At 41.2% G+C, this 72,089-nt stretch overlaps 2 protein-coding genes across 2 annotated transcripts in view; one reads left to right on the forward strand and one right to left on the reverse strand.

Annotated features, from left to right (window-relative positions):
• The window catches only part of SNRNP70 (small nuclear ribonucleoprotein U1 subunit 70), a 17,688-nt gene extending 11,672 nt beyond the window's left edge, over window positions 1-6,016 (reverse strand). Inside the window, exons 1-6 of the mRNA XM_083378491.1 lie at window positions 5,824-6,016; window positions 4,384-4,540; window positions 4,159-4,221; window positions 3,916-3,970; window positions 3,675-3,739; window positions 3,089-3,151 (exon numbers count right to left, since the gene is read on the reverse strand). Of these exons, the coding sequence (XP_083234617.1) occupies window positions 3,089-3,151; window positions 3,675-3,739; window positions 3,916-3,970; window positions 4,159-4,221; window positions 4,384-4,530 (393 nt within the window). The 5' untranslated portion in view covers window positions 4,531-4,540; window positions 5,824-6,016. The remainder of the gene's footprint in view (window positions 1-3,088; window positions 3,152-3,674; window positions 3,740-3,915; window positions 3,971-4,158; window positions 4,222-4,383; window positions 4,541-5,823) is intronic.
• Window positions 6,017-15,536: 9,520 nt separating this feature from the next.
• KCNA7 (potassium voltage-gated channel subfamily A member 7) lies at window positions 15,537-42,711 on the forward strand. The gene is made up of 2 exons (XM_083379282.1): window positions 15,537-16,376; window positions 39,095-42,711. The coding sequence occupies exons 1-2, from the start codon at window positions 15,801-15,803 to the stop codon at window positions 39,983-39,985; spliced, it is 1,467 nt and encodes a 488-aa protein (XP_083235408.1). The 5' UTR covers window positions 15,537-15,800; the 3' UTR covers window positions 39,986-42,711.
• Window positions 42,712-72,089: the final 29,378 nt, after the last annotated feature.

Below are 72,089 nucleotides of genomic sequence, written 5' to 3' on the forward strand. Positions count from 1 at the left end.
CGTTCTGAATCTCCTGGCTTCCCGGTACGTACAGCCATTCAGTCTTGTCCGGGTTCAGTTGAAGCCTGTTTCTCCCCATCCATTCCCGGACCGCTTTCAGGCAGCGGGACATCACGTCTAGGGCATCACTGATATTGTTTGGAGTTGAGATAAAAAGCTGGGTGTCATCAGCATACTGATGGTACCCTACTCCAAAACTGCGAATGATCTCACCCAGCGGTTTCATGTAGATGTTGAACAGGAGAGGCGAGAGGACCGACCCCTGAGGGACTCCGCAAGCGAGAGGCCTCGGGGTCGACCTCTGTCCCCCTGTCAGCACCGACTGCGAGCGACCCTGGAGAAAGGAGGAGAACCAACGCAGAACCGTGCCTCCCACTCCCAGTCCCCTGAGGCGTCGCAGCAAGATACCATGGTCGATGGTATCGAAAGCCGCCGAGAGGTCTAATAAGACTAGGACAGAGGAATGGCCCCTGTCCCGGGCTCTCCAGAGATCATTCATCAGAGCGACCAATGCCGTCTCCGTGCTGTAGCCCGGCCTGAAACCCGATTGGTACGGGTCTAGATAAACCGCTTCATCCAGGATCTGAGGAAGTTGGTGCGCCACCACGCTCTCAACAACCTTCGCAAGGAAGCGAAGATTGGAGACTGGACGAAAGTTATTCAAAGAGGATGGGTCCAAGGTGGGCTTCTTGAGGAGAGGTCTCACCACCGCCTCCTTCAAGGCGGTGGGGAAGTGACCCTCACTCAGAGAAGCAGAGATGACCGCTAGGAACCAGCCTCGTGTCGCCTCTCGAGCTGCATAGGCCAGCCAGGAAGGGCACGGGTCCAGTAAGCATGTGGAGGAGCTTAACCTTCTCATAATCCTGTCCACTTCCTTAGGAGTTACAGGATCAAATTCTTCCCAGATGACGTCGACAAGACTGTCCATGTCTTGTTCTTCCATCTCAGCCCAGTTGGAGTCCAGACCAGTTCGAATCCGAGCGATTTTATCCAGCAGATATTGACCAAATTCCTCGGCTCGACCCTGCAAGGGTTCCTCCCTCACCTCTTGGTTTAATAGGGAGCGAGTCACCCTGAACAAGGCAGCTGGGCGATTATCTGCGGACGCGATGAGGGTGGAAAAGTAGTTGGATTTTGCCACCCTTATCGCAGCGAGATAAGACCTGGTGAGGATTCTTAGTCGCAATCGGTCGGATTCGGATCGACTGGACCTCCAACGGCTCTCTAGGCCCCGTCTCCGACGCTTCATCTCCCGGAGCTCCTCGGTGAACCATGGGGCTCGCTGGGATCTGCGCCGGGTCAGAGGCCGCAAGGGTACAACTCGGTCCAGAGCCTCCGTGGCTGCCTTTTCCCAGGCTTCCACTAAGGCTTCCGCCGAGCTGTGAGCAGGGGGTGCATGCGAGTCCCTAAGCGCTGCCTGGAACTTATCAGGGTCCATTAGGCGCCTAGGGCGGTACCATCTGACTGGCACCGTGCACCCACGGTGGGGGGTGGCAAGGGGGAAGTCTAGCCGCAGGAGGTGGTGATCGGTCCATGACAGGGGCGTAACAGTTGTGGCACCCCCACCGACATCATCACGCCACCGTCCAGACAAGAACACCAAGTCTGGGTTGTGGCCTCTCTCATGAGTCGGCCCAGAAATTATTTGCAACAGGTCCATGGCCGTCATGGAAGCCATGAACTCCCGAGCCAGTTCGGACGATCCTCCCAGGGACGGTAGATTAAAGTCGCCCAAGACCATGAGTCTTGGGAATTCAACCACCAACCCTGAGAGGACATCGAGTAGCTCGGGTAGGGCCGCCGCTGCACGATTAGGTGGTAGGTACGACAGCAGCAGACCCAGCTGCGCCCCTGGGCCGAATCTCAGTAGGAGAGACTCACACCCGACCATCTGAGGGACGGTGGTCTCTCGCGGGCTAAGGGATTCCCTGATGATAACTGCCACTCCCCCGCCCCTCCCATGAGCCCGGGGCTGGTGCAGTACCTGGAAACCTGGCGGGCAGAGGTCAACCAGAGGAACACCCCCCTCTGGGCCCAGCCAGGTTTCCGTGATGCAGGCCAGGTCCGCATGCTCACTCTCCAATAGGTCACGAATGAGGTGAGCTTTGTTGGCTGCGGACCTTGCATTCAGGTAGACCAGCCTCAGCATGGGAGGGTGCGCACCTTTGCTCCCGGGTCCTCCGGGGGAGAACAGAGGGTCGGAGCGTCTCACCGCCTCTACAGAGCGGAGATGACACTCCCGGTGACGATACGGCCCTCTGTCTGTGCACCTTCTGCCATTCCCCACCATCCTAGGGATGGGACGTTCGTCAGTACGCCACTGGGTGTTATCGGCGACTGGCCCTCGTTGTACGCCGTCGCGAACGGCCGTGGGCCTGGCATGCGTTATGGTGGCTGGAAGGTGTGCCTTTCCCGTGCAACCATAGTCTCCTCCCTCCCCCCTCCCTAACCCCACAAAAAACTTAGCTAAGAACTTAATTTTGCCTCTCAGCCATGCAATTTAAAAAAAAAATCCATCCAACCTGCAGTTTTTACATCCATCTGACATCTTCTATTAATCTCCATTTGAATTCCAAATATACCACTTTGAAGAATCCCATCACTTAAGAGATTAACAATCAAATGGAAAAAGAGCAGCATCCTCTTTTATGCTGTTCTTGTTTTTATTTTTATTATTATTGTTCTTATTATTCTGATTTATCTGGCTAAGCATGTCCATAGGAAGATTCCTTATGATATATGGTTGTCTCCCTTTCCTGAGTTTTATGTTGTCTGATTAGTCACTATGATTGCAACTATAAAACTTCAGTTGGTATTGCCTTTGCAAATTTTAGATTGAGATAAGGACTTAAAACGATACTGCATCATCTTACTTTATATCTCTTCTGAAATTCCTTAAGTATATTTTTATGTGCAAACTACCATATTAAAATTTTTTTTCCTTTCCTTACAGACCAAAAGCAGGAATGTTAAATGATATTATCTTAACCTAGAATAGACTATGAGTACAAAAGATGCTCAGGTTAGGGTACCCCTCCTTCCTTTGTGAAGATATGTGTCTTCCAGAACACTGATCTAAACTACTCACTCTTTTGATGGGTCCATAGACTTCAAACTCTCGCCTCAATTTGGACTCTGTTGTATCGTAATTCTGGAAAATAAGTAGGAAGAGCAGAGATAAAACTTATGGAAAACCAAAGATACCTCTCTCTAGGATTATTAAAGAAGCTAACTAAATCATCTGGCACCTCAATAGCCCTTGTGAACAACATTGTCATTTTATATAATAAACTGAATGTAGGACAAACCTCAGCATTATATTTTCTAGCAAGTGGAATAGAAAAAAGCCCCTCTTCACCCCAGAAATTACTTCCCCCATCACTGCCACCAAATTTTTTTCTTGGAAAGTTGACAAATTTGGGGATGGAATTAAGCTTATAAGATAAGCTTATCTTATTAAGCTTACCTATGCTTGACCAATCTCAGCTGCACTGGTTTCCAAATAGTGACAAAACAACTGACCAGTCCCCAATTCCCAGCAAGCTATCCACTAGATTGCATGGTACTGGGAGTAATAGCATCTGGAGCTCCACAAATCACCAAGAGTGCAAGCAGCAAGTTGTTTGTATGCATTTTAATACAAGCACTGATAGAAAGGAAAAGAAATAACTCACAACTCTGGCCACAAAAAGTGTCTTGAAGGCATCTCCTTGAGCATTGGGATCGTTATGTGGATCCCCTAAATGAAAAGATAATGAATCAAATTAGGGGAGAAATGAGAAAAATATACTTCTATTTGCCCTTTTTTCCACAAGTCCCAGGCCTCATCTTTAATTAAAGGGGCTACTATTAGCTTTAAGTTGATAATAAATAGTAGTTATTCTTTTTCACAGCTTTCTACTGTGCCTCACTTACACATCTTCAATTCAGTTTCAACCTCCTGCTGTCGGCGTTCAATCTTCTCTCGCCTCTGCAATGAAAGGGACCAAGGAAACATAAGGAATGCTTATCTTGTTTTTCAGTGTATCCTCATGAAAGACAATTGTATGAATCCTTCAAGGGTTACCTGTTCAACATCCTTCTACTTAATTCTATTTTCAGACCCTGTATCCAAGCAAATATTGATGTACTTCACATTTAACTTTGTGCTATACATACCTTCCGTTCCATCCGTTCCTCCCGTGTCTCTGCACGAGTAGGTGGGGGAGCATCACGTGGGTCCTAAAAGAGACGTTCTTTTGTAATAACTCTGAATATTTAATTAAAAGACAAGATGTTGAGGAAGTAATTGCTACAGCAGCCTTTCTAATTCCACAAGCATCTAGCCAATAGTCAAGTAAGTAACAAGCCAAAGATAGTCAAGATTAATATTACTGGACTTACCTCAAACTCACGGATGTAGGGAGCAATACCACTGTATGGCTGATTATGATGTTTTTCATGGGGCAATTTTTCCAAAGGCGGCAAATAAGGTATAGGATCACGGGGCGCAAATAGTGCTAACAAGTTTGGGGGCAGGAACTGTGTCATCTTGAAACAGCTGTCATGTAAGAAGAAAAAAATTAAGGAAATCTGAAAAAAGAATGACAGTAACTAATCTATGGATCAACATGAAAGCCAAGCCCCTCCAGATTTTTTATATATAAAAACATCTGTCTGCAACAGGGTAAAAACCATCAACTTAGTTGACATATTTTGAGAGATATCTCCAGTTTGAACTTTGTTGTCACTATCACAGTAGATGGTGTCCTGAAAGTTGTTTTTCAAAATGGCAAAAACTGCTTTTCTTCAGTTCTCCAGCATATTTATTTATTTTAATTCCATTTATATCCCACCCTTCTCCGAAGACTCAGGGCGGCTTACAAGCTTAGCAGTAGCCTTCATTCTATGTATATGCCTGCTTGTTAGGGCTTATTAGGGCTTTCACACACACCCCAAGCGGCATTATTACAAAGTCAGCTTAATTGCCCCCAACAATCTGGGTCCTCATTTTACCTACCTGGGAAGGATGGAAGGCTGAGTCAACCTTGAGCCTGGTGGGATGTGAACCTGCACTAATTGCAGGCAGCTGGTGTTACTTAAGGAGGCATTAGCCCACTGCTCCACCAATATATACTATACGGTTTAGTATACGCTATAGTATATACTATATACTATTCATCTCTCTTATGAAAGAGATCCCAGAAGGATGGTGCAAATCAGACTGTCCTTCCTCTACAGTGCAGTTGGACAGATTTTTAAAAAGTGGGCTTCCCTCCTACAATCGTAATTGGTACAAGCCACTATGCCACCTCAGTATTCAAACTCTGGTTCCACGTCATGGGCTAACTCGTCTCTGCTGAACCCTCCTTTCTCGCTCGCGATAGACCAGTAGCGATAACCGGGGTGGGGGTGGGGTGAGGTGTGTGGATGTCAAACCCACGACATCTCCTGCTGCAAGAGGGTAGCGTGAGCGAGGAGCTTTGGAACTCAGCAGCGCGTGCTGCTGATTGTTGCGGCTGCTGCGGCTGTTATCCCAGCAGCCCCTTGGACCTCTCTTGCTTTAACCTGCGCGCGCAAAGTCTTCTCTCTCTTCCCTCCCCCCCACCCGCCCCTTTACCCCACAGCCTCAAACTCGTCTCACTCCCTCTGCCGCTCTTCTGTAGCAGGCCTTCCCCCGCTCCCCAGGAGACGTTGCGCAAAATCACTACCCTCAGCAACAACCGCCCCCCCCTCCACGGCCTTATTATTCCCAAGCATTATCCATTCCGCATGAATGAGCCAGAACACGGCCGCATCCCGATTCTCACGAAACAATACTATGCATGCGCTTCCCGGACGTACTTTGGGTCTCGCTAGCCGTCGTGACCCTCGACGATCTGCGTCCGCTGTTCGGCGCCTCCCGCCGCCCCAGGCTTGGCCTACTGGGCGCACACTCTGCGCATGCTTGGACCTAACCCCATCACCACCCTTGAATCCTTACGCGTCGGTTTTTGATTCGTTGCCGTCACCTGATCAATCCGCGCAAGGTTTTCTTTTCTTTTTTTAATTGGGCGATGCGGGATAAAGTGATTTTTCTCAGTACGCTATATTGGTCTATAGATGTAAGCTGATACGCTAGTCACTGGTGATAAAGATTGATCCGAGCTGTCAGAATTGGGCACTGATTCAGTGATGGCAACGGGAAATCCTGTGTGACTTTTCCGAGGTTTGATTTGTTGCAACCAAATCAATAAAACCCCTTTTACTGATTATTAATGGGGTTTTTACAAAAAAAAGGTACGCTGTTCCAAGAGGAAAGCTAAATTGCTAAATTACCTTATTAACAGTGCTAACTAAAATGCTATGGAAGTATGAATCTGCGATAGTATTTCTGTAATAAGAAATAATAAAGGAATGGAAAGCCTCCTCTGACCCGACGTTTTGGATCCCGGATTCCCAGCCAGTTACGGAAGGTTGCCTTGGATTGCTCCACGTCAAGGTTCAGGTGTAAAGGCTGGCCAGTTTTTGCAGTGATGTATTCACGAACACGTATACCGGTTGTTGGCTTATTCTTTGCTCCCTTGTGGAAGAGTCTGGAATAGCATTATTCCTGACTTCCCTAGTTTTGTGTGAATTAAGTGATTTAACTGAATTAAGTGGCTTATACGGGGAGAGCTCAGTTACGGTTATTGTTAGTGGCAGCATTGGTTACCTTTGTTCAAGGAAGAAACCAAATCAGTTTTTTTCTTGAATAACAGGATTTGAGGGAGCAGGGAGAGGGGCAAATATCTGCCATTTCCCCATCCGAATACTATAGTATGAGGAAGTAGGGACTAGTAGTGTCAAGACAGTATTATACAGTATAGCAAAATGTTTTTCAGTCTCTTTGCGTATGAAAGGTGGGGTGAGGAACATTAAAAGCTGGTACTTAACTGGTTAGGAAAAAATATGCTGAGTGTAGACGTGTCTTTGGGAAGACCAAGTTTGTTATTTTAGAATGTAATACCAGTAATACAGGTAGTCCTTGACTTACAACTGTTTATTTAGTGATCATTTGAAGTTACAGTGGCACTGAAAAAGTGACTTATGATCAGTTTTAACACAACTGCACCAGCATCCCCACGGTCAAGTGATCAGAATTCAGGCAGATGGTGACTGGCTTGAACTTATGAGAGTTACATTGTCCCAAGGTCATGCGATCACCATTTGTAATCACCTCAGTTGGCTTCCGACAAGAAAAGTCAATGGCGGAAGTCAGATTTGTTTAAAATACCATAATTTACTTAAAACTGCAGTGATTTGCTTAACTGTGACAAAAAAAGGTTATAAAATGGGGCAAACTTCACAACTGTCTTGTTTAAAAAGAGAAATTTTGGGCTCAATTGTGGTAAGTCAAGGACTACCTATATCAGGGGTGTCAAACTCTCTGCGTCATGTGACATATCATGACCTTTTTCCCCCTTGCCAGAGCTGGGGTGGGCGCAGCTTCTGCATGATGCATCTGGCCCATGGACCAGCAGTTTGACACCCTGACCTATATAATATGCTTTCACATACCCTTTTTATAAGCGTGGGATAGTTATCATTGAAAAATTTTCCCAAATATTCAGAACTCTGTAAATGCTGTGTTCTATAAAGAAGTGGGTATAAAAGATCAGTTTCTAAATACATCAATTATACATTCCATTTAGAAAAAAAATATCAAAGGAGATATGGAAGAGTGTGCATCAGGTGAAATAGACATCACCATGAAAACAACTACTGACAGAGTAATCTTGAAAAATGTCCATTCAGGTTTGTATTTTGACAATAACTCACTCGATAGAATTTTATGGTGAGACATTTGGAGTTCTATTTATAAACCTATGTTATCACTTCTTGTTATCACAAAATTGAAAAGAAGAAAGAGTGTACAGAGCTGGCCCCCACTTTCCTGGCCTTTCAGAAATATCTGAAGACTTGGCTCTGCTGCCTTATTTGAGGCCCATAGAATTTATTCTATTCTTAATTGTCTCCAAATAAATGTATAGCTTTTATGTTTTTACTTGTATAAGGCCCAGAGTCACTCTGTGAGGGAGATTGACTGTTTCTAAATGTGATGTATAAACAAAACCATATATATATTAGAAAAGGGTTTTTTAAAGTGAATTGCCTGGCAATAGGTGGCACCAGAGCTTTTTTTCTCATAGAACGCTCAGAACAGCGTTCCGGCACCTTTTTTTTTGCACACACAAAAAAAGCTCCCTCTATTGGCTTTAGGAGTAGGCAATCTTGCCTCTTTTTTTATGACTCATGGACTTCAACTCCCAGAAATCCTGAGCCAGCCATGCTGAGGGGAAAGAGAGAGGTTTCCAAGCTGAGCCATGTTGGCTCAGGAATTCTGGGAGTTGAAGTCCTTGAGTAATAAAAGAGCCAAGGTTGCCTACCCTGCACTAGAGGAGGACATTAAATATTTACAAGGTTACTTCTTTAGGAACTAAACTTTTAGAATCTAAAACAGCTAATTCAAAAAAGCCAACAGGAAAGAATCACATTTTTCATCTGCTTCTGTCTTTTGGAAAGTAAAATTAGATAACAAAATAATCTATTTCCTATGTTAACATCTCGGCAATGAAATCAATAAAGGTCACAGGAAAGAAATGAGAAACATTTTTCTCAATGTAATATGTCTAATTTAGCTGATGCTAGAAAAAAAATAGTATTTTTTGTACATACTCTATTACAACTAAACCACTTTAAATTAAACAATTCTTAAGAATGAAATATTCTTAATTTGGACTTTACTTTTACTGTTTGGACTGTTGTGTGTTTTGAAAAATATATTATTTAGAATCTAGTTATGTTGCACTTCAGTCTTTAAATAATTAACCTAGTATATACATAACAATATATGATGTTTTCCATGGTGAGCTTAACATCAATAACAACATTTATTAAAAAGGCTAAAATAATTTCTGGTGTTATTATCTGTACATTAAACTTTTGTTTAGTCACAATCTTTCACTTTTCACATTCTGGACAAGCAGTGGTCATGTATCCTGGCAAAAGATGTTACATATGTGCATAAGCGTAGTCAGTAGCATATGCCTTTTTAAAAATATCAAATATACAAAGAAACAAAAATAAGTCCAAAATATCTGTATTACATCCAGAAATGCCAACTTTGCAACCAATATTTGTCATCCATAACTATGGCATCCTAAGGATACTTGCATACATGCAAATGCTTCTCTGGGATCAGTAACGTAGCAGGGATTGCTTTTTCCTTCCAGTTACAGATTGCTGGGAAATACCAAACATGGCCTTGAGAATTCCAATGTTTGTTAAAAAAATTTCTGGATTTGGTTGGAAAGAGACTGTTTGGCACCAGAGACCACTGCCACAAGGAACACAGCTCTGAGTTAGGGTTCGTAGCAGCTCCGGGTGGGGGCTCAGCATGGGCTGCGGCATGGCAACTGCGGGGAGGGGAATCCCCGTGGCGGCTGTGAGGAGGGGAATCCCCGCGGCATGTGGCTCCGAGCCACAGGGGCGGGGGTGCAAAGGATGGGTGGCGACACTGTAGCAAGACACCGGCATCGCTCCCAGTTACAGCACCTTTGAGTTCCGGCACCTTTTGTTTTAGAAAAAAAAGCACTGGGTGGCACTATTGGTCAATTAGCAGGAAAAGATGGGACAATCACACTTGTAGCAGTAATTGCTTTTCAGAGTCTAATGAGGATATGAAAGATCTGCTTTCCTTGGAAATTATAAAAATAATACCAAGATACTATCTCTTAAAAATCCCTTATACAAGTTAAATACTGTCTTGGGTCATAAACCAGGTAAAAGATACTTCATAAATTGCCAAGTAAGAACACAATCCTCTGATAACTATACATGCCACTTTAAACATAGAATGTTAAGAATTGAAAGTGTGTGCAAATCACAGTTGTGAGTCCAACACACATTGAGATTTTATGTAACTAGGAATCCCATTCAAGAGCATAATGTAAAGAAACTTGGAAATGAGCATGAACTAGAGCATAGGTTTCACAGTTGATATGACTTAACAAATCAAAATATTTCACAAGTTGCATAAAGAAGCAAAGTCAGCAGATAAGCTTTCCTTCCATTATAGCAGTTAGTTAGAAAGCATAGATAGGATTCAGAAAGTATACAAGTAGTCCTCATTTGAAACCAGGGAATAACGCAAATTAAACTTTATAGTTCCCTCAAAGGTAGGTCAGTGATGGGATTCAAATAATTTAACAACCAGTTCTCTGCCCTAATGATCCTTTAAAAGTATAAAAAACCCAATATAGCAAAAGGTAGTTTATTATTTCATAACTTTAATTCTTAAATAAGAACAATAAAACAGATATAGGAAACTAGATTATGTTACCATGTTTCTCTTGCCTCCATGCTTTGGATCAGCTGCAGAGTGCTGTGGAGAGCATGGCTGATGCAGGCAGGGCAAGTGCACACACTGACTCCGTTGTTTTTGGTGGCACTTTGGTGCCTGGCTGGCTGCCTCGGGTCAGCTGCAGTGTGCTGTGGAGAGCATGGTGGACACGGGCGAGTGCATGGCAGGTGCACACACGAACTCCACTTTTTTCAAGTGCCATTTTAACAACCAATTCGCCAAACTCAAGAGAAAGTAGGTAATGGTTCTGCCGAACCAATGCAAACCGACTGAATCCCACCACTGAGGTAGGTTATACTGAAACCAATTGGAAGCAGGGACAGATTTAGTTTAAAAAATAGCTGCAATGAACACAAGCAAAAGCTTGTTGGTTTTAAAAAGGATTTTCAGCTTGCAGAAAATTCAGGAATGAGAGTTCCGGTTAAGCTACATATTTCTTCTTTTCACATGGTGACTGGGAATAATGGACATGTAATTAGGCACTGCAAATATCCGGATAATTTTTAAATTATCTGGAACCAGCTGCCGGTGGAACTGAGAACTGCCCCCGACCTCCGATCATTCCGCCGGGGCCTGAAGACCTGGCTCTTCGAGCTCTCGGGCCCAGACTGAGGAGAAATTTTTAATTGGGGTTCTTTTTAATTGAGTACAGGGTCAATTTAATATTTTTTAATTTGGTTCTTAACTTTTGTATGTTGGATTTTTAATTCCCTGTAAACCGCCCTGAGTCCTCAGGGAATAGGGCGGTATATAAATGTAACTAAATAAAATAAATAAATAAATGGCAAGACTAAGAGTTTCTGTGACTATCATTTAGAGATTATCCAAAATTTTCAGTGTAAATACAACAGCCTAGTTTGTGGTATAGGCATCCATAAAGTACTAAGCTTAAGGCTGATACAGAACCTTGAAAAGCTATGTAGTGACACTAGATACTATCCCGATTGTCATCCTGTAGTACAAATTAAAAATACTTCTGTAAGAAGAAAAAAGAACATTAAATGTAGAGAAAGATTTAGAAATTTAGGGACAAATTCATGCAAGGCCTGTTTTATCCAAATAGCATTGTATTTGGCAAATCAGCATTAGCTGGTAAAAATATTTCTAGCCACCAGATACTAAGCTTATTTTCATAAATGCACTGGATGTTAGGTCTACAATATTCCCATTTCTGTAGCTCTGGTCTTTCATTAGAGAAATATTTTTTCATTAAATTCTCACATTGGAAGCAAAAAGTTGGAAAAGGCCGGGGAGTCTCAAGCAGAGTGGCTTTTCCCCATTTGGAGGAAATGCTCCTGGGTAAATTGATTTCTAATTAACTATAAACATTTCTGAATATAATTCCATAACTGAAGCATACCTGTTGTGACTCAAGCTTCTTGCAATTTCTCTCAATCTCAAGCAGAAGAAGAAAAGCAGCAGGGAGATTTCTCTGTGGAGAAAAGGGTTTTTTCCTTTTTTTAAAAAAAAATCAGGCAAAAATTATTGGATGAGAAGATGGAAAACCTAGGATTTAATATTTTCCCTCAGCCTCAGATTAAGATAAAATAAGATAGGCTAAGATAACTTTTATTGTCATTTTTTACTGTGAGCACACTGGCCAACATTAAAAATGAAATTCTGTTGCTTGCTCTCAGAGGAAAGTATATATCTGTCAATACACATACATAACACACACATTTACATGCTACACACACACATACACACAGAGGAGGAAAATTGAGTGTTCACAAGGTTGATGCTATATGGAACAAAACTGACTGAATATGGATGTTTTGCTTCGGATACCATGAAACCTCCTCCCAGAAGGTAACAAGAAAAACAGGTCATGAAGAGGATTTGTAGCATCCCAGACAATCTGGCAGACCTTGCTCAAGCATTGCTTTTATGCTATGTCTTGGATAGAAGGAAGTGAACTACCAATAATCTTTTCTGCCATTTTCACCACTCTCTGCACCGCCTTCCTGTCTGAAGCAGTGATGCTTCCAAACAAAACTGCAATGCAATATGACTGGATGCTCTCAATCATCCCTCTGTAGAAAGTGTTCAGGACAGGGGAAAGAAGATGTGCTTTTCTTATGTGATGCCGAAAATGCAGGTGCTGCTGTACCCGCTTCATCAGTGTCTCACTGTTGAGTGACCAATCTAGCCTACTCGTTATCTGCACACCCAGAAATCTGATGCTGCTAACCACCTTCACAAGTCAGTCATTAATACACACAGGTGTGTAGCTGTGCCGGCCTTTTCTGAAATTGATAATGATCTCTTTAGTTTTTCCTACATATAATTTGAAAAAAATGTAGAGCATGGTCTTATGTTCACCTAAAATAAGGTAAAGGTAAAAGTTCCCCCGCACATGCGTGCTAGTCACTTCCAACTCTAGGGGCCGGTGCTCATCTCCGTTTCAAAGCCGAAGAGCCAGCGCTTGTCCGAGGATGTCTCCGTGGTCATGTGGCCAGCATGACTAGACGCCAAAGGGGCACAGAACGCTGTTACCTTCCCACCGTAGTGGTCCCTATTTTTCTACTTGCATTTTTACGTGTTCCATTTGCACGAAGGTCATCTTCCCTTACATTTTTATGGCTACAGATTTGGTCCCATCTAACTTTTTTTTTTGCTTCTGTAATACAGTAAGCAGAATTTAATATTTCAGTAATAATTAGGCTTCTGAAAATTAACTGGGGTAATCATTTTTAAACTCTACTCCAACTATAAGTTTTCTGGGATATTTATTAGAGGCTTTAAGATTAGCAATGGTGAAAAGATTTCCACTGAGTGCTTAAGGCATACCATTCTCTGAATTTTGGCATATCTTTGCCAGTCTACTATATGTTGATGGAAGCTTGTTTCTGCTAATATATCCAAGGAGTCTGAGTGGAGAAATACACCAATGTCGGTTGCTTGTTTCATTTATTTCATAAAAATCATCCAATAGGATTATAACAAATATATCAGCTCTGCTTAATTAGTTGTAATTAGTTAATTTAAAGTTTTTATCCAGATCCTGACAACTTTATGTAGTACAGCCTGTAGCACAGACATAAAAACCAATAAGTGCCATACATGGACTGCAAAATTCTGAGTAAATACCAGATGGCACCTTAGCAGTTGTTCAGAAGACCAGTTATGATAGACTGGTCTTAGCTGCTGACCCTGCAGGAAAAATATGTGTACATTTCTCATCTGTGGAGTGCTAGCACAATATCATTAAACCTAGTTTGGTCATTTGTTCCAAATGAGTGTGAAAAATATGGACTAGAACAAAAAATCTTGAATCCTAGCCACATAAAAGATTAGAAGGCATGACACTAGAAAAAGGAGCTAATTTTTTTTAAAAAAAATACAAAATTCTTTAAATGGAGAAATTGATGCTCACATAAATCCAATCTGAAGAAGATTGTGGGTTCATGATCTGCTTCCATAAACTTTCCTTGCAACTCAGAACATCAAGCCTTGCTTTACCTCTTTTGGAGGGTGGGAGGATTTCTTTTTAATATTAGAGAATATTTTTGAATGAGGAACAAAACACCTGAAGTATATATCACATTGCTACGTCTTAATGATAAAATAATCTAAACTTGTATTGGAACCATATAATATGAACAAATACGATCAGACTGTCTATGTCTTTACAATCAAACAAATCTGAGAGAAAAAGAGAGAGATGTTAGAAGTTCAGGGCCAACTTTGCAATAAGCTAAATGGAAAGCCAAAGAGAGGGTTAAACCTGTACTGCATGCAATTATAAAGCTAGCAGCAGGAAGAAAATGATCAAAGGAACCATATACAACATCCTGAAAGAAAAGGAAGACAAATGTGTTTTTGATCAGATCTTAAAGCAGGTCAAAGAGGAGACCAGTTAAATATCTAAAGGCAGCAAAAACATTACTGTGCAGGATTGTTACATGTCCTGCAGGGGAAATCCTTCATCTAAAAGCATGTTCAAGAACAACCCTCTATTTCAGGAAATTATTTCTTGAAGAGATGCTGTGTCCAATTCCAATTTAAAGTTAGAGAACCATTAAAAAAAAGGAAAGTAAACACCTTAACTTTACTGACATTCAGGTCAGTTGTTGAACAGCAGGCTGAACAATAGGCGACTATTTCAGTACTGTGAAATGTATTTTGGCTTATTTTGTATTTATTTTTCCTAAATTTGCTCTGATGTACATAAAGAGCATACTGTACTGTGTTACCTTAGTTATACAGTCTTGTGTAAAGCATACTTAACATGCAGAGGAGGGGAGAAAACAACAGAATCAGGTTTTTGTAAGATAATTAGCATTTGATGAAAGAGGAAACCCCCTCCAAAAAAGAAATGAGAAAAACAATGAAGGCAGATAAGAAGGAACAAATGTAATAATACTAGGAATCATGTTAGGCAATACAGTGGGTGGGGAGAACACTTTGTATATTTTTGTTGTCCATGATCTCTCAAGACTTGAAACAACTCAGAAGGGACTTGATAGTTTCTGGGAAGGATAGAGCCTAAAGTTGTTTTAGTTTATTACCTTCTCAATCTCTAATCTATGATACAGAGTATCATTTGAATCCAAATTTTCAATCTTTGCTTACTGTTACGTATCGCTCATGAGGTCCTATTCTTCTTTAAAAGACTGGGATGTCCAGGCTTAAGCACAATTTCTCTTAATAGGGGAGCACAAGAGTTCTCACTGGCAATCTTCTGTATTCTCCTGAAGGTGTCCTGCCCACCTTTTTCTCTGCCCTGGGCACTCTGCCTTCCCCTATGTCACTCGGTTATTTTTAGCTCTTCCCTCTTCTGATCAGAGTACTGTTGGGATTGCTTTTAGGCATGGAGTTGGAGGCGGTGCTGGGGTTTTGGCAAGGGGGCCAAGAGTCTGTAACGTCCTGGGGCAACCTGATATCCCTAGGTCTAGGGAAAGTGTTTACAGGCAGAAACCTTGACGCTGGCACTGGAAGACGGGGGTGTTCTCAGAAAGGGGACATAGAGAAGGACAGTTGGGGAGGGGGAATCTAAATTGTGGCTATAACCCCTTTGAAAATACCAAAGCAATTTCGAGAGTAGTGTTGAGATGGCGGTGTGATTATCCATGGCTGAAGACAATCAGCTTTAACAGACAGGTTTGTTGCAGGAAAAGAAAGGAGATGGCATGAACTAAGGAAATGATATAGCAAAAGGAGAAGGAGGAGGAGGAGGAGGAGGAGGAAAGAAGTAAATTAGAAACTAGAGCTGATATGTTTAAAGCAGGTAGTGAAAGAGTGAAAATAGATGAAGGGGAATTAGGAGAAAAGATGTCAGCTGAGATACAAATAGTGTGAATAGACTGATATTGGAAAGGATACAGGATAGCAAACCTGAACTGGGAGTTCTCTGGAGAAGGCCTCAGCGTTTGGGTGAACTTCGAATCATGACCTCCTACATCATCTCAGGCTCTCTGTAGCTGCCAGCTTTACCATGGAGAAACTATTGCCACTGACTGCAGGGGAAAGTGAGCCCATTGTCCACTGTGGGGGACATTCCCACAAGGACTGTTGCGAGCGGGTGGTGATAAATGTTTCTGGCCTACGATTTGAGACCCAAGTAAAGACCTTGAGACAGTTCCCCGATACTTTACTGGGTGATCCTCTGCGCCGTTTGCAATATTATGACCCATTGCGTAATGAATACTTCTTTGATCGCAACCGGCCTTCCTTTGACTCTATTCTGTATTATTACCAATCTGGAGGACGGCTTCGAAGGCCAATCAATGTCCCTCTTGATGTTTTTTTGGAGGAACTCAAATTCTATCAGCTGGGTGAAGAAGCTCTCAGCAAATTTCGTGATGATGAAGGATTCATCAAGGAAGAAGAGCAACCTATGCCTGAGAGAGAATTCCTCAAACAAGTGTGGCTGCTCTTTGAACATCCAGAGAGCTCCCAAGCTGCCCGCATCATTGCAATCATTTCAGTTATGGTCATTCTTATCTCCATTGTGATTTTTTGTCTGGAGACTTTACCTGAATTTCGGGACGAGAGCGACATGTCTTTGCCAGTAAGTTATGAAGGCTATATTGATTATTTTTCTCTATAATTGGTTGCATTGTTTTCTCTGTTCTCCTTTCTCTAAAAGGTAAATATTGATATTTCAGAATATTCTTTCCTTCAAAATCCCTTTCCCCACTTGTTCTCCAGATGTCTTAGACAAGACCTGCTGTTTTGCCTAATGATGATAAAAGTTGTAATCCAATAAATGTAGAGTTCTAGGGCAATTACTCTGATGCCACATTATAATTTAAATGGTTTTAGGAGCTTTCAGATATAATTTTCTCTTACTGGTTCAGATAAACCTCTATTTCTGTCATACAAATGGTAGTATTGTTACCAGTATTTTGCCATTCGAGACTTAGAGTTTGTCATTCTGATACCGTTACTTTTTTAAGAATGCCATATTCCAAATCTGATATTTGAAAAAATTAGATATTTAATTTAAATGGCCACTTCTTTAATTCTTTTAAAAAATAAGTAGCTTAATGATGCAACCATTTCTTTACTTAATGGGCCTTCATCTGAAAACTCAATGCCATCTTGATTCTAATTTCTTTAATATCAATTCCCCAACTACAGTGGACTGTACTTTTCATTGCAAAACTTCATAATTGATTGCAATCACCAGTGAATGAGTTGAAGCAGTTATGCTTCTGTTCTCCTCAAGATAACATGTATCTATTATTGTATCATAGGCCATAAAGAATGTGGGGATCTCCAACTATTATGGTCTTGAATAATGTTACTCAAAAATCAATGTTTTTTTTACCAACTACTGCTCCACATGGCTTTCATGGCCTCCTTATTATCTACAGTATTGTGTGATGGGGATAGGAGTAAAGTTAGGCACCTGGACTAAAAATGGTTGAAGTAGCAATAATGACAATAGCAACTCTCAGCAAAGTAATATTCCTTCATAAATCAGTATGTTTCTTTCAATGCTAATTATTCTGTGTTTTGATTCTTCCCCCATCTGCTGCCATTGTTGTAATGGTTAGCCTCTGTGATTTTCAGCCTTCTCAAATAGGTCTCCCAAATAAAAAGTTGAAATTCTCTGTCCTAATGTAGTGATTGTCTTGCTAGCTGACTCAACAAGAAATATAATCCTAAAAACCTGTATATTGTACTATGCTTGCAGAACCTTGGAATTCAGAAAGGAACAAAACAAAAAGCAAGGTAGACAGATTTGCTTGACTTTCACTGTCAACTTCTAAACTAGCTTTCACTCATGTAATATTCTCCATTTGGGTTTAGATTGCAAATCCCAAATTTTAAATGTTGGGGAAATAATGATTCAGCACCTGTTGATAGTCTATAATAGGACAGACGCAATAGTAAATATAAAATTTATGCAGTTTTATTCTTTGCTATGGTGTCAACATAGATAGCATCTTTTACATAATCCTTGCTCATGTATCTTTCACACTGAGATTGAGTTCTCTCAGCTAAAATATATTTTTCGTTTGTCTGAGTATATGCCTTCACCCACTATATGCCTTCTGCAGCCAATGTCATTTCATTTGTCTCTATTATTTTTGGAATACTTCAGTCACACTAAACACAATAGTGCCACTGAATATTGAAGAAGCTGGTAAAATTTAGAAAGGCATAGGATAGTGCTTCCAGTCAAGAGTCATTAAATGAAATTAAATGAAAATGTGCTTGTCATTTCCTATGAACATGGTTAATAATCAGGGGAAGGGGGTTTAATCCAACGACAATTGAGAAATCAGAGTTGGGATAGGATGCTGTAAGGATGTAGCACATAGGAGATATTGGACCCAATAGGTACCTTAGCTCAGATTTTGCCTCTATCTTTCTGTCTGCCACAAAAATGGCCCTAGAGACTGTATATATCATGGAATCCCCAATAGATCTTCTATCATCAATGTACAGTTAGCAGCCTGGCTGTATGTATTGCTTCAAAATGTGTTGAGCTACAACCCCCATCATTCCCCATGCATGCTGGGAATATTGAAACTTTGTAGAGAGGGTAAAATAGAAAAAAATCAGATAAAAATACTTGCAAGGAACTACAGGAATAGGGATGAAATAAATATATAATTCTTCCTCTTCATACAGTGCTTTCTCCTGTGGTTAATTTACATTGCCCTTTATCTGATTCTCACCCAGCTCAACTGAAATTTCAGGGGAAAATCCAACATATGGAGGAAAAGCCTAAGCTTTCCTTTCACTTAATAATCTCTGGAAATATTCCATCTTGGTTTGTGAAGTTTGTAATTCTATCCTCTAGGTTATAAAAGGAGAGCACTCAAGAGGGTTGGTTTCCAGATACTTATTAAACTGCTTCATTTCAGAGTCTCATACTTTTGGAAATAAGAAACTGGGACACTTAAGAGAGGAAAAGTAATTCAGCCAGGAAAAGTTGTAGCAGAAACTCAATTGTAAAGTAGAATGTTAAACATTTCCTCCTCCAATTTAACTCAGAAGCAGTGTGTTATTGTGTCTAGAGAGGGACTGGGGAGATACAGGTTTCTGCTTAACTATGGAGCTCATTGGGTGATCTTTGATCACTTGATATCTCTTAGCTGAACTTCTCAAAGAATTGTTGTAAGGATAAAATGAAAGCTATTCCCCACCTTTGCATATAGTTGCCTTGAACTTTTTGAAGAAGGGCATATATTAAACAGCTTGTTATTTTTCCTTTCAAAGCAATATAATTTAGTAAAAAATGGCCATCCTACATATTTTCAGATGGATAGTTCCTAGTGCAACACAGCACTTTGGGGATATTTTGTTCTTAGAGAGGTACAGGTTGAAGCATTGTTATCTGCACTCACCCACAAAATTCTGTGAATAATGCAGGGTGTCTCAATGAGGAACATTGTTATCTGTGCTCAAGATATATTTGATAAGGTTCCAGCATTCCCACTGTCAAGCTGTTAAATATGGTTTGGAGACACTACAATAAAGTGGGCTTATAACAGGCTGGCTGACTGCACTCAGAAATTTGGCATTCATAGCTTTACGTTACGTTGAAGAGCAGTAACCAATAGGCCATGGCCATGTCTATCTGTGGGTCAATATTATTCAACATTTTTACAAATGATCTAGATAATGGGATTGCTAGGTTGCTGATCAGATTTATGTAGGAGACAAAATTGGAAGGCTTGGCAATATATAGGAAAATATAAAAGTGCAGTCTAATCAAGACAGATTGGAAGATTGGGCTCAGAGTACAAGATGCCTTTCAATTAAAAGAAATATAAGATACTCCATTTTGGGGGGAAATACGGGCTACACATTCATAGCTTGGAAACACTACATTGGAGATGTATACATATTGTTATGAAAACAATGTGAGTATGCGCATGAAATAGTTGCTAGAAGGGCTAACATCATTCTGGGCTGCATCAGTGGAAGCACTGTGTTAAAGACATGTGAAGTCTATTCCCTCTACCCTATACTAGTGAGACCACACCTGGAACACTGTATGTTTTGGAGAACATATTTTCAGGAGATTATTAATAAGTTAAGAGGAACAGCAAAATGATACAGGGACATTCTCCATAAAGAAAGGTGGAAGAAAATTGGGAAATTCACATTGAAAAAAAAAGACTGTGGAGAGACATAATATCAACAATCAGGTATATAAAATGTATTTTAAGGAAGATTGTCAGAAACAATTATACATTATTATAGAAATTATGACTAGAAATAAGAGCTATACATTACAATTACCCACATTTAATAATAACAATAACAGTAATAAAGTTGGAAGGGACCTTGGAGGTCATCTAGTCCAATCCCCTGCTCAGATAGGAAAGCCTACACTATTTCAGACAAAGGCTGTCCAATCTCTTCTTAAAAACTTCCAATGTTGGAGCATTCACAACTTCTGGAGGCAAGTTGTTCCACTGATTAATTGTTCTAAGTGTCAGGAAATTTCTCCTTAGTTCTAGGTTGCTTCTCTGGTTAGTTTCCATCCACTGCTTCTTGTCCTGCCTTCAAGTGCTTTGGAGAATAGCTTGACTCTCTCTTCTTTGTGGCAGCCCCTGAGATATTGGAACACTGCTATCATGTCCCCCCTCATCCTTCTCTTCATTAAACTAGACATACCCAATTCCAGCAACCGTTCCTTATATGTTTTAGCCTCCAGTCCCTATTCATTTTTGTTGCTCTTCTCTGTACTCTTTCTAGAGTCTTAACATCTTTTTTACATCGTGCTGACCAAAACTGGATGCAGTAATCTTAAGTGTGGCCTTACCAAGGCATTGTAATTTTTTTTAAAAATCCCATTTATATCCCGCCCTTCTCCGAAGACTCAGGGCGGCTTACAATCTAAAGCACAAATCAATGTGCTTAGCAATAGCCTTCATTCTATGTATAAAGGTAAAGGTAAAGGTTCCCCCGCACATGCGTGCTAGTCGTTTCCGACTCTAGGGGCCGGTGCTCATCTCCGTTTCAAAGCCGAAGAGCCAGCGTTTGTCCGAGGACGTCTCCGTGGTCATGTGGCTGGCATGACTAGACGCCAAAGGCACACGGAATGCTGTTACCTTCCCACCGTAGTGGTCCCTATTTTTCTACTTGCATTTTTACGTGCTTTCGAACTGCTAGGTTGGCAGAAGCTGGGACGAGTAACAGGCGCTCACTCTGCTACGCGGCACTCGGGATTCGACCCGCCAAACTGCCGACCTTGTATATGCCTGCTTATTAGTATATGCCTGCTTATTAGGGCTTTCGTATATGCCTGCTTATTAGGGCTTTCGCGCGCCCCCCCCCCAGCAGCATTATTACAAAGTCAGCTTATTGCCCCCAACAATCTGGGTCCTCATTTTACCTACCTCAGAAGGATGGAGGGCTGAGTCAACCTTGAGCCTGGTGGGACGCGAACCTGCACTAATAGCAGGCAGCTGGTGTTACTTAAGGAGGCATTAGCTCACTGCTCCACCAAGGCTCTGGTATTAACACTTCATGTGATCTTGATTCTATCCCTCTGTTAACACAACCTTGCTATGTGTTGGCTTTTTTGGTAGCTGCAGCACAATGCTGGCTCATATTTAAGTGATTGTCCACTAGTACTCTGAGATTCCTCTCACAGTTGCTACTATTGAGCAAGGTACCACTTATACTATACCTATACATTTTTTTCCTTGCCTATATGTAGAACCTTAATTTTTTCACTATTGAATTTCATTTTGTTAGATAGCACCCAATGTTCAAGTCTGTCGGGATCCTTCTGTATCATAAGCCTATCTTCTGGAGTGTTGGCTATTTCTGCCAGCTTGGTGTCGTCAACTTGCCAAAGCAAGTTGGCCCACTTTGACTTGAGCATATCTTTCTTCCACCCTTCACTATTTCTTAGGGGTCGATAGACATCCCTTTTTCTTAAAACAGATCTTATAAAACTGCTGCATTTTGAAAAACGAAGCAGATGAGTGCAACTTGTTGGTTGGTTTGTTAAATTTATTTATCACCCATCTCACCATGGGGCTACTTTGGGGGGCTTAAAAACAATAAAATTGGGGGAAAAAATGTAAAAACAATTATAATGCAATGAAACAATAAAAATAAACAGTAAAAGTACAATAATATGAAATTTTAAAAAATGAGCAAAGGGAACACAGGAAGTTCAGGGGCGAGGTGGGATCAGCTAATTAGTCAGCAGCCTATGATGTACTCCCCTATTCATTCAGTCCCCAGGCCAACTAACAGAGCCAGGTCTTTAGACCCTTGCAGAAGGACAGGAGGATGGAGGAAAATCTGACCCCAGGGGAGAGGATATTCCAAAGGGCTGGCATAACATTAATTGGGAACAGCCTTTGAGAAAGGAGCTAAACAAGCACAGAACTGTGCCACCCAGTCCTAAGGTCCATAGCAGGCAGTGGTGGGATTCAGCCGGTTCGCACCACTTCGTAGCTAATTTTTTGTTGGACTTCCAGATGCGGCATCCACACAGAGAATCGGTTGTTCAAATATTTGAATCCCACCACTGATAGCAGGCTCCAAAAGATAGCATGGTTGATGATATCAAGAAGAGTCAAGGGTCAAGAAGAGCCCAGGTGGTTGCACTACAGTTTCATAGAGCTTCCCTCTGTACCAGTGTATTTGTTCCATGGAGCATTTACAAAGAAAAAAGATGTAATCACTATCTCAGCTGGGGTGAAGAAGGAGGCACTCAGCTGTGGAAACCTAGACCTGTGCTCATTTTGTCTTCATTACCAATGCCGTCCGTCCAAAATCCTGAAAACCACAAAGCTAAGCAATAGGAATATGAAGGAGAATAAGACCTACAATCTGTTCTTTCTTTCATTTTAATTTAATCTGCCCTAATTTATTATGATAAGTATTTTTAAAGTTATAGTATTTTTCTCAGGTATAAAAATAAGGATAAATTTTCAGGGTGTTGGATAGAAATCCTTCAGCTTCAATGAAAGTGGATTCCACTTGCATAACATCACAATTAAAAAATGAAATGTTTCACAATCGTAATCCCTCTAGATTTAACTTACCATTTCAACGAATAGTTTTTATCTTATTATTCCTGTTGCACAATTCTATTAATCAGTTTCCCAAATACAGAGCTTTCCCCTTTCAATTCCTACTGTCATGTATAGGGTAATTCCTATCTGTCTTCATATTTGGGAGTATCTTTAGATGATCATGCAAAAAGTTATATTTCAAAAAATAAAGTTCAACTTTGTGAAGAGGAAAGTGAATAATCAAATGAAGTTCTTGCTATGTTTGGAAGAAATCAAATATGAATTCATATTTTCATTCCAAGGGATGTTGAACCAAATTTGTCTTGTAAGAAATTACAACCTGGCATCTGATGACTTGATTTGGGGTTTACAGTATCCAGAACAGATGTGCTAGTGTATCTTTTTGAAACTTGTGCCCTCCAAATATCATGAGACTGTGTACGGATTAGGAATAATGAAAATTTTGACTTGGCATCAGGAAAAGCTGGTGTAAGGAATTTTCTGGTCTGCACTATCCTGTTTATCTCCGTATACTTCCTGAATAGCTTGTACTCAAACCTTGCAGATCTTCACTCATCCAAAATAGCTTTTACAGATTCTGTCCAACAAGATTTCTTTGGCGTCGGCTTTCCTGCTGGCAACTAGTCTAATTATCTGCTAGCTAGGCTGGAGCAAGCAGGTGACCAGGATTAATATCTTCCATACTGCAGGATTCACCAGCTAGGGATCCTGATGGCAGAAGAAGAAGAGGGTAATGCTAAAGGCTAGAAGGAACTGGATTTTGAAACCAACAGGGGAATCCCTCTGGGGCATATTACCATAGAGACCCTTCCATTCTTTTCCATCATGTGATCCCTGTCACACATAACATTTCCCCTCTCTCTTCATCATTCCAGTCTCAGCGCAGCCATTCAGCTACGCATACTCATGAAAGTGGGATTCTATTACTGCACTCCAACTCATTTTTGTGAAGCTAACTCATTTTTCTCCTATAAAGCATGGCCAAATTATAAACTTCATTATAAAAAAAGAGTTTGAGATTATAATTTCTTTCCTTTCCCTGTGACTTTTAAGGATTCATCCAAAACAATAGCATAATAGGGATCCCTAATATTATAATCCTGGTACATGATTATGTAAGAATCAGAAATAAATCTAATTTCAACAAGGGACGATCTCACCTAAATTTGCCTTTTAGGGGGGGAAAAAACTACTCATTCACATTGTAAATTCCCAGGAAATAACTGCGTTTGCAGCTGAATGGATATGTATAGAGTTATATTGAAAACAAATTCCTTTCCCATCCTTTCTATTGGAAATTCTAATTCGGGGTTTAACAGAAAAAGAGAGTTGGAAGGGATCTTGGAGGTCTTCTAGTCCAACACTCTGCTGAAGCAGGACTGTATACCATTTCAGACAAATGGCTGTCCAGACTCTTAAAAGCTTCCAGTGATGAAGCACCCACAACTTCTGAAGGCAAGCCGTTTATTGTTGTCACTATCAGAAAAATTCTCCTTCTGCTACTTTGAAAAATAAGTTGACATCCTCTCTTTTTTGTGGCAGTCCTTAAATATTGGAAAAATGCTATCGTGTCGCCCCCTAGTCCTTTTCACTAGACTACCGTACATATATCCAATTCCTGCAAACATTCTTCATATGTTTTAACTTCTAGACCTCTGATCATCTTTACTGCTCTTCTCTCCACTCTTTCCAGAGTCTCAACATCTTTTTTAATATTGTGGCAACTAAAACTGGATGCAGTATGCTAAGTGTCGTCTTACCAAGGTCTTATAAAGCAGTGCTAATACTTCATGTGATCTTGATTATATCCCTCTGTTAATGCAGCCTAGGATTGCATTGGCTTTTTTGACAGCTGCAGCACACTGTTGGCTTATACTTGATTGTCCACTAGGACTCCAAAATCCCTCTTGCAGTTATTGCTATTGAGCCATGTTTCACCTAATCTGTACCTGTACATTTGGTTTTTCTTGCCTAAGTATAAAACCTTACTTTTGTCTACAACTGGCATGTCAAACTGCCGGCCCGTGGGCCAGACGCATCATCCCAAAACCTCGCCCACCCCATTGCCGGCAATGGGGGAAAAGTCGTGATACGTCGTGCGACATCATGTGACGTCGCGAGTTTGACATGCCTGGTCTACAATGAATCTCATTTTCTTAGATAGGGCCCAGTGTTCAAATCTGTCAAGATCCATCTGGATTTTGAACCCGTCTTCTGGGGTGTTAGCTATTCCTACCAGCTTAGTGGCATCTGCAAATTTGATGAATTGCCCTTCTGTCTCCTCATCTAAATCATTTATGAAGCTATTGAAGAGTACTGGGATTAAAACAGAACCTTGGAGTACCCCACTGCTTCTTTTCCATTAAAGCAGTGGCTACCAACCTTTCCTATACCCCTCAACTCTAAAACGCTTCTGATATATTCTCACATCCCTTACAAAAGTTTGAAATAATGGCAAGAAATTATGCATATACACTATAATTTTGAAAACCCAAATTTTCACACACTCCGCAATATTATTTTGCACCCCTGGGGGAACCCCTGCGTTAAGAGCTACACACTGAGTGCAGTTTGTCAGCCAGTTACAAATCCATCTCGTGGTGATGCTGTCTCTCCCACATTTTTCTAGCTTATTTAAAAATAGACTGTGTTCTACTTTGGCAAATCCCTTATTGAAATCCAAATATACTATATCCACAGCATTTCGCAGGTCCACTAATTTAGGTTTCCAGAATTGCAGTGCCTATTTCTTACCAATTATATTGTATCATATATTTCTACGTCCAGTGAGAATTTTTTTAAGCTGTACAGTATTTCTCTGTTCTGACCCATATTCGTTGTACATTTTTCTGCTACACTGGTTTCTCAGGCAATGATAATCTGATTTACTTTTATTAGCAAACTTCTGCTTTCCTTCATGTTCCTTTTTTAAAGTTCCTCTACATTTTGATTCTCAGTCTTCCTAACTACCTAGATTTCCTTGCCTGTACCATTTCCTTCAGACTCCAAGAGGCATACATTGTTTTCCTAGCCAGATCAATATTTTTTATCATATGCAAGTGATGCTCATGACTTCCTTCATAGAGACTAAAACATTTGTGAGCATCAGTACACATATTAAGTGAGCTAGTAGTGTTCAAACAATAGATAATTTTAGATACACTTTCTGTCCTAATAAACTGAGAAGCAGAGATATCTGCAGACTATCCTCTCATTTTGCTCTCTCCATCTAGAGAAAACCATCAGTATCTGCAGCTGGTTGCTTAGAACTTGGAACTTGATTTTATGTAATGGCCTGATTGCAACTGGTAGGGTTAAACTGAGCTATGATTCTTGCTGCATCAAGCTAAATTTTCTCTGGTGTGAAATTAAAGTTGCCTTAATTGGAAATTGTATGGAGTGCCAAAATTCTCATCCAGCAGGCAGTTGCCTCTGACAGCTGAGTTTATGTGACAAAAGGTAGCAGATACCGGTACTTACAGAGTGGGCATGTCTAATTTTCTGCTTGACTGCCAAACAATTTGACCAGAATATCTTGCCTTTCAAAGCAGTGAGCAGCAAAATGCCCATAGTAGCAAAACAATATTAAAGCTGTAGTTACTGTATATAATCTATACAACAAGCTTGTTGTTGACCAAATAATAGTGTGCAACCCATAGTAATTATTTTAATTCAGTTAATTTTAGTGTTAAAAATTGGTAACATTTTATTCATTGCTTTGCTCTTCAAAATGTTTTTAAATGGTTTAAAATTTGCTTTAAATATGCAATGTGTATGCATATCATATGTAATGTGACAATCGGAACAATAATTTCTCAGCTTTTTTTCTGTTACTGTCTTGCAAACTCTTTTTTCAGTTTGAGAAATTGCTTTCTGATTGAACTCTTCCTATGTTGTAGTTACTAAGCTTCTCTAAACACTAACCATAGAAGTTTGTTGATCATAGTTTATGGGTTAGCATATCTGAAGCATGATAAGAGGAGCAAAGCTGGTAGTAGATCCACCATCAGCTTTTCTGGTCTGAGTTTAAGGCACATTGAAAAGCCAGACAGTAGGAAGAAGTCCACTACTGTATGGTCAGATTTGACTGTGTCTAAAAGCAGGAAATGAGCAATTTAGTTTTTATTTTTTTAAATTCCTTGTGGTACTTAAAAAAAAATTTTTTTGACTCACCAAAGACCTGCCAATTGCATGCATTCATGTATAACACATATAGTGAAATGAATATTACTTTTTGTAAAAAAAAAAGTTTTTGGAAGAAGAGACACACAAAAAAACAATGAGACCAAATTCATTCTCTGCAGTTTGCTTTCCTTTAGATACTTTTCCCCAATGATATTCTAGATATGCTTTTGCAAAAGAGGAACTCTACTCTGTTTTCATGAATTACTTTTAAAATTAACAGATTTTGTTTTCTGAAGTTTTTATTACTACTACTACTACTAATAATAATAATAATAATAATATAAAGTTGGAAGGGACCTTGGAGGTCATCTAGTCCAACCCCCTGCTCAGGCAGGATCTACTTAAGTATCTACTGTATAGATACTTAATGCCACATCAGTTTTTAACAGCACAAAGCTTGTAATACTGCAAAGAATAACAGATCTTCTTAAATGTAGTATTTTGTGAAACAGGATGATTAGCAGACTGTAATCCTTAACAAATTTTACCTAATTATGTAAAGCTATATAACTCTTGAACCAAACACCGAAATAGCATAGGTTATACTAAAGAAGGACTCACTGTTAAAATATTACAGCTACTTTCAACTATAAATTGTATTTCCCCAGGAATTTCATTTCTGTTGATTTGATCCAATGCTTCTCTTAAGTTCTCACAGTTCCAAAATTCTACTAATATAAGAAAGAAATGTAGCCTTTCTTCACCCCTTATCTCAGTCAATGACTCTGGATGGGTTACAATTCAATATGCATTGGACGCATCTCAAGTTGCTCTAAAGTCTTGGCTAAATGCTGATTGTGCAATAAAGTGCACTGGGAAGTTTCCAAGACTCCCTAAGTGAACATAAGCTAATACAATTTCTATCTTGCATAAAATTAAATACAACTTCTTTCTGCAAATTTGAATAGTTACTATGCATAGTTGCTTCCAGATTCATAGTAAGAAAACACTGAATACACCAGGTGCAGAAGTTTGGAAGCCACTGCAGCCAATAATTATTACACTTCCTTTGGCAGAAATCTTCCAAACATTTCCTGTAGCCAGCTTAGATGACTCTTTCTATTCTTAGTTTTGGATTTTTTTCCTTACTCATCTTTGCACAATTATTCTATTACAGATAAACTTTTAGGTTTGAGACCTCCCAAAACAGTTTTCAAATATATTCAGATCTGAGGGACAGTCAATCTTTCTTGCAGAACTTCATGTTTGATTTGGATATATGTTTTACATTGTTCTCTTGCAGAAACATCTAACCCAGTGGTGGCAAACCTATGGCACGCATGCCAGAAGTGGCACTCAGAGCCCTCTCTGTGGGCACGCACACATGCCGCAGAGATGGCAACTGTCCCTCTTCAACCAGCACCTGCTAACTCGCCGAGGTCCCACATGGCCGGATGCGTCCCGGCACATCTGGTTTCCTTCCGTCCTGTCCCTCCTGGCCTTGCATGCTCTCCTTTTCCCAGGCATGACCCACTGCATCGCCTCCTCAGCTGTCGGCCATACATCCAGCTCAGAGGCGGGTTCTTTGAACTGTTGGCGGTGGGCTGCAGAGCCCCAGAGTGCACCGGTCGAGGGGCCGGAAGGCTGTGGCTGCTGATGGACACCGTCAGCTACCATGCACTCGCTAGCCTCTGTGTGTGGGCAGCAGCCACCCTGGCCCTTGCTTTACCCCATGGCAATGGAATCCCTGCCCTGCCCCACCTCACCCTGCAGGACGAGCCTCCTGCCTACCGCCCCACCTGCCAGAGACCCCCTGGATCTCCCCCAACCCTGCCCACCCCCCACAGGTGTCCGTCCCCATGAGCAAACTTGAGGTGACCACACCCACCTTGGCCACACCCACCCAATTTTCCATGACCACCACAGCCACACCCACAGTGGGCCACGCCCACCTGGCACCCAGCGATAAATAAGTGGGTTTTGGGTTGCAGTTTGGGCACTCGGTCTCTAAAAGGTTTGCCATCACTGATCTAACTTCTTTTCAGCTTTTTAAAAATTGCTTATGGCAAATTAGTTTCTAGGATCTTTAGGTGAACATTCTTTTTTTTATCTGTACAACATGTCCTGGGTCAGTGATGGCAGTCCAAATCAAGACAGACCTACCGTATGCTTAACAGTTGTCAAAATATTCTTTTTTCAAATGCTTGACCTATTTTTCCCACCTAATTAATCTTGTATGTTGCTCAAGAGTTCAATTTTTGTTTTATCAGTTCAAAGGAAATCGTTCCAAAAGATTTCAGATTTATCAAAATTTCCTTTTGTTGTATTTTAGATCAATTATTATTGAGATAAAGTTAGAAAAAAATGCTCTCCAATGCAGAAACTGTACTGTGGATACAGTATCAACTAAGTCCTTCAGCAGAACATTTAATCTCAATGTACACATAGTTGTACTTTGACAATAAAGGTTCATTTCATTTCATTTCAGTGATTGGTGGGTTCTGTTTTGCGGATCTGACCAGTTTTCAGGCAATTCAAATAGAGATTGTTCTTGGTCTTCAAACTACAGTACTGTCCTACAATGAAGAAACTGAGTTGAAAAGAGATTGGATATTTCAACAAAACAACAGTCTAAAACAGGGGTGTCAAACTCAATTTCATTGAGGGCCGCATCAGCATTGCGGTTGCCCTCAGGGGGCCGGGCGGGTGTGGCCTGGGTGGGCATGGCCTACTGGGTGGGTGTGGCTAGAGTACGTATGACTTACTGGATGGGCGTGGCCAGCTCTACATCGTTCGCATCAAGGGGGCCTATGGGGGTCTGGGCAGGAGTGGGACAGATCTGAGGGTCTCTGGCAGAAGGAGGGTCTCTGGGCCAGGGCCAAGGCAGTGGGGGCCGTTCCCTCACTATTTCCAGGATGGCTTCGCGGGCCGCATGAAACCACTTCGCGGGCCGGATCTTGCCCCCGGGCCTTGTGTTTGACATGTCTGGTCTAAAATAATGTCTACACCAACCATGAAAGAGAGATAAAAATTATGGAAATGCCTTCATATTTCCCAGTCTTAAATATCACTGAAAATCGGTTGAATTGTCCTGCAGCGAATTGTCCTGTGGCGAGTTGGCCAGGGTGAGTTGTTTTGCGGCGAGTTGGTTGTGGCAAGTTGGTCATGGCAAATTGGCCATGGCGAGTTGACTTTGGCAAGTTGGCCCTTTTGGTTTTCTGTTGAAGCTCCATCATTTGCTTTTCAGAGGCTATTTGTACTAAACACTTCCAGGGTGTGAAAAATCAAGACTCAGTTGTGAAAGGGTAAAAAAGAAAATCTAGAGATAAAAAATAATTTTCCCTCTGTGTATTCATTCTTACATCCTGCTTGCCATAGTACAATAACTGTTTTACTACAATAACTGTTTTTGAGGGACCTATTTTCATGGCATTGTCCCCATCTTATCCTCAACCTGTTGCCAAGGCAGCCTTGATCTCTCTTTTGTTCTTCTCTTTGGAAGTGGAGACTTTCTTCTCCTAATTCAAAATTTTCCATATAGACAATCTAGAAGACAATCTAGAAGACACTGGGGATGATGCTGGCAAAGGCAGCTATCTGCACAACCCCAGTTCCACTCAGTTGTGGAAACACCTGCCTGATCATTGATCACTGGGCCTCGATGCCATGTCTGATTCTTGGTCTTGATTGTGAGAGAGACCAGATATTCCATCTTTCCCCACTTCTATTGGAATATTGGCTGCCAGGAGATTGATAAATCTACCCAATAGGCATTCTACTATGTGGGCAGCGGGGGTGCATAAGTATGTGCTTGTGAGCTTGTAAAGTATCCAACATAGAGTGCAATATGGAAATTGGGCAGGGGGGGAAGAGGGTTCTTGTCCACCAAAAACAAATTATGGGAGAAAATTGATTTGGGGGGGGGTAGAAGAAAGAAAAATAAAAACCAGAGGCACAGTAGTGCTAAGAATTTTCTGTTGCGGCTTCTGTGATTTTTGTGTTTTGATCTTTAAAGCAGACTTTGTTTTGGGCTGGGCTAGTTGCTTGATACAGATATATCTGTTCCTCTGACAGAACAATTAATCTCTTGGATGTTGAACAAGTCTGTCAGAAGGAAATAATAATAGTAATAGTAATAATAATAATAATAATAATAATAATAATAATAATAATAATAATAATAATAATAATAATAATAATAATAAAGGGTGCTTCAAAAATTCAAGAGAAACCAAAGACCAATTGATGGCTGATAAACTGATTTTGAAGAATTCAAAGAAAAGGCAAACAAATTTGTTCATGGCCTGGATTGATTATAAGAAAACATTTGATTCTGTTCCACACAGCTGGATTGAGAATTGCTTAGAAATTTTTGGAATTAGCAGCAACATGGAGAAATTCCTGAAAACATCCTTGAAGCTCTGGCAAACTTAAGCTGATGGCCTGTGGAGAAGAACTTGGTGAAGTTGAAATCAACTGAGGAATCTTCCAAGGCAACTTGTTGTCACCTCTGTTATTTGTACTTTCAATGGCACCACTAACAAGCATTATGAACAAGACAAACTATGGCTATGAATTGGCCAGAAAAAAAAGGTTCAAAATTTGCTATTTGCTTTATGTGGATGATTTAAAATTGTTTGGAAAAACGAAAGCTGAATTGAGCTCATTGCTGGTTAATATCAAGAATGGAATATTTCAAGGAGATTCACTACCACCACTACTATTTGTCATTGCACTGATTCCTCTGTCAACAATACTGAATAACTCAGACCATGGCTATCAATCATCAAAAACATCTGCCAGACTATCCCACCTCATTTACATGGATGATCTGAAGCTGTATGGAAAAACACCATCTGAAATAGAATCGCTGCTCAACACTGTCCGTATATATAGCCAAGATATTGCAATGGAGTTTGCAATGTGCCACACTTACTATCAAACAAGGGAAAATAGTGAAAACTGAAGGAATCATGATGTCCCACAAAAATATCAAAAGTCTGGATGAGGAAGATTACTACAAATAATAATAATAATAATAATAATAATAATAATAATAATAATAATAATAATAATAATAATAAATAATAATAATAATAATAATAATAATAATAATAATAATAATAATAATAATAATAATAATAATAATAATAATAATAATAATAATAATAATAATATTTGTATACCGCCCTTCTCCCGAAGGACTCAGGGCGGTGAACCGGGCAATACAAGTTAAAAGACAAGAATACAAAAATTAAAAGAGATTAAACAAGATGCCCAAAAACTATAACAATAAGTTAAAATACATAAAAAGCAATAAAACCCAAACCCATCACCCATCAGGCCAGGCCGGCTTGTTCAAACAGGTAAGTCTTTAGATCGCGCCGGAAGGAGCGAAGGTCGGGTGCCATCCAGAGCTCAACTGGAAGATGGTTCCATAAATCTGGCGCGCCCACAGAGAACGCCCTCCCCCTGGGGGCCACCAGTTGACATTCTTTGACCGGTGGCACCCTGAGGAGGCCCTCTCTGTGGGAGCGCACTGGGCGGAGGGAAGTTGATGCCGGCCGCAGGTGCTCCTTGAGGTATTCCGGACCCATGCCATGAAGGGCTTTGTAGGTCATTACCAGCACCTTGAATCTCACACGGAAGACAACTGGGAGCCAATGCAGCTCGCGGAGCAAGGGTGTAACATGGGAGTATCAGGAAACTCCCAACACAACTCTCGCGGCTTTATTCTGTACCAGTTGGAGCCTCCGAGTGGTCCTCAAGGGCAGCCCCATGTAGAGAGCATTGCAGTAGTCCAAACGAGAGGTCACAAGTGCATGAGTGACCGTGCGCAAGGCCTCCCGGTCTAGATAGGGCCACAACTGGTGCACCAGGCGAACCTGGGCGAAGGCCCCCCTAGTCACATTTGCTATATGGTCTTCTAAAGAAAGCTGTGAATCTAGGAGGACTCCCAAGTTGCAAGCCCTATCTACGGGGGGTAATAACTCACCCCCCATAGAAAGAGATGGAATATTCTGAATATCCCGAGATGCCAGTACGCACAGCCACTCAGTCTTGTCAGGGTTGAGTCGAAGCCTGTTCCTCCCCATCCAGACCCGAACCGCCTCCAGGCAACGGGACATCACGTCGAGGGCATCGCTGGGGTGGTTTGGGGTCGAAATGAAAAGCTGGGTATCATCAGTATGCTGATGATGATACCCAACTCCAAAACCACGAATGATCTCACTCAGCGGCTTCATATAGATGTTGAACAGGAGAGGCGAGAGGACTGACCCCTGAGGAACTCCACAAACGAGAGGCCTCGAGGTCGACCTCTGTCCCCCTGCCAACACCGACTGCGAATGTCCCAGGAGATAGGAGGAGAACCACTGAAGAACCGTGCCTCCCACTCCCAATCCCCTGAGATGCCGCAGCAGGATACCATGGTCGATGGTATCGAAAGCCGCTGAGAGGTCTAATAGGACTAGGACAGAGGAATATCCCCTGTCCTGAGCCCTCCAGAGATCATTCACCAGAGCGACCAATGCCGTCTCCGTGCTGTACCCGGGCCTGAAGCCCGATTGGTACGGGTCTAGATAATCCGCTTCATCCAGAACCAGAGGGAGCTGGTGCGCCACCATGCTCTCAACAACCTTCACAAGAAAATGAAGGTTGGAGACCGGACGAAAGTTATTTAACACAGCTGGGTCCAAGGCAGGCTTCTTGAGGAGAGGTCTCACCACCGCCTCCTTCAAGACGGCGGGGAAACTACCCTCACTCAAAGATGCAGATATAACCACCTGGAACCAGCCTCGTGTCCCCTCCCGGGCCACATAAACCAGCCAGGAAGGGCACGGGTCCAATAAACATGTGGTGGAGCTCAGCCTCCCCATAATCCTGTCCACTTCCTCCGGAGTCACAGGATCGAACTCCTCTCAGATAACATTGACAAGACCACCCGTGTCCTGATTGTCAGACTCTGCCCAGTCGGAGTCCAAACCGGTCCGAATCCGAGCGATTTTGTCCGACAGATGTTGACTGAACTCCTCGGCACATCCCTGCAAGGGTTCCTCCCTCACCTCCTGATTAAGGAGTGAGCGGGTCACCCTAAACAGGGCGGCCAGGCGATTATCTGCGGACGCGATAAGGGTAGCGAAGTGATTATACCTCGCCACCCTTATCGCCGCGAGATAAGACCTAATATAGGTTCATAGTTGCAATCGGTCGGACTCAGATTGGCTGGATCTCCAACAGCTCTCTACGCCTCGTCTCCGACGCTTCATCACCCGGAGCTCCGCGGAAAACCATGGAGCCCGCTGGGTATCTTTCAACATGACAACATCAAGCAGACTGAAGTCAAGAAATATGGGTGAATACATCAAGAGAATGAAGATCTTAAAAGTCCAAACTCAATGGAGAAAATACCATGAAGGCAATCCACACCTGGGCAATTCCAGTAATTAGATACACAGCTGGAATAGCAGATTGGACTCAAGCAGAACTAAAAGCAATGTATATGAAGACCAGAAAAATAATGACAATGAATCATGTCCTTCATCTTTGCAGTTATGTTGACAAACTGTATCTACCAAGGCAAATAGGTGGGCATGGAATGTTGTAAGTACACCAGCCGGTTGAAGAAGAAAAAATGGCTTTGGAAGAATATCTGAAGGACAATGATGAAGATGCACTGAAATTAGTATATCAGGAAGGCTTACTGACTATTGGAGAGACCAAACTGGCCTACAAGAAAGACCAAATAAAGAACAGAATGGAGGCATGCAAAGACAAAGCACTACATGGCCAGTACATTAAAAAAAATAGCTCGGAAAGCAGATAATAACAAGACCTGGCAATGTCTAAGACCAGGAAAGAAAGAGACTGAGGAACTAGTTCTGGCTGCACAAGTCCAAGCCTTAAGGACAAATACATACAAAGCCAGAATTGAGAAGACAGCAACAGACAATAAGTGCCACCTATGCAACGAAGCTGAAGAAACAGTGGGCCACCTGGTAAGCAGCAAAGAAGATCGCACATACTGCAAGCAGTGGTATAACAAAATAGCAACAATGGTGCATCGGAAGATCTGCAAGAAATATCATTTGGCTGCAAGCAAGAACTGTTGGGATCATAAAACAGAGAAAGTCATAGAAAATGAAAAAGTTAAATTGCTCTGGGAATTTAGAATTCAAACAGACAGGCACCTGCCACATAATACCCCAGACTTAACAACTGTCGATAAGAAAGACAAAAAAGTCTGTAGTGGATGTGGCAGAGCCTAGAGACAGCAGAATAGAAGAGAAAGAATTAGAGAAGATAACTAAATACGAAGACCTACAGACAGAAATAGAAAAAACTGGAGCAAAGGCAAGCAAGGGTAGTACCACAATAGTAATAAGTGCTTTGGGTGCAATCCCAAAACAACTGGAGCACCACTTGAACATCATTGGCATTGACAAATTCCCTATCAGTCAATTGCAAAAGGCAGCTTTACTGGGGGTAGCTTCCATCCTGTGATGAGGTCTGTAACACCATCAAACATCTAGATTTGCCTATCCCAGTTCCTTGTTAAGGGCACGATGGGTAAACCAAAATGCCAAATCCAGTCTGAACATCTGGTTGACTATGCGATGATCAACAATTGGCTGACTGTGCGATGATTAACAACAACAATAGTTATAATAGTAGTAAAATAGTAGTAGATAGTAGTAGTACTAATAGTAATCTTGAACGCCCAGGCAGGAACATCCACAGTGATGGCCAGGGGCTTCAAAATGGCAGGCAGAACTAAGCCATTGAAGTTCAGCACAGTTTTATGTATGTGCAATCCATATGATTTGTATTAAACAGGGATAGGACTTAGATCACCCTGTTGCTTGCTCCATTTGAAGCCACTGACTGTTGCTGCAGATGGCCCCATCTCCAAGCTGCCCTTCTCCAGCACATGTTCAGCAGAAAAATGGATGGTTGATTTTCCTGATGGTAGGAAATATAGGAAGAGAGAAGGACAATTGAAAAACCACCCATTGCTAATTTGATGCCACCCGTCATTGCATTACAGTGTCTGTCCTTTTTGCTGATATGCAGTAATGCTAGGCTGTGGGTCAGCATGACTTATTTCAATATCTTTTCCATCAAAGAGAGGAAGGAAGCACATTTGTGTACTGGTGAGGATGAACCTCTACATCATCATCCTAATCCTGCTCAGAGTCCCAGGTGGTTGACTTTTCCAGCAAAAAAAATTGCTTGTTTTCAGTGGTCATATTTTAAATGTGCTGAGTGCCACATTTTGTTTGTTCACTTTTTTTGGGAAAGGTAGCTAAAAAATTTTCTCTCTCTTCCTTATAGTCTTGAATTGTGGAAGTGTTCACTATCTTGAATTATTTCTAAAAATAATAAATGTGGGATACAAATAAATACAATTCTGTATCATTTATTTATTTCATGTTTACCTTGCAGGGTTTTTGTGAATGTATATAAGGAGATGGAAATTAAGCGTGCATCTATAGTCCCTTACAAATAAAGGAGATTTAAAAAGAGGGATAAAATAGTTGTACAGTAGTATCATATAGACCTACAGTTAGTAAATCTATCCCAATATATTAGTAAATCTATCCCAACCTACGTAGTATGTATTGGAATATCTTTTAAAGGTCAGAGAAGGCAAAAATAATCATCCACAAAAAGTAAAAATGTATAGCACAGAAATTAATATATATTAGAGTTTTGAACTACTATGTAAAATATGTGTGTGACATGAAAAGTAAGAATATATTATGGTGCCAGGCAACTGCACTCTTTTCTAGCATATGTCTTTCTATCCCTGCCTTTTGGATTATACATTTCCCCCTTTTTAACATAGGCAAATCCAAATGGAGCTTTCTGCCTCTTGGGCATTCTGACCACTACCATCATCACCCAGAAGATTTTGTGCATTTCTGTAAGGCCTGGAATTTTCGTAGGTTTGCTGATACACCCCCTCTGGCAGATTGTTGTTTGTTGTTAGCTGCGAAGTCGTGTCCAACCCATCGCGACCCTATGGACAACGTTCCTCCAGGCCTTCCTGTCCTCTACCACTCTGGCAGATAGATAATGCCAATTTGATTAATAGACATCTAAATGGAAAATAGGATATAATGTAATTTGAGCTATAGAGAGTGGACTGAAGGCAATTAATGTAGTTCCTTTGCTAGAGCTAAATAAATCTAGAGCTTGCGTGAAGGTCATTGAACTTCCTGAAGGATAGATGGAATACTAATGAAACAAAAATGACTGAAGAAAATGCAAAGTAAAAATACTTTTATTTATATCCTGAGCTAAGAAATATGAACATACAGAGATGCGGAACAAATATTCCCAACATGTTCTAGAAACATATATCAGACAGACAGACCCAATCCTGGAATTTTTCCAATCCACATTGATCTTAGAAATTCCACACAACCAACAGGTACTTCCCTCATTTACAGAGCAAGCAGGACCCACTACAGAAGTCAAAATTAGAGAGGCAAGAAATCAGAGCTGACCAGAGGACAGAGATGGGAGAAACATTTGACCTTGACATTCTGCTTTTCTCCAGCCTTTAGGCACACTTTAATTTGATTCCTTCTGCAAATAACTGGACCAACATAGTATCCCATATTCTCTGCCATCCATTTCCAAATGCCTCTCCCCCACCCCACCCCACCCCATCTGTTGTCTTGAATTAAGTTTGGAGCATATCAGTTTTCATATTATTTTTTCTTCCTATCTCACAATAATATGTAATTTACTAATTTTCCTTCCTTTCTTATTGTTTGGTTCATACCAATGCACCAATCTCACTTTTCTGTGAGATGGGTGGCCATCAAATATAAAAAATTGGATAGGATAGGATAGGATAGGATAGGATAGGATAGGATAGGATAGGATAAATACACACTTGTGTATACTTCTTCAGTTACACTAAGACTTCAAGTAATTATATTATGGATGGATTTGTAGCCACCTTATCCCCTCTCTCTCAGAAAACTGATTGAGTGATGGGTGAATACTAGCCTAGATACAGCTATTAGCCAGGGGAAAAGGCAGCAGACCTAATTTGCTGCTTAGTGCTAATGTTTTGCCCTTGCCAAACTAAGAATGGCAGAATATTTAAATTTTTAGCGTCTTTATATACGAGGGCAATTCAGAAATAAACCTCCATTTGGTTATCAATGACAAGACACAGTTACAGAACTTTTATTATACAGATTAGAAAACTACAACATTACATTACTTTTTAACATAATCACCATTCAAACTGAGGCACTTGTCATAACACCTTACAAGGTTTGAAATTCCTTAGTTGCTCAGCACCAAGTCTGGGTTATGGGGGTGGTGGTGATTAAAACATCCCAACGGAACTGCTTCAGTTGCACCCAACTGAAGCGCCCAACTGTTCTTGGGTGCATCTAGCGGTGTGCAGGTGATTCTCAGGGATGACTCACACCCTGGACGGTATCTCTTTACTCTCCTACCATCCGGTAGGAGATATAGGAATATAGCCAGCCGTACCAACAGGCTGAAGAATAGCTTTTATCCGTGGGCTGTTAGACTTTTGAATGGGATGTAATCTTATGCAGAGTTGACTTGGGAGGCCGGTGTGTGGTGTAGTTGGTTCACATAGTGTGGTGGGATGGAGGGTTTGTTGTCACTGTGTGTTGGGGGGAGAGAGCACAGGGGGAGGCTCAGCTAATCTCAATGTACACATGTTGTACTTCGACAATAAAGGTTTATTATTTATTATTTATTTATCATGGACCAACACCACACTGGAAGTCAGCATGCCCTGATGCTTGTTATGGATGGCTCGTATGAGTTTTTGTAACGTTTCACAGTAAACGTCTGAACTGATGGTTGAACCATGCTCCATGAACTTCACTGGCAGTATTTCTTTGGCATCTTCACATTTGGCGGGATTTTCTATGGCACCACTTCCAGTGTGGTGTTGGTTCACGATAGTCCACACATCTTAAAGTTGTGTTTGAAAAAAACTTGTTTTAGTGCACTCACCGGTTTAGTCCATCTCTTTTAATTGAAAATGTTTTGTACTATAACACTCATTTTTCACCTCCTTCAGATTAAGTCACGTTAACAAAGTCATTCTGTTTTTCTTTCTCCCTTTCCCCAGCTTGTCCATCATCATTTGAATAGCAGTGTGACGCACCCAATGCCACCAAAGTCTCATTCTGAAGATCCTTTCTTCATTGTGGAAACCATTTGCATCTGTTGGTTCTCCTTTGAACTCCTGGTGCGATTCATAGCCTGCCCAAGTAAGCCAGCTTTCTTCAAGAATATCATGAACATGATTGATTTTATAGCCATCATACCTTACTTTGTTGCCCTTGGTACAGAGTTTGCACGCCAGCGTGGGGTAAGCCAACCTGCCATGTCATTGGCTATCCTCAGAGTCATCCGGTTGGTGAGAGTCTTTAGAATCTTCAAGCTCTCCAGACACTCCAAAGGATTGCAAATCCTAGGTCAGACGCTTAAAGCCAGCATGAGGGAGCTGGGCTTGCTCATCTTCTTCCTCTTTATTGGAGTCATCTTGTTCTCCAGTGCTGTCTATTTTGCAGAAGCTGATCATGAACAGTCAAATTTCTCCAGCATCCCTGCTGCCTTCTGGTGGGCTGTGGTTACCATGACGACTGTGGGATATGGTGACATGTACCCTGAAACTATTGGAGGCAAAATTGTGGGGTCTCTTTGTGCCATTGCTGGAGTACTCACCATCTCGCTTCCAGTACCTGTCATTGTCTCCAACTTCAGCTACTTTTATCACCGAGAAACTGATTGTGAGGATCAAGGTCAATATACCCACATTACAACATGCCCATATACCCCACCACCATCCCCAGAACTTGCTGCCATCCAAAGGAAAGTTCATATCCATGAGAAAGCTCTACTTAGGGAGAATCATGGGGATAAAGAACTTATTGTACCCAGTTCAGAATTTCTAGATGGTATGGTGCCTACAGGCAATTCAGAAGTGCCCAGCAAACGTCTTGTGACCCAAGTGTGATCATCTCATCCACCCCAGCAATTCTTGTCTGCTAGATGCCTTTCCTTACCTCACTTCAGCATATTTAACTTGAAAGTTCGGCATAATAAGGCCACGAGCCAGAAGTCTGATCTGTTGTTGTGCTTAAAAACTAGCAATGGGTTCAGAGATATGCTTCACAGTAATTTAGAGGGGAGGGTTTGAATTGGGACTAATTACAATGGGCTGCCAAAGGATCAGACTATATAGTAAGAAAAATGAATTAAATTGCAAAGAGGCAGTTCAACAAACATCTGTTCTGCCATATTGTTCTTTTGTAAGTTGGAGTTGCAGTCAATCATGAAAAAGGGTTTTCTTTTTGCTTCTTTTATTTCCCTTTACTCTGTTACCTACCATCCTTATGTGACTCAAAAGGGCACAAAGATGCCTTCCTGAAACCATAGCACTGTGTTCTTGGGTTACATCTGCTGGATCGTTCAAAGGAACATACCCAGGACAAGCAGACCCCAGTGTGGGGATAAATAAGGGAGAGCTATCAGGCAGTCATTTTTGACTCAAGATATTACAGGCAATATTGTCATCATGCTAAGAAGGAACTGTAAATACATCTCTAGGAGAAAGCCTGTTGTTGCTCTGCTGGGGCTGCGGCTGCTACTATTGCTGTTACTGCTGCTGCTACTACTACTACTTCTACTACTGCTGCTGCTACAGGTTTTTCATCAGCCTACTTTCCTAACATAGGACTTCTTTACTTAGATTATACAACAGATAATTTGCCTCCATGTTTCTGGGAATTTACTTTGAAAATTGCTCTTGTTTTTTAAGCAATAGCAAAATTGTGGTGGTTGTATAATGTGTTTTAGAATCTACGTTCTTTTCTTCTGAAATTTAGTGCAACCCTCTTCTCAGCACATTCTTCTGATTCCATGTTCGGTCCCCTAAAAAGAAAGAGGACATTTAATATAACATTAAAACCAAGATCAACCCAGTTAACTATACCTCAAACCAGTCCAACTTGAAAAGGAGTTTAGATTGGGTAACAGATCTTGTGTGGGTGCATATATGCATATTTTTGAGGCAACATTGATTCATGGCAACTACTAGGACTAGTGTGTCCAGGTTTTTTTTTGAAAACCCAAAAACTTTTTGGGAAGTGGTTTTCTACTACTTTCTTCCTGGGGTGTGAGAGAGCTACTAGCCCTAGGTCACCCAACTGGCTTTATCTCTAAGGCAGAAATCTCCTGGTTTGTAGCCTGATGCCTTAATCACAAACTGGCTCTCCTTTAGAATACCATTAATATCATAGTCCTTCAGCACTATGCTTCTTTTGTCTATGGTGCCAAAATATTGTGAGTTGTTCCTGGACAACCCAATAGTCTTTCCTTACAAATAAGCACAATCCATTTTGCTCTTCCATTGCTTTTGGAACAAAAACCCTTCTGCTTCAATTTAACCACTGTCAAACTCATTCAGGGAGAACACAGACCTTTCACATCAAAAGCCAGATAACTGTTAAAAACCTTAGCTTTTAATTCGGGTTAACCTTCTGCTAGCTATTGTCGAACAGTTCATTTTACTTCATATGTTTTAGAGAAGCTTTTTCTAACCTGATCTCTTTCATGTTCACTAGATGACAGCTCTATTCTTTCTGGCTGGAGTTTATAAAAGCTGTAGACCAACAGTTATAGAGGGCACTAGACTGGGAATGATTGGGTTAAACATTTCTCTACAAAGGTAAATCCTCTTTTTTAGTTAACCCATGAAATATTTGTAGGAAATGGAAGTGATGATGGGTCTGAAAGTTTTAATAATAAATACCAACCAGCAGGGGGAAAAGTGAAAATGAAAAAGAGAAAGACTTCCCCTAACCCCCATCTCCCAGTCACCTTATTTGTCTTAATAAAATTTGTATTACATGAGTCTTAAAATGAGAGAAAGGGAAGAGTTTACATTTTTGTTAAACAACAGCACTTTCTCTTAATTATATTTGTTTTATCTTAAAGTAGGGCAAAAAGAACTATATAAATAAAAAAAAGCTTCTTGAGCTCAATTACCGTAAGCTTAAAGGACAGAGTGTGAATAAGTGAATCTAAACAATAGTGTGAATTGTGCGAATGAGTACAGAGGCTACAGATATCTCAACAGAAATGCAATACAATAGAAATGGCTGGCAAATAGGTAATGTGGTAAGTTTAAAACATATTGTAGCTATAGTTAAATTATCCCCCTGCCCATTTCTTAGATCAGGAACTTAATGACAAAGTAATGCTATGTAGAATATGTTGTTAACAAGAATGGGCAGGGTAGGATGAACATATGCAAAAGAAGACAGGATTCCTGCATCTTCCTCTTGCAAGAGGAAGGTTCAACAAATGGAATGGGTCAGCCAGAGTGAACATAACAAAAGCTTGCTAGACCAGACCAACATCTATCTATCCCAGTATCTGTTTTGCAATAATGGTGCTGTCTGAGTAAGTTGGCCTTCGGCTCCCATAAAACTTGGGAAGTTTGGGAGTTGATGTCCAATGTTTCAAAACATACACCTGATTGAGCAAGTTTCAACTTGGCAGTAAACCAACTCTTTAATAGAGTTGTAACACATGAGGAATATAATTCCTGTTTTCTACTAGTACACAAAAGAAATGGCCAGAGCATAAACACTACAGAATTATAATTTTAAACTTAATGACAAGCTATGTTTAAAAGAAGATTTGTAAATAGTGTTTGTTGCTGAAAAATAAGACAAATAAAACACACTATGGTTAAATGTACTAAGAGAACCCTGCTTATACATTTGTCTCTTCTTAAAATAGGACTTTTTATTATATCTTGTGGAAGAAATTCTATAGATTAGTTAAGAACTGTCTGAAGAAATTAACTTTATTTATCCTAAATTTCTTGCAAGTTGGTTTCTCTGGATAGCCCCATATTTTACCATTGTGTGTCTGAGGGGGAGAAGAAACATCTATCTGCCTTCTGTGCATGATGCAAAGGCATGCTTATTACAATGAAAGTGAGTGCAAGAGGAAAAGGTTTACTCTGTGGAGAATTGCCACCTTGTTGCTCATAAATGCTCTGTGTGAAGGAATCTCAAAGTTATGTGATACAGTATGTAGATCATGTAGCTCTTTGGAAGCATAGTACCTCTGCCAGGAACATAGGTGACAACAATCCGCCTTAGCAACTAGAGTACTGTCTGGGCCAACTGTAATTTAAATATTTTGAGTAGCATGTAATTTGTCTGCCTAATTTCAGTAACTGAAGTGTAGCTTATGCCCAAACAATTGCACTGTAGTTGATAAGCACAGTCACAGTGGCTATATTTATAAATGGTACCATCCAGAAATGTATTTGCATCTATTACTCAACCATTGTGGATATATGTTTAGAGTAAAAGCTTAGAAAGTATTTGGAAGAAATTAACGTATGTAAGTATTCCAAAGCTGGGGTCCAAATAGAAGCTGCTATAGCTTTTGTTGAATAATGAAGTAATTATATACACCTGTTGGGTTGAGAAATCTGTTGCCCTCCTGATGTTGCTAAAGGGCAACTTCCAGCATTCCCAATGGTGAGCTTTGCAAAAAGTCATTAGGGATGCTCCACATTCGCTCTAGACTGATAAACTTTACATTCAGCAGTATAACATGGGAGTGTCTCTCCCCCCCCCCTCTTTTTTTGGCACAGTACCATCAATGTTGAAGTCTCCACATTTTTTTTCCAGCAAATAATGATTAGGCATTGATGGAAAAAGGATATTGAACTAGCTTTCGCTAACCTCTTCCATAATGCTTTGAATCAAATGTTATGGTAAAGTAAATGCTTCACTGTCTATAATTTCTTTGGTTAAAATGGATTGGCAGGTTCATCAGTATCAGTGTCAAATGTTACCATGCATTATGTATGCCCTATTAAAACTAATTGGGGGTGGGTACCGGGATCTTTCATGCAGGTCTCAGCCCAATTGCTTTGTGTGCAGTTGAAAAACCTGCTTGAAAACCTGCAGCACTGCAGCTATCAGCATGTTCAAGGGGGCTTGAACAAAATTGCAGGTACTTGTGCTGTTCTCTTTTCCTCCTCTACATTTCCTCTACGTTTAGGCAAGAAAAACCAAATGCACAGATATATAGTATAGTTGATACCTGGCTCAATAGTAAACTGTGAGGGGGATCTTGGAGTCCTAGTGGACAATCACTTAAATATGAGCCAGTAGTGTGCTGCAGTTGCCAAAAAACAACAACATAGTTCTAGGCTGCATTAACAGAAGGATAGAATCAAGATCACATGAAGTGTTAATACCATTTTATAATGCCTTGGTAATACTAGGAATACTACATCCAGTTTTGGTCGCCATGATGTAAAAAAGATGTTGAGACTCTAGACAGAGTGCAGAGAAGAGCAATAAAGATGATTAGGGGACTGAAAGCTAAAATATATAAAGAACAGTTGCTGGAACTGGGTATGTTTAATTTAATGAAGAGAAGGACTAGGGGTGACATGATAGCAGTGTTCCAATATTTCAAAGGTTGCCACAAAATAGAGAGAGTCAAGCTATTCTCCAAAGCACCTGAATGCAGGACAAGAAGCAACAGATGGAAACTAATCAAGGAGAGACACAACCTAGAACTAAGGAGAAATTTCTTGACTGTTAGAACAATCAGTGGAAGAACTTGCCCCCAGAAGTTGTGAATGCTCCAACACTGAAAGGTTTTAAGAAGAGAATGGACAACCATGTGTCTGAAATGGTATAGGTTTCCTTCTAGAGCAGGGGGTTGGTCTAGAAGACCTCCACGGTCACTTCCAACTTTGTTATTCTGTTATCCATAGCCATTTTAAGATGAGTGGGCTTCAACTCCCAGAATACTCCAGCCAGCAATGCTATTTTGTGAAGTGAAATCCACATATCTTAAATTAGCTAAGGTTGGGAAATGCTGGGCAGAGTTGCCAGTAAAAGCTGCAACTTTGACAAGGGGATAGAAGTGCAACTTATTAAATCTGCAGACAACACCAAGCTGGCAGGAATAACCAATACTCCAGAAGATAGACTCAAGATACAGAAGGATCTCGGCAGACTTGAACACTGGGCTGTATCTAACAAAATGAAATTCAGTGGTGAGAAAAATAAGGCTCAATATTTTGTCTAGAAAAATCAAATGCACAGGTACAGAATAGTGGTACATGGCTCAACAGTAACAGCGAGAGGGATCCTGGAGTTCTAGTGTACAATCATTTAAAAAAATGAGCCAGCAGTGTGCTGTAGCTGGCAAAAAAAATGCAGTCTAGACTGTTAACAAGGGATAGAATCAAGAACATGTGAAGCGTTAGTATCACATTATAATGCCTTGGTAAGACCACACCTGGGAATATTGCATCCAGTTTTGGTTGCCATGATATGAAAAAGATGTTGAGATTCTAGAAAGAATGCAGAGAAAAACAACAGAGATGATTAGGAGACTGGAGGCTAAAATATGTGAAGAATGGTTGCAGGAATTGGGTAAGTCTAGTGAAAAGAAGGAATAGGGGTGCCATGATAACAGTGTTTCAATATCTAAGGGGCTGCCACAAAGAATAGGGGGTCAACCTACTCTCCAAAGCCAGCTGAGGGCAGAACAAGAATTAATGGATGGAAACTAATAAAGGACAGAACCAGTCTAGAACTAAGGAGAAATTTCCTGATAGTCCACTGATAACCAGTGGAATGACTTGCTTCCAGAGGTTGTGGATGCTCCAACACTGGAGGTTTTTAAGAAAAGATTGGACAACCATGTGTCTGAAATGGTATAGGTTTCCTTCTAGAGCAGAGGGTTGGACTAGAACAGTGGTGGCGAACCTATGGCATGGGTGCCAGAGGTGGCACTCAGAGCCCTCTCTGTGGGCACCCGCGCCATGCCCCGGAGGTGGCAACTATCCCTCTTCAACCAGCCACCTGCTAATTCGCCGAGGTCCCACATGGCTGAATACATCCCGGCACAGCTGGTTTTCCTCCCACGCATCCCATCCCTCCTGGCCTCACACGCTCTCTTTTTCCCAGGCACAACCCACTGCATCACCTCCTGAGCTGTTGGCCGACCATCCATCTTGGAGGCAGCATCTTTGAACTGTTGGGAATGGGCTGCGAAGCCCCAGAGTGCGCCTGTCGAGGGGCCAGCAGGCTGTAGCTACTGACGGACACCGTTGCCCCATGTGCTCACTGGCCTCTGTGTGCGGGGAGCGATGGTGTCAGTCAGCAGCTGCCCAGCCCTTCCCTTGTCCCATGGCAATGGGACCCCTGCCCTGCCTCACCTCATCCCACAGGAGCCTCCTGCCTACCGCCCCACCTGCCAGAGACCTCCTGGAGCTTCCCCCGAACCTGCCCACCCCCCACAGGTGTCCCTCCCCACGAGCAACATTGAGGTGACCACACCCACCTTGGCCACACCCACCCAATTTTTCATGACCACCACAGCCACACCCACCCAGTGGGCCTCGCCCATCTGGCACCCAGTGATAAATAAGTGGGTTTTGGGTTGTACTTTGGGCACTCGGTCTCTAAAAGGTTCGCCACCACTGGACTAGAATATCTTCAAGATCCCTTTCAACTCTTGTTAATTTTGTTATTTTGTTACAGGTGGGGGAAGGGGGACATGGGGGACATGTGTTTTGCAATTCTGCAACCACCAACAATGGACAAGCAGCCAAATGAAAGAAAATGTTTTTTCTTTCAGAAGGAATGGATGCTCCAAAAGAGAAGAAAAGTATAGAAGCCCAGCAAGAGAAAGCACAATGTAAAAAATGGTAAAAAATGTTCTACGTGCTGGCCATTGTTGATGCATACTAGTAATAGGATACATAGTTTACAGGTAGTCCTGGATTTACAACTATTTGTTTAGCGACTGTTCAAAATAAAAGACACAAAAAAGTTACCCATGACCGATACGCACATTTGCAACCATCCTAGCATCTCACAGACACAGAATAAAAAATCAGATGCTTGGCATCTGACATATATTTATAATTGTTGCAGCATCCCAGGGTCATTTGATGACCATTTGCAACCCTCCCAGCCAGCTTCTGACAAGAAAAATCAATGAGGGATGTTGGATTTGTTTAATGACCATGTGATTCACTTAACAACTGTAGTGATTCACTTAAAAACTGGCAAAAAGGTCATAAAAATTGGGAATAATTCACTTAACAATCACCTTAGTAAAGGAAATTCTGGCTCCAAATGTCGAGGACTATCTATATAGGCAATTGTAATAAAGTAATGGGGGCACAATATCTCAGCAGTTACAAACACCCAGCTTGTCAGCTGGAAAGCTGACAGCTCATGCTTGAAACCCAAACGCCACACAATGAGAAGAGCTCCCATTACTTGCTCCAGCTCCTGCTCACCTAGCAGTTCAAACTGTACAAACGTGAGTAGATAAACAGGTATCCCTTCGGTGGGAAGATAACAGCATTCTATGCGCCTCAGTATATAGTCATTCTGGCTACATGACCATGAAAATTTTTTCAGACAACACTGGTTCCCTCAGCTAAGAAACAGAGATGAGCACAACCCCTTGCAGTTGAAAACAACTGAACATGGAAACCTTTACCTTTAACAGGTAAAAGTAATAGAGTATAATATATTGAATAGCAATAGTATAGTAATTTTAATAGTAGTTAGCAATAATATCATAGTGATAGCAATAGAACAGACTATAGGAAGCAATCACATATTACTTTTATATGTTTATTTTTAATAAAGAAACAACTATTTAGGATCTAGGGCTTATGTGTGTCTCGAGTCTGGATCAATCCAACTGAGCATGGTTTAGAAAGTGTAAAAAACAATTTGACTTAGCAGAAACCAACTTTCCTAGATCTCAGATCTAAGAGGTACATGTAGCTGAAGCTACTTCTGTAGTAAGTGAGTGCTTATTTTAGTAAATAAGGCTGATGTTTCCCCCCCCCCCAGTTTATAATTAATAACTGCAGGACAATCAGAAATTCAACATGCTTTCCCCAGCACTGAGAAAAGCAGAAAAACTGTCCATGTTAAAGAAACAAGCACTCCCTACTATAAATATGATACTAGTAGCGAATCTACCTCCAGCCCCATCCCCAGCAGAGATATTATATGGTATAAATTTTTTTGAATCTGAGAATTAGCTACTTAAGATATGGATTCTTCAAAGTTAACATAATAAATCTTAATTATAAAACATGACAGATAAACTACATCCTGTTGTACTCACTGGTTCCAGTAGGGAAGTGTTAAGTATTACTATCTGAAGTAGATTAGCTGGACCCAGAGAGATTTGTTTCAAGTAAGTATTGGCAGGATGAGGGTATCTGAATGCTCTCTGGCCAGGTATCTATTAGTAAGGAAAAAAAGTGAAAGTACATAGTTATAAAGATTGATTGTGGAACTCTTGTTAAGTTTAAAGAAGCTGTTACTACTGTGCAGCTGCTCTATTATATCGTTAACTACCCTAAAATATTTCCTAATAGGGGCTTATATGTTTTTGAAATCTTCCCCTCCACATCTTGGACCTATAGAAAACAAAGAGGAATGGGCCAGATATTTCACTAATTTTCAATTCTGACCCCATCTCTTATTTCAGTAATGCAAGACCCTCAGATTATACTTAAATTGTACTTTGTCACAAATAGTTCTTTTCTTGCACTAGTCTCTTAATCAAATGAATCTTAAGTGTTGACAGAGGTTCATCAGTATTTCCCTTAGCTTCCATTGAGACCTCAGCTTTTCAAGGTGTTTAATTAATTACAAATGGCTCTGATCTCTTGCCAGCAGAGGTAGTCTAGCAACTTTCCTTATGTTGAAATATTTAGATAAGAGTCTCTTAAGCACTGTCATTTTAAGACAGGGGTGTCAAATTGCCAACCCAAGGACCGGATGCATCATAGCGAAACCACACCCACCCCATTGCCGGCAATGGCAAAAAAGTCATGATACGTTGCAACACATCATGTGATGCTGCGAGTTTGACACCCCTGTTTTAAGATATCGTTTGTTAACTGACACTTTTCTATATAGCTAACAGTTGCTTTTTTTAAGAAAACAGATGAATTGGCCTGACTTTTTCACATCTAGCTAGTCTTTTTCTTCCTTCAGTTTGGAATGAAAATTGAAATCCCACTAAGTAAGAAGAGGAGCTCTTGTATAGGTTCCTCTAAAAAAATGAAAATATATTTGGTAAATGAGGAAAGAAGACCACGTATTATTGTTTTTTGCACCAAAACCTTTGATCAATATTGGGGATTAATTGAAATTTCTTCATCAAAACTGGTGTTTAGCCCATAACCTGATCTGAAAAAGAGAAGGTTGACATGTTGGATCTATTCAGCCAGATATCTCTGAATCAAGCAGCAATGCTTAATTGAATCCTGGATGTTCAGAAACTGATTGTTTACAGAACTTTGCCATTTACTATAAAGGATCATTTTTCTTGTATATTTTTTCAGCTGTCATCATGTATGCTGTTACGAAGAAATTTTCCCTTTATCTATCTACAATAAATTGCAAGTAAATGGTTATTTACTGAAAAAGAAATAGAGGGTGAATGCAGAGTGTTTTCTCTTATATAATGAGCAGGTATTTATTTGCTTGATATACATCCTGTTTTGTTGTTGTTGTTGTTGTTCAGAGCATATAGAATACTCCATCTTCTCCATGAGATAAATTGGGCTAAAAAGTGAGTGACTGTCCCAAAATCACCCAGTGAGTTTCTGTAGCAGACTATGGACTTGAATCTGGGTTTCCCAAGTGCTGGCCCAACAATTTAACTGCTGTTCTCATCCAGTCTTTTCTCCTGTTATGTTGTGCTTAATCATAATTTCTAGCAGTTGGCTTGAAATGCTAAGCCAAAACAAACTGTATTTTACCTGAGTGCAAATGTGTATCTGATTTGGACGGTGGAGCAAATAACAAGGCCTTTGATTAGTTCAGGAGCAACCTAGAATGAACCTCTTTCAGTCAAACTCAACAACACCCTTTTCTTTTCTCAAGATATAAACTGTCTTTGAAGTTGAGTCATCTGCTCCGCTCTCTGCTGAGGTAGTGAAATTTAAATATAAGCTGTTAGAACAGCTTGAATTCCAGACAGGCTTGAGCCAAATATATATATATATATATATATATATATATATATATATATATATATATATATATATATATATATATATATATATATATATATATATATATATATATATATATTCGAATCAGCCCAGGTTCGAATCTCAGAAGGTTATGGCTGACTGATGAAAACAAATAAGTTTGAAATGCATATCAGTCTCCCTTTAATTCTTTGTTAGCAATCTAAAATTTACACAAATATGAGCTGTCACTGTTGTGACTACTGCCTGTCGATGGTCTTCGGTTAGGCCGAAACAGGAAATAAAGATTTGTCCCATGTTTGGGGCCTAGCAATGTAATCTAAATAGTTAACAAGCATTTAACACATATCTCCCTTGCTTCTCAGCTAACAAAGTGAGATAGAGCTTGTGGCCTAGAGGTTAAAACAACTGCCTAATGTGCAATCAGCCCAGGTTCGAAGGCCGAAACAGGAAATAAAGATTTGTCCCATGTTTGGGGCCTAGCAAGGTAATCTAAATAGTTAACAAGCATTTAACATATATATATATATATATATATATATATATATATATATATATATATATATATATATATATATATATATATATATATATCCTGCATCACTATGGCTGAGAAGTAAAATGTTAAGAGAAGTTAGCTTTAGGGATTGTATGGGTGGCATGAGGAGATAGCTAATGAGAGCATTTCCCTTGAAAACAATTTTTCTAGATAACTTGGTGAAAAGATATCCTGGATTAAGACCTTGAGGTTCTTAATTTGACTACAAAGTGAATCCAGTCTCTAGGCAAAATCAGGCATGTGCCTCACCTTACAGGTTTTGAATATCATGAGGCAGCCATACATTGTACTTTTTAAAATGTTGCCTTTTTATTACAGAGGAAAGAGAAGTAGTTGTCATATTTCTGGCCAAAATGCAAAACAATTCAATCTTTGGACAGGACACAAATGACCTTGTTAGACTTTTAAATTCAAATATATATGGTGAGTATACAGTATTAAAGCTCTACTGGAAGAGATTGAAACTGAACTTTGTACATTTAAAAAAATAACTTATTATTCTCATGACATTTTCTTATTTTTAGAATGTTAATCCTTTCACAATTTACCATGTCTATAAAATCAAAATGTTTAATAAGTGGGAAAAAAGAAAATTTATTAGGAATTATTGGAAAGGTTTTCTTCTTTTCTATAGAGCTACCTTTGCCCTCTCTGCCCCACCCCCCATGGCTCTATCTTTGCTTTTTCTTCAGCCTGCTGACATACAGAAATTGAACACATGAGGAGAAAAATGCCTGCCAGATTTCAGCCTCTCAAGCAGATGTTAAAAGCAGAAGCCCCTTTTAGTTGTTTCAGAAAAAATGCTGCTTTTCACCTAGTACTATTTAAGAGCAAGTGTAGGCAACCAGCTTCTTCACAGATTCCAGTTTGATTACTGAAACTCCACCATCTGGTTATCGGAAACTGGAGTAAAACACTGAAGGATGGGTGATAAATTATTTACTGTACCTCATAAACTGTATATTCCATATACACATTTGTACCAGAATTATTATAAAACAAAACTTCTATACAATGGCCAGTGAAGTTGCTGAAAGATTTCAAAAGCAACAAATTCATGCTTAGGGATATCACTGAGACCCAAGGCCACCATATCAAAGTTGTAGTTTTATTACTAAAACTATTACTATTACTAAATTCTTATTAAAGTTATTATTATTAAACTCTTAAGCTATTACTAAACTCTTGAATTTGGAAACTATTTCTAATCTATTGCAGATCCACTAGATTCCAGAGTCCAATCTATTTTCTGATTCCAGGGACAAAGGTAAAATTATTTAATGTGAGATAAATCATCAAAACAGAATTGGAAGCTGCCTCAAAAGTAATCAAGTCCAAACTTCAGCTTAATGCAGGTTCTGCTGGTGGATTTTAGATACGGTAGATAGCTAACCTGCCTTCAAGGACCTCCAGTGGTAAAGTGGTCTGTTATGAGACAATTTTCACTGGTTGGCAGGTCACTGATACAGGAATTTATTGTTCCCACATTCTGCCTGATACCTTTGAAGTGAGGATCAGCCTCACCATCTTTCTGTATTGCTACTGCCCAATGTCTGCCCAGTGTCTGCTTGTTTTAGCTAGGCAGTTGGGATGACCTTCACACTTTCAGTGACCCTGTTAGGAATATATATTCTTAGCATACACTTCTGATGTTCTTTACCCATCCCTCCCAGGAACACCGCACCCCACCCAAGCTACAATGAGGCAACATAGCAGGATTTGAAGGGGTTGACAGCTCTTATCATCAAGAAAGCTTTCCTAATGTCTAAAGAAAATAATGATTAAAATCAAGTCCTTATTAAAAAATTTGGGTAAATAGCTAATATGATGAAATTCTGAACTACAACTGCAGATTGTAAGGTTAGCATATCTGGGTTACCAAAATCCAGGTAAATACTAGATAGTTGTGAAGCAATACCAACATTTTTATCACTTTGCTCCTATCTTGTAATCATCCTGATAATGCACACCAGATAGGGTAGCCCTATCCTAATACAATATATACTAGAAGTGAAGGACTTATCTTTGTGTCCTAATCACAGCACAACTATGACACCTCACTTTCTATTTTTTTTAGAGACATAAGCAGTACGGTACATATCCTCATGATGTCACCTTCTCCATCTCATCCCCAGACTATTTCGGTAGGAAGCAGAAATCATATTTAGTTGTTTGCCTGTTAAAATGGTGCTTCTCTTCTGACACAAGCCTTGTTGTACATATCATCTACAATGACTTGTTGATAGAGATGGGCAGGACATGGGCAGAACAGGCATCTGCCCAACTCCGTTGGCTGCTTAAACCTGCTAAAGGGATTCCCCTTCCCCACATGTACAAGTATTTTGTTCAGATTGTGAGAAAGTCCATACACTTGGTTTCTGCATCCTTTTTCTTCTTTCTGGTTTTTAACGGGAACATTGCTTTTCTGGAGAATTAGAACATTGCAACAACAATGGCTATATTCATTAAAACTTTTACTCTGTATAAATTCTATTTTTAAATGCAGGTTTATTAATTTCCTGGTAGCCCATATTTCATATTTAAATAGCTGGTTTTCCAAAAAGAGTATATGCACAGGATATTTCCTGCCAATAATGAGGTCATTCCTTGACATAGTTTTACTTCTTTGCCAGTTTTAACATTTTAAATGTTATAGATTTTTAACAATGGTCCTGAGAGATTGCCATAATAATATGAATATCATATGAAAAACTGAAAAGAAAAAAAATATGTGTGTTTCTAGGTGGTACGAAATGCTAGGGGGTAGGTTGAGGACACAACCTTGCATAACTCACAAATGCCCTGCCTGCATTGGAAGGGTTTGAAATATCAGTCCTGCGGAAACTGGGCGAATATTTTCTTTTAGCTCCCTACAGTTGATTTGTCATGGGTTGTCTGAGAGGAGCAGGTGAGAGTAAGATCATGTGTACCCAGCTTGCTTGTTATTAAGTGGGCTGATATTGTCTTCCTTCTGGGTCTGTGGTTTGAGGCATCACTAATCTAGTCCAGGATTGTAAGTAAGTAAGAAATAAGGCATATCAGGAGTGCAGGATGAAGCTGAAGGAAGCACCCAAACCCTCAATCCCACCATGCCATACCAATATGAAGAGCTGGTTGTTTTTCCCATTTTAGGAAGTGATGCTAGGTAAAAAGAAAGAGGGCACTCCATGAATTGCTTTCCTGAAATGTCCCACATTGTTTCTTGCAAGGGCAGCAACAGTGCTAGGCGACATTCTCAAGGTGTGATAAAGTGATGATATGTTGACATTTTTTCTGCCAGCTGAAGGACACAAGGAATGTATGTTAATGCTGCTACAAGGAATAGCCCAACATAGGTCTTTAGTGATGGATGGATTGGGCTGGAGATAGGTGGATCCACAAGGGAAAGCAAAGAAAGTCAGCAAAGAAAGTTCAAGATGTTACATGACCCCACACCATGCCTTGTGCTAACTTTGGGTTTAGGGAATCACATGTGGTTCCCTGTCAGCTGAGGCCAAACTTGTTCCTCCAACATAAACAAGCTGCATCTTCTGGTAGCTAAGAATAGCTCTGTTCTGAAATACAAGACAGGGCTAAGGAGAGAAATGGGGGTTACCTCCTCCTTGGCTTGGACATGGGAAAAGTCCAAAGTGGAATTGAATGCCAACTGGGGGTAGCAATTTCTGATGACTCAAAAAAGAAAGCCATTATAATATTCTGTTTTTAAAGAGGCTCTGTATAATTTCATACTATAGGAAAGCTGAACCTTTTGGCTAAATAGGACATCATGTAATGCTTCTTATACAAGCACAGGATTCCTCCTCTTCCTCTCACCTCCCCTCTCTATTTAGGTAACCCTAAGCCAATGAGGCTGTGTTAGTTAGAAAGGCAAGATTTAAGCCTCAGTGAAACACTTTAATTTCTATTGTGTGCAGTAGGGGGCAATGTCTACAAATGGAATAAAAATATACCTTATACAATGTAGAGTTTGTTTATTTTTGGTAAATTAATGAACATTTATTCCAGATGCACAAAGTGCTGTCTAGAAATGAGAAATATGACCTCGTATCCCCCTATTTATCTTGTTAAAACCCATTATTTCTTATCAATTCAGAAATCAAGTCTGATCACCTCATCAAATTCCCTTGTGTAGCTGCTACAAACCGAGGATCCTACAGACCCAGTTCTGATGCAGTTACTAGATTTAGCTACTAATTTCCCATAATGCTCCTCTAGCCTAGCATTCTGTAATATTGTGAGAACTCAAAAAAAGGGTAAACATGCTTGGAGTCTATTACCACAGGCCCATAAGCCCACAAACAAGAGCTACCACCACTTTGCAGTTGGATTTAGCCCTTTCTTGCATGTGGTCATTTCTGTCATAGTAGGGTCACTTTTTCTACATTGTGGAAATTCCCAAATTAAGGAGGTGTGTTCAGCTCAGCTCCATTTGAGCTCCATCTCTTCTCCCAGAAGCAATCACTTTTATTTCAGCAAGATTTACAATGTGTTGGTGAGTTTGGATTATTGAAGTTAAGGTAAAAGAGAGTTGGATGTTTTGTTACATTGATGATTGTGTTTTCATGTGATTTAGTTACATCTATATTTAAAATATTTACATTTTATTTGCATTTTCTAGTTGAATGAATGAATGAACCTTTATTCTCAAAGTATTAACCATGTATACATTGAGATTGGCTGAGCCTCCCTTCATGCCCCCACCACCACAACTCACAATGACAATAACCACCATCTTGTTACACCATGTGAGCTAATTGCACAACACACTGGCCTCGCAAGTCAATCATACATAAAATTATAAAGTTATTTCCCATTCAAGAGCCTGACAGCCCATGGATAAAAGCTGTTCTTCAGCCTGTTGGTATGGCTGGCTATACTCCTGTATCTCCTACCCAATGGTAGGAGAGTAAAGAGATACCAACCAGGGTGTGAGTCATCCCTGAGAATTTTCCTCACTCTTCCAAGGCAGAGAGCCCTGGTGATGTCATTCAGTGGTGTCAGGGGACAGCCCACAATGTCTTGTGCTGTGCTCACCACCCTCTGTAATACTTTACTATCTGTGACTGTCAGGCCAGCATACCAAACCACAATACAGTGTGAGAGGACACTCTCTATAGTAGACTGGTAAAAGAAGGTCATTAGCCATTGTTCTACCCTATTCTTCCACAAGACCCTGAGGAAGTGGAGTCTCTGTTGGGCCTTTCTGGCCACCTGGGTTGTATTGACTTTCCAGGTAAGATCTTCACAGAGGTAGACTCCCAGAAATTTAAAGGAGGAAACTCTCTCCACACAGCCCCCCTGCCCCCCATGTAAAGTGGGCCAGGTTCCTCTCTTTTCCTCCAGAAGTCTAGCACCATCTCCTTTGTCTTGCCGATGTTCAGGTCCAAGTTTTCTCTGAACACCATATGGATAGTTTTTGTACCTCCCCGCTGTACGCTGTTTCATCTCCACCTGTAATAAGACCCACTACAGTGGTATCATCTGCGAATTTAATTATCGCAGTAGATGGGTCGGACGGTATCCAATCGTATGTGTACAATGAGTACAGGTAGGGGCTAAGCACGCAGCCCTGTGGCGAGCCGGTGCAAAGCTTCAGGGGGATGGATAAAACAGACCCGACCCTCACTGTTTGTAGCTGGTCCCTAAGAAAGTCTTTAATCCAATCGCAGATGGAGGGGGGAAAATTCAAGTCAGTCAGCTTTTCAATGAGAGTGCTTGGCAAAATGGTGTTGAAAGCCGAGCTGTATTCAATGAAAAGCATCCTGATACAGCTTCCAGGTTTCTCTAGATGGCTTGCTACAGAGTGTAGAGCAATAGCTATGGCATCATCTGTTGACTTGTTCCCTCTGTAGGCAAATTGATGTTTGTCGAAGTCCGGTGGAAGGCATGTCCTAAGATGTTGGAGAATCAGTCTTTCGAAGCATTTCATCACTACAGACGTTAATGCAACAGACATTAATGATTCTTTGAGAATCATCTCCTGATGAGAAAAATGAGACATGTCCATAAATAAATCCTCTCTCCTTCCCTCCCTGCCTTTAATTTTTCTATGTTTTTAAGAGTAAGAACAATTCAACAGATGAAGTTACTTCGTTACCACATAATTTTAGTGAGGAGTCACATTATTCTGAAAGAAAAAAGGTGGGGACCGATGTTATTTCCATCTTTTACTGCAGGATACCTTCTATTTTGGTCTTCCAAAGAATCTTGATGTAGCTTGTGGAATTCATTCCCAGCTTTCAACTCTTCCATTTGAGTGCTTTGCTGAACTAAATTTTGCCTCAACCCCCCCCCCCCTTACTCTGCTTTCAACATGCACACTTGGTTTTACACATGGTTCTATTAATCCTTTTTTCCTGGACATATTCATGATGGAGTAGAAAATTTGCCAACTTTGCAAATCCCCTTGGGGCCCAAAAGGGGAGAGGATGAGGCCAACTGCAAGATCTTATCACTGCTTCTATTGTGTGGTTAATCCTGGCATTGTCAGTCAACCTCAGATGCACCCCTGCCAGGTGGCAGAGGGAAACCGTATGTTGATATAGGTATTCTGCCCTTCCAGGTTGCTATTTCCCCACTTGTAGGAGAGAATGCTTGTCCCTCTGAAAGTTGTAAAAAAGAGAAAGATTCTGCCAGGTGTAGCTTCTCATGTTGTCATTGGTTTATTGGAGAAAAGGCAACTAAGAGAGCATAAAGGAACAAACACTTTTATAATTCACTAAGACTCTTTAGTAAAGGACTCGTTAGAAAAGACCCTGATGTTGGGAAAGATTGAAGGCATCACTGATGTAGTAGGCATGAGTTTGGGCAGGCTCCGTGAGATGCTGGGTAGCACAGACTCAAGCCTCATCTTTTATTTCTTAACACTGAATTTTGTTGTTGTTGTTGTTAGTTGCAAAGTCGTGTCCGACCCATCGCGACCCTATGGACAATGTTCCTCCAGGCCTTCCTGTCCTCTACCATCTTCTGGAGTCCATCTAGGCTCACGCCTACTGCTTCAGTGACTCCATCCAGCCACCTCATTCTCTGTCGTCCCCTTCTTCTATTGCCCTCAATCTTTCCCAGCATTAGGCTCTTCTCCAGTGAGTCCTTCCTTCTCATTAGGTGGCCAAAGTATTTGAGTTTTAGCTTCAGGATCTGGCCTTCTAAAGAGCAGTCAGGGTTGATCTCCTCTAGGACTGACCAGTTTGATCGCCTTGCAGTCCAAGGAACTCACAGGAGTCTTCTCCAGCACCATAGTTCAAAGGCTTCAATTCTTTGGCGCTCAGCCTTTCTTATGGTCCAGCTTTCACTGCCATACATTGCAACTGGGAAGACCATAGCCTTGACTACACGCACTTTTGTTGACAGGGTGATGTCTCTGCTTTTTAGTGTGCTGTCTAGATTTGCCATGGCTTTCCTTCCAAGGAGCAAGCGTCTTTTAATTTCTTGGCTACAGTCCCCATCTGCAGTGATCTTGGAGCCCAGGAAAATAAAATCTGTCACTACCTCCATTTCTTCCCCATCTATTTGCCAGGAATTGAGAGGGCCAGATGCCATGATCTTGGTTTTCTTAATGTTGAGATTCAAGCCCACTTTTGCATTCTCCTTCTTCACCCGCAACAAGAGGCTCTTTAGTTCTTCTTCACTTTCTGCTATTAGAGTGGTGTCATCTGCATATCTTAGGTTGTTGATGTTTCTTCCGGCAATCTTAATTCCAACTTTTGATTCATCTAGCCCTGCCTTTCTCATGATGTGCTCTGCATATAAATTAAATAGGCAGGGCAACAGTATACAGCCTTGCTGGACTCCTTTCCCAATTTTGAACCAATCAGTGGTTCCGTGTCCAGTTCTCACTGAATTTTAGAACAACACAAACTTTGGCAGCAACATCAGAGGGAGATTTGGGAGTAGGGAACAAAAATTGTGGAAAGGAAGCCCTGGGTTGTTATCCACCTTTGGCTAAGGATTAATCCCTTTATTGTTTGTGTTCACATATTGCACAAAGACAAGACCATATAATGGTCTGAAGATAATCTCTTATGGCTCAACATGATGTGTGAACCCAATTATTCTGTGAAAGAGTTTGGTTGCACTTTATGAGAAAGTGCTTGTACCCCCCACCTATGGCTAGCCAATAGGAAAAGATATTTTTCATATATATTTTCAAACAATTCTGCATTCAGGTAGTCCTCAAGTTATGACTGTAATGGAGCCTATCCATCATGATCATAACTTGTGATGGTCATAAAGCATAGATTTTATACTTTTTGTGGCAGTTATTAAATGAATCATTGCAGTTGTTAAGTGTACCAATGGATTGCTATTACATAGTTTTGCCAAAATTTGAAAGTAAATGGCAGTTTTTAGCAAAACTCTTATGGGACATAATAGACAACTATAAATGCAGCCTGGTTGCCAGGTACCCGAAGTGTGGTCACAGGGGTGACTGTCATAACTTTGGATCTGGTCATAAGTACACCCCAGGTAGATCTGTTGAAAATTTGAATAGTTGCTAAGCAACCACTTATAAGTCAAGAAGTATCTGTATAGAAAAGATCATCCAGGCAGTCAGCTAGATTGTACTGAGTGATCTGAACTCTTTCTATATGAGAGGGATCTTTTTCATTGATATTGCATTATATGTTTGTTAGCAACCCACCTTAGTTTTACAATTCAAGGCTTACAATAAGGGAAATATTTGTTCGCAAAAATGTTTGTGGACAATTAACTTCAGCCATATTAACTTTGAACATGTTCTATTTCTTCTATCATTTCTAGAAATTAAAAACTCATGTTAGAAATATTGACTGCAACTAGGTTTTACTGTGTAGAGTGCAATTTCTCCCCCCCCCCAAACTGCCATTTTTTTCTAATCCTATCCTTTCAGCAATTGCCTCAAACCCTTCTTGTTGGCCAAATGATTGAAACTGTGACATTAAAAAGTGCCCTATAAGTAACTGAAAACTGGAGGAGGTTCTCTCTTACCTGAAGGTCACACTGCAGGATGGGGAAACTATGAAAGATCATCAACTTAGGCAATTTCCCACTGGTGGCTTTAGAGCATTGATATAAAGCATCTTCATTGCTGTTTTATTGGCATCAAAATAAAATATGTTGTTAGAAAATGTTATTAATCAAAAACTCTAGTGGAGAACTGAGAAGGTGCCTCTGGCTCCTAGCAGAAGGCAAGGAGATTTGTACCCATTTCATTTAGCATTTTCTTGTACTGTTAGCTGCCTTGAGTTATTTATCCAAATAATAAATGTGGAAAATAAATGAATAAATAAATTCAGACACTATCACATCCCAAGTCTTTGGACAATGGGCATCATGACTAGTATGCCCATATTGGCACTCCTCCTTAGCAGCAGGCTCCAGATGTGTTAGGTTACAATTTCCACTATAGTGTAGCTATCATATCTGTAGATTATGGTCTAACAAAACTGGAGGAATCACTTGCAAAGGAAAGCCAAGAGGATCATATGAGGCAAACGTCTGGTACAGCAGTGATAAGGGGCTCTAAACAAGTCTAAACAAGTCATTCACTTTGCCATGTAAAGTAGCTGCATTCATGTAAGCCTGCCTAGCCCATTGTTTATTAACCATGGTTTACATAATTACCTTATTTCCACAATTCCCACAATACACTGATCTAAACATATTGGATGCATTTGCACTACCTTCTAGTTTAGTGTTTTGTGCAAGTTCAGTCATACTCTCAGGGTCCCTGTTTTTTTGTTATTTAGGGACCTTGGACACATTTAGTTGTGCCTTAAAAATCTATATACTTTAGCACAAAATGTTGCATACGTACTTACATCAGATGCAAGAAGTGGGCAATGAAATAAAGAAATTAGTATTCAGTCCTCATAGGACCCTGTAGCTGTTTTTTGTACAATACCCTGAACCATAAACTAGACAATAACTTTTTAATAAGTTGTGCAAATCAAGCTCATGTGTTAAGTTTATTGTCAGATGAACCCAGAAAATTAAAATGAGAAAACCACAATGAAATTAAATGTGGATAAGCATGTAATGTAAACAACAGTGAGAACATACTTTACTCAAGCATGTATGGATGAAATGCTTCAAAAAAACTTGAGATGCTTTTTCTTTCTGAAGGAATCCATTTCCACAACTGAACAAACATGGCATTAAAATAAGAATATTTTTAAAATTGAAATCACTGTCATTTCTAATATGTGGAACAAAGAACTGGAATATCCAGTAATGGAACATCAATGATTGCAGGTTCTCCAAAATGTTAAATTGGTTTAATTAGACAGAAGACTGAAATGGATTCATCAAAATATTCTATTTTGATTTTATTGGATACCCCACAGAATGTACTTGAAAGGAAAGATATCAGATTTTCTTTGCAGACATATAAAAGATATGAGAGTTTGTTAATTCTTATGATTTGGTCTTTTCTGTCATTGGTATACACACACACATATATATCCCCTTTATGGACTACTGCCTTGTCGTGGCAAAGGGGCTTGCGTAACTCAATGAAGCTATGAGCTATGCCGTGAATGGCCACCCAAGATGGACAGGTCATAGCAGAGAGTTCTGAGAAAATGTGATCCACTGGAGAAGGAAATGGCAACCCACTCCAGTATCTTTGCCATGAAAACCCCATCAACACTACCAAAAGGCAAAAAGATATGACACTGGAAGATGAGCTCCTCAGGTTGGAAGGCGTCCAATATGCTACTGGGGAAAGCAGAGGGCTAGAACTAGTAGTGCCAGAAAGAATGAAGCGACTGGGCCAAAGCCGAAAGGACGCTCAGCTTTGGATGCATCTGGTGATGAAAGGAAAGTCCGATGCTGTAAAGATTTTTTCTCCATAGGAATCTGGAATGTAAGATCCATGAATCAAGGCAAGCTGGACATGGTCAGAAAAGAGATGATAAGAGTGAACATCGACATCTTAGGAATCAGCAAACTAAAATGGACAGGAATAGGTGAATTTAATTCAGATGACCATCAGGTATACCACTGCGAGCAAGAATCCCACAGAAGAAATGGAGTAGCCTTCATAGTCAATAAAAGAGTAGGAAAAGCAATACTGAGATACAATCCCCAAAATGACAGAATGATCTCAGTGCGAATCCAAGGCAAACCATTCAATATCACAGTAGTCCAAGTCTATGCCCCAACCACTGGTGCTGAAGAGGATGAAATTGACTGGTACTATGAAGCCCTACAGCACCTTATAGAACTAACACCAAAAAATGATGTCCTTATCATCATGGATTGGAATGCTAAAGTAGGAAGCCAAAAGATAACCGGAATAACAGGCAGGTTTAGCCTTGGAGTACAAAATGAAGCAAGGCACAGCGATAGAATTTTGTCATGAGAATACAATGGTCATAGCAAACATTCTTTTCCAACAACCCAAGAGACGTCTCTAGACATGGACATCACCAGACGGCCAACACAGAAATCAGATTGACTATGTGTGCTCTGCAGCCAAAGATGGAGAAGCTCTATACAGTCAGTAAAAACAAGACCAGGAGCTGACTGTGGCTCAGATTATGATCATCTCGTTGCAAAATTTAGCCTTAAATTGATGAAAGTAAGGAAAAGCACTAGGCCACTCAGATATGAACTAAATCATATCCCTGATGAATACACAGTAGAGGTGACAAATCGATTTAAGGAATTTGATCTGATAGAGTGCCTGAAGAATTATGGACGGAGGTTCTCAACATTGTACAAGAGGTAGCAACTAAAACCATCCCAAAGAAAAAGAAATGCAAGAAAGCAAAATGGCTGTCTGAGGAAGCTTTGCAAATAGCTGAGGAAAGGAGGGAAACGAAAGGCAAGGGAGAAAGAGAAAGATACACCCAGTTGAATGCAGAATTCCAGAGAATAGCTAGAAGAGATAAGAATGCCTTCTTAAATGAACAGTGCAAAGAAATACAGTAGAAGAAAACAATAGAATAGGGAGGACCAGAGATCTGTTCAAGAAAATTGGAGATATAAAGGGAATGTTTCATGCAAAGATGGGCATGATAAAGGACCAAAATGGCAGGGACCTAACAGAGGCAAAAGAGATTAAGAAGAGGTGGCAAAACTACACAGAAGAACTATACAAGAAAGAGCTTAACATCCCAGATAACCACGATTTGGTGGTCACTGATCCCAATCCAGACATCCTAGAATGTGAAGTGAAATGGGCCTTAGGAAATCTGAGCAACAACAAAGCTAGTGGAGGTGACAATATTCCAGCTGAGCTATTCAAAATCTTAAAAGACGATGCAGTAAAAGTGCTACACTCAATTTGCCAGCAAATTTGGAAAACTCAACAGTGGCCACAGGATTGGAAAAGGTCAGTTTACATTCCAATTTCAAAGAAAGGCAATGCCAAAGAATGTTCAAACTATCACACCATTGCACCCATTTCACATGCTAGTAAAGTTATGCTTAAAATCCTATAAGCTAAACTCCAGCAGTATGTGGATCGAGAACTACCAGAAGTGCAGGCAGAATTTTGAAGAGGCAGAGGAACTAGTGATCAAATTGCCAACATTGTTGGATCATGGAGAAAGCTTGGGAGTTCCAGAAAAACATCTACTTCTGCTTCATTGACTATGCTAAAGCCTTTCATTGTGTGGATTACAACAATTTGTGGCAAGTTCTTAAAGAGATGGGAGTACCAGACCATCTTATTTGTCTCTTGAGAAACCTATATGTGGGTCAAGAGGCAACAGTGAGAACTGGACACAGAACCACTGATTGGTTCAAAATTGGGAAAGGAGTCCAGCAAGGCTGTATACTGTTGCCCTGCCTATTTAATTTATACGCAGAGCACATCATGAGAAATGCAGGGTTAGATGAATCAAAAGTTGGAATTAAGATTGCCGGGAGAAATATCAACAACCTAAGATATGCATATGATACCACTCTAATGGCAGAAAGTGAAGAGGGACTAAAGAGTCTCTTAATGCAGGTGAAGAAGGAGAGTGCAAAAGTGGGCTTAAAACTCAACATTAAGAAAACCAAGATCATGGCATCTGGCCCTCTCAATTCCTGGCAAATAGATGGGGAAGAAATGGAGGTAGTGACAGATTTTATTTTCCTGGGCTCCAAGATCACCGTAGATGGGGACTGCAGCCAAGAAATTAAAAGATGCTTGCTCCTGGGGAGGAAAGCTATGGCAAATCTAGACAGCATGCTAAAAAGGAGAGACATCACCCTGCCAACAAAAGTATGTATAGTCAAGGCCATGGTTTTCCCAGTTGCAATGGATGGCTGTTAAAGTTGGACCATAAGAAAGGCTGAAGGCCAAAGAATTGAGGCCTTTGAACTATAGTGCTGGAGAAGACTCCTGCGAGTCCCTTGGACTGCAAGGAGTTCAAACCAGTCAGTCCTAGAGGAGATCAACCCTGACTGCTCTTTAGAAGGCCAGATCCTGAAGTTGAAATTCAAATGCTTTGGCCATCTAATGAGAAGGAAGGACTCACTGGAGAAGAGCCTAATACTGGGAAAGATTGAGAACAATAGAAGAAGGGGACGACAGAGAATGAGGTGGATGGATGGAGTCACTGAAGCAGTAGGTGTGAGCTTAAATGGACTCCAGAAGATGGTAGAGGACAGGAAGGCCTGGAGGAATGTTGTCCATGGGGTCATGATGGGTCAGACACGACTTCGCAACTAACAACATACACACATACATACACATATACATATACATACAAATATACATATACGTATATATAAACACACACATACACACACATATGTATATGTATGTGTATATACACATGTTGCAAAAATGTGGAAATTTGCAAATTTTGGGTATATCATGTAGGAGAAATAGCAAAGAATTATTTTGAGAAATTGGAAAAGCTCTATTACTTCAAATAGTAAAGGCTGGATTCAAGATATGTGAATTTATACATTTTAAAAGGTGTAATTTATCCAGTTTAAAATTTATACTCATAGTGTGCCTTTGCATCTTTTACAGTTTGTTGGAATTTCTTTTATATGTTTGTGCATTTTTTTAAAAAACTTAAAAAACAAAAAAGTAATAAGAATATAACCTTGGTATCTTAACAAACCTCTATTATCATCCTCTATTAATTCTGTTTAGCCTTCCTGAGAGTAGTGGCAATAACTGTTGTTCCCCCCAAAACATTAAGTGGTTCTGCCATTTATAGTTCCCATAGCTTCCTGCAGGGATGCTGGGTTGGCCACAGTGGGAAATTTTAATGGGATCAATCCCCAGGATTATTTTCATTCCAACTCTGTAATCACAAGAGCAGGGTATGCTTAGTAACTTAGAGTATCAGATTAAGAAGCAAATAATCACTTTGAAGGTGGACGGGCAAAATCTAAATTTAATTTCATTTTATATACATGTATATTCAATTAAAGTTAAATATTATTTTTATCCAGTCATGTATTTAATTATGTTCTCCATATGAAAAGTTTCTCAGATGCAAATTTAATTCTTAACAATTTCTAGTGGTCTTGGGGGAGCCTTCCTATGGTTTTCAAAGTATTCAAGTGTCCTGGGCTCTTAATCAATCAATCTATCTAGCTATCTATCTGTCTGTCTGTCTGTCTGTCTGTCTGTCCACCCGCCCGCCCATCCATCCATCCATCCATCCATCCATCCATCCATCCATCCATCCATCCATCTATCTATCTATCTATCTATCTATCTATCTATCTATCTATCTATCTATCTATCCATCTATCTATCTATCTATTATCCTGTCTTTATTATTGTATTTTTATAAATAATTCAAGGTGGCAAACATATCCAACACATCTGCCTCCTCCACCCTGTGAAGTGAGTGGAGCTGAGAGACAGTGACTGGCCCAAAGTCACCCAGTTGGCTTTTCATGTCTAAGGCAGAACTAGAACTCTAGTCTATATGGTGCCTTAGCCACTGGAGCAAACTGACCCCTCTGTTTTATGATTTCATATACTGTATGAGCCTCCCCATATGTGAATATATAAACCATAGTCATTTCATGACTTGGCACTTGACATGAACACAGCTATAAACTATTGCCTTTATTTTTATTTATTTTATTAGATTTATATACCGCCCCTCTCCAAGGACTCGGGGCGGTGTACAGGGTAAAAAACACTAACAACACACAAAATATAAAAATTAAAATAAGATTAAATCAATAGCCCTAAGTAATAAATACATTCTAAAATTTAAAATTTTTAAAATATAACTCTAAAATCCAATCCCTCAGTCCAGGCTGGCCTGTTCAAACAACCAAGTCTTCAGGTCGCGGCGAAACGAGCGAAGGTCGGGAGCCATCCGAAGCTCAACTGGAAGCTGATTCCACAGGGCAGGCGTGCCCACAGAGAATGCTCTCCCCCTGGGAGCCGCCAGTCGACATTCCCTGACTGACGGCACCCTGAGGAGGCCCTCTCTGTGGGAGCGCACAGGGCGATGGGAAGTTAACGCCGGCAAGAGGTGCTCCCGTAAATAACCCGGACCCATGCCATTTAGGGCTTTATAGGTCATCACCAGCACCTTGAATCTCACTCGGAAGACAACTGGAAGCCAATGCAGCTCGCGGAGCAGAGGTGTTACATGGGAGTATTGGGAGACCCCCATCACAACTTGCACGGCTGCATTCTGCACCAGCTGGAGCCTCCGAGTTGCATTCAAGGGCAGCCCCATGTAGAGAGCATTGCAGTAGTCTATCCGAGAGGTCACGAGTGCATGAGTGACTGTGCGTAGGGCGTCCCGGTCCAAATAGGGCCGCAACTGGTGCACCAGGCGAACCTGGGCAAAAGCCCCCCTAGTCACAGCTCATATATGATCTTCAAAATTGAGCTGTGAATCAAGGAGGACACCCAAGTTGCGAGCCCTATCTACGTGGAGTAACACCTCACCCGCCTATAGATAATGATGGAATAGAATGGACAACCCGAGATGCCGATACGCACAGCCACTCGGTCTTGTTGGGATTTAGACGAAGCCTGTTCCTTCCCATCCAGACCCTCACCGCCTCCAGGCAACGGGACATCATGGAGAGGGCATCACTGAGTTGATCTGGGGTGGAAATAAAAAGCTGGGTATCATCAGCCTACTAATGATACCCCACCCCAAAACCACGAATGATCTCGCCCAGCGGCTTCATATAGATGTTGAACAGGAGAGGCGAGACGACCGACCCCTGAGGGACTCCACAAACGAGAGGCCTCGATGCCGACCTCTGTCCCCCTGTCAACACTGACTGCGAACGACCCAGAAGGTAGGAGGAGAACCACTGTAAAACAGTGCCACCCAGTCCCAACCCCCCGAGGCGCCGCAGTAAGATACCATGGTCGATGGTATCAAAAGCCGCTGAGAGGTCTAATAGGACTAGGACAGAGGAGCAACCCCTGTCCCGAGCCCACCAGAGATCATTCATCAGTGTGACCAATGCCGTCTCCGTGCTGTACCCGGGCCTAAAGCCTGATTGGTAGGGGTCCAGATAATCCGTTTCCTCCAGGAACAGAGGAAACTGATGAGCCACCACACTCTCAACAACCTTCGCTAAAAAGCGAAGGTTGGAGACCGGATGATAGTTATTTTAAAATAGCCGGGTCCAGGGCAGGCTTCTTGAGGAGGGGCCTCACCACCGCCTCCTTCAAGGCGGCGGGGAAGCTGCCCTCTCTCAAAGAAGCAGTTATTACTGCCTGGAGCCAGCCTCATGTCTCCTCCCGTGCTGCATAAACCAGCCAGGAGGGGCACGGGTCCAGTAAACAAGTGGTGGAACTCAGCCTCCCCATGATCCTGTCCACTTCTTCCGGAGTCACAGGATCGAATTCTTCCCAAATAATATTCCCAAGACCATTCGATTCCCCGTCGTCAGACTCTGCCCAGTCGGAGTCCAATCCGGCCCAAATCTGAGCGATTTTATCTGCCAGATATTGACTAAATTCCTCAGCATGACTCTGCAGGGGCTCCTCCCTCACCCCCTGGTTCAGGAGGGAGCGAGTCACCCCAAACAGGGCGGCCGGGCGATTATCTGCGGACGCGATGAGGGCAGCGAAGTAATTGGACTTCACTGCCTCCATCGCTGTGAGATAAGACCTCGTGAAGGTTCTTAGTCGCAATCAATCAGACTCAGACCGGCTGGACCTCCAACAGCTCTCTAGGCTCCGTCTCCGACGCTTCATCTCCCGAAGCTCCATGGAAAATCATGGTGCCCACCGGGATCTGCGCCGGGTCAGGGGCCGCATGGGAACAACACGATCGCGTTCTTCCATGGCCGCCCTTTCCCAGGCTTCCACTAAGGCATCCACCGGGCTGTGAGCGAAGATGGCAGGCACAGATCCAAGTGACCTCCTGGAACCGTTCAGGGTCCATTAGGTGCCTGGGACGGAACCACCTGGTCGGTTCCATAACCCCGCGATGGGGGGGGGGCGAAGCAGAAGGCCAGCCACAGGAGGTGATGATCAGTCCATGACAGGGGAATAATAAATGGAGATCCCCCTCCCAGATCATCAAGCCACTGTCCAGATAGAAAAATAAGATCAAGTGTGTGACCCCCCCATGAGTAGGGCCCTGAATTACCTGGGTCAGGTCCATGGCCGTCATGGAGGTCATGAACTCCCGAGCCAACCCCGACGAACCTCCCAGGGATGGCAGGTTAAAGTCCCCCAGAACCTTAAGTCTGGGGAACTCAACCACCAACCCAGAGAGGATGTCGAGGAGCTTGGGCAGGGCTGCTGCTACACAGGTAGGTGAAAGATACGCCAGCAACAAGCCCAACTGAACCCCAGGGCCAAGTCTCAGGAGGAGCGACTCACACTCGCCTATCTGAACAATGGTAACCTCCTGCGGACACAAGGTCTCCCTTACAACCACCGCAACACCCCCACCCCTTCCCTGAGCAGGAGGCTGGTGAAGCACACGGAAACCTGGTGGGCAAAGTTCAGTCAGAGGGACACCTCAGTAATGCAAGCCAGATCGGCATGCTCCTCCTCAACCAGATCACAGATAAGGGGAGCCTTATTAACTACCGATCTGGCATTAAGATACACCAGTCTGAACTCAGGGGCCTGCTCATCCCCACTTCCGGGAATACGGGGTAAGACCGGGGGGTCGGAGCGCGCCACCTCTTGAAAATAGCGGGGGTGTGCTCCCAAGTGTAGATGTGGCCCCCCCATACAACCACCTGTTGCCATTCCCAATCGCCGTGGGGATCCGCAACCCCACCCCTCCTTCCAGAGACCTGGAGGCGTCCAACCCAAGCCCAGTACCACCGCGACCTGTCACAAGCCTGGACTGAGATTCGGTTGGTGGAAGCCCCCCAGATTCCAACCCAAACCGCAACCCAACCCTCCCCCTTAACCCCTTAAAAAATTAGCTAAAAAACAAATCAGGGGTCTCTTCCTAACAATAAACCGGAGACCCCAATCCATACCTAGCCATCTCTCAGGGTCCCAACAATTGGGCCCGTCATCAAGAGGAGAGGCAGAAAAGAAGGCAGGACGCATCCAGGAGGGGGGAGCACCCCTGAGGGCGTATGTCCGTGCCTGAATAACGTAAGCGTGCCATAAATGGCCATGTGAGTTCGAGAAATGGCAGTCAGATGTTGAGTAAAGATGATATCAAATCAGATCAGAAGGAGTATATGAGTCCAAAATCGCCAGTCCAGCACCACTCTCACTTGCACTGGGTACCCCAGAACCAGTCAATAGTCGTTCTCTCACCCTGACCTTGAAGCTGGTCTGGGAGGCAGATGGAAACCCCATTCAGGGGAAAAACATACCCTCACGGATCTCTCACATCCGGAGAGGTTGTAGATGGAGAAGAAACTGAGCCGCCCTCTCACAGCGACTCTTCATCCCGGGTCCTTCTGAATCTTTGGGGGACGAGAGAAACAGCATGCAAGAGTCCAACTCCATATAGGTGATAAGCCCAGCCCAACTTGAAAGCTATAACTCCAGGCCATGATTGAAAGGCTGTTGCTAGGAAGCCAGCCAGTGCACCACCCAGCCAGTCAAAAACCTAGAAAGCAGCCCAAGCTGCCTCGGATCTCTTAAAGGCAGCAGATCTTAGTCAACATAGGAAACCAGAACCGTCCTACTATTCTCCTCGATGGTCTCCAATGGCTGCTTTAACAAGCGGGGAGTAAATAGCGGCAGGTAGCAAATAGGAGCAAGCGAGGAGTAGATCTTCACCCATGCCGCAGTTCCTCCGGTTGTTCTGACCATTTGGAGCCATGGCTCTATCTGCCCCGAAAACCAGCTGACTGGGGCGCTTCAAGCCACGGCCCCTCCGGCAGCATTCACTCTTGCCGCAGTTCCTCCAGCTTCTCCTCCAGCTTCTCCTTGTCTATACTTTTCAAGAATAGAAACCAGATGTAGACACTACACCTTCCATTGTGCACCTCTGCTGGTGTCAGAAGATAATACTCAAATCAGTAAAATACTAAACTATTTATTCATTTATATAGCATATCTGCATAGCTCTTTCATTCATGACTCACAAGTAATTAAGCAATTAAAATAAGATCAGTGAAAAGAACAATTAATTTAAAACTTCATCCAGCAATTACAAGGGCACGGAAAAACAGATTAAGGCAAATTCCATTGCGTTGAAAAGGCATTGAAAAAATAAAGTAGGAAAGGCTGAGTAAAATAAATACTTCTGACAGCATGATCTCAAGAACAAAGGAAGATTCCCCATGAGCCACCACTGAAAACCGCCTGGTGTTCCTTGGTGATGTTTTAACTGGGAAGGAACATGGAAGAAGGACAGCTAAATAGAACTGGATGTCTAGTAGAAGCTCAGGAGTGTGCTAACATAAACTTTAAAATTAATCTCAGCAACTTTAAGATGGGTGAACACCAACTCCTGGCTGGGGAATTCTGGCAGTTAAAGCCTATTCACATTAAAGTTTCTTTAAAATTCTTGAAATTGAGAAACAATGCCTTAGGAAAAGGGAGAAATGTGTGGAAAAGAAGGAGTTTGTGGTCATAATCTCATTTTACTGGAAGTCTCAAGACATCTTCAATTACAGAGTTGCAACCTAGTTGTCTTGAGCCCAAGAAACCGCAAGTCAGAGAGCTAGAGATAGAAGAGTTCAGAAATGAACCATGAAGGATCACATCATGAAGCACATATTGTAATGCTACTAAAGAAGTGCATGGCAATTGTACTTGCATGAGTGATTTGTTCTACCTCATGGCCTTCTTCAATGACCATGCATAATTTCCTCCAACTGTTTCCATTTAAGAACTGAAAACTGAGATGATCCACAGACAGACAGAATCCAAAATGCCCCTTATTATATGAGACTAAGACAAAAGATACTAAGAGCTTTCGAATTCCACAGGAGGCTTTTTCATGTTGGTAGCAAGACAATTCTGCGCAGTTCAAAAGCTTGCAAGCATTATCTATTTAACTCAACTATTCCAGCATTAAGAATTATCTGACTTTCTTGACGCTATTTCTTACTAAAATAATACACCTGGGATATATTTAATCTTCATATGCCACAAACTTGCAAGCCTCAGGCAAAGAAGCAACAGCAGAAACAGAAGCATGCTGAGGATTAGAAATAGTCCTCAAACATATTATTTTAATTTTCTCTGACAAAAAAAAATACTATGCTCCAAAACCTACAGCCACTGACCCCAAGCATTCAAACCTTAGCTTTCTGATCTGTTGTAATCAGGTAAATTGCAATGAAGTATGCAATGAATATGGGATGGGATTTTTTCCCCAAAAAAGGACCATCTGCCCAGCATCTGGGGAAAATAAAGAAGGTTGACTTGAACTATAATGCAGGACACATCTGGCCAAGATAGCCTGGGGGGGGAAGAAATTCTTCCCTTGAGTAGCAAGATTATTGTTCACTCATAGAGGGTAGCCACAGAGTGGGTGTCTTTATTGTAGACTTTCTTAGTATAGTGCCATCATAATGAAAGAATTCTAACGGCTTCTCCCAACAACACCTGCACATACCTTGTTTCCCATTCTCTCTTCTGTCCCACACAGCTTATCCCCATATTTCATTTATTTTAATATGTTTGAGTCAAATTGGTTACTATATATTCTTAAATGCATTCTTCCACTATATTAGAAAATGATTGATAATTACTAGGATTAAGCTTCCAGTGTGAGTCATGACAGACTGAAGACACTGCCCCAGATAAGTAGAGATGATGACTGCTGTGAAGAACAAAAGACCAGAGAGCAGACTGGTTTTCAAATCTCTCTGTAAGAGGCGAAAAGGGGAGATCATCCAAAATACGCTGAATGACAGCTCCTTGTGTGGACACTATAAAACAGTCATTTCCCACAGCTTAAGCACCAGAAACCAAGGAATGTATTCTTATGCTCAGCAGCAGTGGAATCTTTCATAAGATTCCAAATTACTTTCTAATTGCATTCAGAAGTGGCCAATTTAATCACTTTATGGATATTAAACACCTTCAAAATGGTAGCTTAATTTGACCTACATGGTGAATATTACTTTTCTTAGATTTAAAAAAAA

Source organism: Vipera ursinii (genome assembly GCF_947247035.1).
Source record: "Vipera ursinii genome assembly, chromosome: Z".
NCBI classification, from domain to species: Eukaryota; Metazoa; Chordata; class Lepidosauria; order Squamata; family Viperidae; genus Vipera; species Vipera ursinii.

Coding starts and splice junctions, on each gene's coding strand:
- KCNA7 (XM_083379282.1), top strand. CDS start 15,801: ATGGAGAAACTATTGCCACTGACTGCAGGGGAAAGTGAGCCCATTGTC. Junction 16,377..39,094: donor AGAGCGACATGTCTTTGCCA/GTAAGTTATGAA, acceptor CCCTTTCCCCAG/CTTGTCCATCATCATTTGAA.